This window comes from Thermobia domestica, chromosome 11 (assembly GCF_964235325.1).
Source record: "Thermobia domestica chromosome 11, izTheDome1.hap1.1, whole genome shotgun sequence".
NCBI classification, from domain to species: Eukaryota; Metazoa; Arthropoda; class Insecta; order Zygentoma; family Lepismatidae; genus Thermobia; species Thermobia domestica.
This window is the reverse complement of record NC_137464.1, coordinates 256,750,115-256,822,203: the sequence shown is the minus strand read 5'-3', so window position 1 is coordinate 256,822,203 and position 72,089 is coordinate 256,750,115. Positions and strand designations below refer to the sequence as shown.

General features: G+C 35.0%; 2 protein-coding genes across 5 annotated transcripts in view; both read left to right on the top strand.

Moving 5' to 3' along the window:
• LOC145664964 (uncharacterized) overlaps window positions 1-15,546 on the top strand; it is a 69,034-nt gene extending 53,488 nt beyond the window's left edge. For both annotated transcript variants that reach the window (XM_081732115.1, XM_081732116.1), the window contains 2 exons: window positions 117-175; window positions 2,446-15,546. In XM_081732115.1, coding sequence (XP_081588241.1) covers window positions 117-175; window positions 2,446-2,491 — 105 coding nt within the window. In that variant the 3' untranslated portion in view covers window positions 2,492-15,546. The remainder of the gene's footprint in view (window positions 1-116; window positions 176-2,445) is intronic.
• An 8,531-nt stretch (window positions 15,547-24,077) lies between these two features.
• Window positions 24,078-66,119, top strand: LOC145664963 (peroxynitrite isomerase THAP4-like). Of its 3 annotated transcripts, none has more exons than XM_081732112.1 (6): window positions 24,078-24,202; window positions 32,425-32,503; window positions 46,972-47,244; window positions 50,922-51,025; window positions 62,571-62,681; window positions 65,607-66,115. In XM_081732112.1, the coding sequence occupies exons 2-6, from the start codon at window positions 32,443-32,445 to the stop codon at window positions 65,646-65,648; spliced, it is 591 nt and encodes a 196-aa protein (XP_081588238.1). In that variant the 5' UTR covers window positions 24,078-24,202; window positions 32,425-32,442; the 3' UTR covers window positions 65,649-66,115. The 3 variants fall into 3 exon arrangements, with proteins under 3 accessions (XP_081588238.1, XP_081588239.1, XP_081588240.1); XM_081732113.1 differs by having other exon boundaries at window positions 24,091-24,198; XM_081732114.1 differs by lacking the exon at window positions 32,425-32,503 and having other exon boundaries at window positions 24,126-24,198; window positions 65,607-66,119.
• The last annotated feature ends 5,970 nt before the right edge of the window (window positions 66,120-72,089 follow it).

The following is a 72,089-nucleotide window of genomic DNA, read 5'->3' as shown; positions in this document are numbered from 1 at the left end:
GTAATTTCGTTAATCCACATACTGATTTATTACAGTTGTTGAAAATAGCATGTATTTTGTCGTATTGATTTGTGATAATACATAACATTAAATGTGTGATACTTGTTCCGTTTCAGCTCAAGGTTTCAAACGTACTCACTGGGCTGTCTAAAAAAAGTCTGAAGTTGGATTACACGTAAGTACAGCAGCTGAGTATTTTCAACAAGTTAAATATTTTGATAATTCGTTACCCTTGTCATTCACTCTTAGTTATTGATATATTGGTGAAGTGTTTCTGCCAACGCCGAACCCTCTGAGACGAAATCACGTTTGTAGCGGAGAACGCAGGATACTTTCTGTGGCGGAATTGCCATCTTGACGTACCACAGAGCCACCTATCTACATCCAAGTAATATATTATTGTAAGCAAAACTTTATATTCAAAAATTAATTTTAAAATTTACTTTACGGTTTCTGCGTTCATTTGTTTAAGAGATTTGTATCCTTTTTGAATCGATTTTTTTTTTTTTCGTACACGCTGTATTTTGTTTTGCTGAATACAAAGAGATTGTTGAAATGTATTGCTGAACCAAATTTCATACATTTATATCTAAACTGTGTTCATAGAGTGACCCTTATGCAAACAAAGTGCAGTTGTATCCCTCCACCTCTGCTTCCTCTTTTTAGCGGAGTTACAGCTTTACCTAGTGTATTTTTTTTTCTTTCCGAATCTTATTAATGCTAATAGCTGATATGCCATTAAACTCAGAGGCTAGGGACATTATATCGTGTATTGAGAGTAGCTTATATTTTTCACAGTATTTGTGAAATACGTTCAGAGTTATGGATTTCGCACCGCTCGTTAATGGTTTTCCTGCCTTGTTGTTGTGTATACTTGTTTAGAGACAGAGGAATAGAAGCATTACTATTATTCGCCATGATGCTAATCCAACTTCTGGACTGAAGTGAAAGACTAGCGATTGGTGACGAGACTTTTTAATAATGCAAAACACGACTGCTGATATTTCTCGTTAATTTATATCCTTCTAATGAATGCAGCAAGATAATACTTTTTACCATTTCCGTATTTGAATCTTGGTATTTAAGAATAAATGAAAAGCATATTTAATGCAGGGGTGCCCACAAGGGGGGGGGCTATGACGCAAACTGCGTCATTGAAATATTTGGGGGGCTAAAAATCTATATAAATATGTTTGAGGGGGTGTAAAAATTAATCGAAAAAGTTTTTTTTTTTCATGGAAGAACATCTACGGATAGACAATTGAGGGGGGGCGTCATGGACATGAGGGGGGTGGGCACCACTGTTTAATGGTTTATTATGGATTCTAATTGGATCTATTTTCAATGGATGCATCCCTTCTATGTTGCATTTCGGTTGCTGTGGCCAAACAAATACGAGCCGTCCACGTGAGTTTGTTCTGTATAGGATCACTCTAATAGTGAAAACGGTTTAAAATTGTACTTATAGTAAAAATCAACATTTTCACCTACCGAATGCATTACTGGTCTTTGTCCTTAATGTAACAATTTTATGGTTTCGTCAGTTTTTAAATAATATAATGTACTTTAAGTAAAAATCTGCTTTCAATGGAAATAAAACGTAGTATGTTTGATCCCGTTAAAGAAAGCTTCCATTGTATGAAGATGTATTTTATGCACATGAATAACAATGTTCTTGGTACAATAATTGATCTAATGATATGCTTTTGTTCCTGTGACAACGAACTTTAAAATTCGTAAACCGTCATGGAGTGTTTGTTTTGTGTGTTTGTTTTTTGTAATATTTTACAAATATTTCATAGTTCTTTAATTCTTATATTTGGTCAAATGCGATACTATTACAATTAATAGTGAAAAACATTCCAAATAATAGTGTGAACAGTTAAAATTGTACATACTATACACTGAAATAAGATGTCGAGGTAAACAATTGACGATCATTTATTTCATGTCCAAATCTAATTATTTTACAATTTATATTCATTTCAATCTAATTTATTATTAATGAATGACTTGTTAATACTCCAAGCAGTATGATATATTGTTCGTGCCAATATCTAACACAATGTATCAAAGAAATGTGATAATTATAATGCAGAGCTAATTTCAACAAGTGAACTTTTTTGTGCAAATGGCGGCGGTCATTACATGAACTATCATAGAAAGACAGTACCATAGTACATGAAACAATTAGAGTTTATAGCACTTTTGAGATTAAGGATAGTTTATAACAAACTTTCATTACTGCTGTACTGGAAATGTTAAACTCTAATTATATATTTTAAACAATTTGAACATAAGACTAACAATTGTATTTAATTAACATTTGTAGCACACATGGGCTTAATGTCCGGTGCAACTATGTGAGTGAGCTTAGAGTTAGTAAGTTAGTGTATAATTTACTAACGACTTATTTTAATTCATAAAATTCTTTTCTTTTTGCAGGATAAATCTTCGTTGGTATCTCCATGAGAAACTGAATTTGTATTAATAACGCTTTTAAGAAAGAAGAAGAAGAAAGAAAACTAAATGTTCCGGTGAAAAAAGTACAAACGTTACTTATTGGTGATGTCAAATCTTCCAATTGTACAGGTGTAAAAGGGTGTAATTCTGTGGAGTTCTTTGTATATTTTTTCTAATGAGGTTGTTAATGTATGTATGTATTTGTATATATGAAAAACTTAGGAAGTGTCCGAACTCAGTGCAAGGTTAAGGTTTGTTCTTTCCGAAGATTAGGATACCTAGTTGAGTATGTTCATTTCCACAGTGCTTAATTATCCTGCTTTGTTACGTTCCCAGCGGAATTCGAAGGATAATGCTAATATTTATCTGCGTAATGTTTATTAACGTATAACATACACATGGTGAAATAGTTGGCGTTGTCGATATGTTCACCATTGAGAAAGATGCCACGTCTTCAAATCATGACGGCGGGCCGCGGTGGCTTAGTAGTAGAGCGTTCACCTCTGGTACATGGGATCCTTGGTTCGATCCCAGCTCGCGTCAATTGAGCTTTGTGGTAGACAAACACCGTATGCGTGGGTTTTCTCGGGGTTCTCCAGTTTACTCCCTTTTTCTTCATTGCACCATTTCATTTATTTCGTATCATTACCGTCTCCTTTAGCCTAGCCAGCATAACCGTGGGGCGTAAAACAAAGATTTTTTTAAAAAAAAATATGATGACGTTGCTTTAGGCGATGAACTAAGAAAGAATGAAGAGCAACTGAAAAAATTAAGTGTACTCAGTAGTACGAGGGTTGATCAATTAAGAATGAGCATAAATGAATAAAACATAGTTACCTGTACTAATCCTCCAAATGTTGAAGGTCTTTTTCAAAATAGTCCCCATTACATGCAATGCACTTGTCCCAACGTTTCTGCCAGTCATCAAAGACATGCTGGAAGTCATTTTTGGACAGATCCTTCAAAATCGCCTCCGCAGCTTTCACCACTGCCCTTGAAGATACGAAACACCGTTCCCAGAGGTGTTTCTTCAAAGTTGGAAAAAGAAAGAAATCACAAGGGGCTAAATCAGGGCTATATGGAGGAAGGAGTACACACGGAACGTTGATCTTTGCAAGATAGTCAACAGAATTTCTGTACTGTTCTTCACGTGTCACTTCCGTGTGAAACTGAAACTACCTGTGTGCTTGAACAGCTGCCAAGGTCACATTTCTGAGGTCATGACCTTCAAACTTGCTCGCTCTATTCGTCACTTCTCTCACTACACAAACATGTTCCGTTTTCTGTGCCTTGGTGTTGTATTCACCTCATAAACACTGATGATCAGTCTTTATTGATTAGGCTACGTATTTTTTATTCTGTAGAAAATTACGGGATGAAATTTTAATATTATTATATGATTGCACTTGTGAAAAAGTGGAGGCAGAGCTAATGATTATTTTAAGTGTCAGTTGATAACAAGAAATGTTTCTTCTTTTGCCCCTTCCTTTTCCCACCTGTCTCTCATTCAAACTTTGTTTCGCTTTGTCCTTTTTCTTTCTTTGTTTTTTCATTCTCTTTTTCTTCCATTTTCATTCGTTTTCTTTTCTTTCCTCACTTTCTCCTCCTTCAAATGGATAGATGTATATTTTGACATGAACATATCATTCACCAACCTTGTCTATGCCTTCATGCAATGTCAGTGATTGTGCTAAAAATGTTTCATGAATGCACTTTTGTATATCAGGTTCGTGAGAGCACCATTCGTGGTGCATGTGGAGCATTATTTCCAGTTTTCATTCAGCGTCTCGAGCTATAAGAAACATATGAACCAACAAATGAGTGTTAGAATAGGGAAAGCAATCACAGAGGATAGTGCAGTTGGAAGGAAAGTTCGACAGGAATGTCTCTCGCTAAGATTATTTAATATCTATCTAGAAGAGATTGTGAAAAACAACCTACGTAATGAAGATGGTATTTCGAGAATGAATAGATGTACAGTGTGCAGATGATATGATGCATCTTGTGGAATCTGATAAGAAAATCAATAAAATGTTAGAAAACTCGAGGAAGGGCTGTGAAGAATATGGAATGAAAATAAAGGTTAGAAAGACAAAAGGCATGGTGATTGGAACGAAGCGGTCGCTGTCAAACATAGAAGTAAAAGGGGAGAAAATAGAACAGTTGACTAGTTTTCGATACCTGCGTAGTGTTATTAGTGATGATATGAAGTGCGAACGTGAAATAAAAGCAAGGATAGGAGTGACGAAAGAAGCATTAAGGGAAAGAAAGGTTTATTTTGAGGGTTTTTGAATAGAATTGAGAATAAGACTCATAAAATGCTTCGTGTTGTTGGGGCAGAAACATGGACATTACGCGAAAGTAATGAAAAAGGACTGGAAACTTTCGAAATGTAGGTGTCGAGAAGAATGGAGAGAACTAGCTGGGGTCTAGCGGAAAACGGATGAGAGGTAGTTAGAAATAATGGGGAAGAAAAGAAAAATTTTAGGTGTTACTAAGAAGAGGAAGAGAAAGTGGTCGGGACATTGGCTGAGTGAATGACAAAATATCCAGAACAGTAGTTTCTCAGTCATCCAGATTTTAATATTATCAACTTACCGATTCTTCACGTAGTAGTGAATTTTTCTTTGTAAATTTACCTCTAGTTTTATTTTCGCAGTTCTTTTATTGTCTGTCATTTTAAGGTGTAACAAGGATTAAACAAAACAAGGATCCTTATTTTGCCTAAAACTGTGGACACAAACCTTATCATTTATCTGTTATATCTGTAAGAGACAATTGATTAGGGAAAAGAATGTGAATTGTCTACAAAGGTGTTACAATAGAAAGTAATTTAACGTGTTTTATCGACCGATGACGTAATCATCCATAGACGCACATTGGTTGCTTCAAATCTGAAGGAAACAATGGATTATTTACGTTGAATATAAATATGCCTATTGTAACATGTACAAAATATTCGTTGTTCCAGTGTTATAAATAAAGGATCGTGGAACTTTGTTATTCCTATTTCAGTTCTCCCCAAGCAGCTATTGGCTCGTTAACGACGTCAATTCGTTAACAACTTTTAACGGGTAACGGTGACTTACGTCCGTCCGTTACTTCACACGATAACTTGAACAAAAGTGAATTTCTGAATTTGTTTTTTGTTTTTTTATAAAGGGAGTAGAAGTTACATATCTCGCCGTTTGATGGCGCGCCGCGAACATCCTCCAGCGGTTGACATCTAGTGGACAAGATTAAAACTTCTAGTGCGTGATCCTTTTCACTCTTACCACAGTTTATTTCCCGTAACAAAAATTCACTACTATGTGAAGAATCGACAAGTTTATAATATTCAAACGTGGAAAACTGAGAAACTTCTGTTTCTGGATATCTTGTCATTGAACTTACTTCGCTGTAAGCAAAATATTGGCTTTTTCAAGCTGATAAGTACGAAAGTCGACCTTAAGTGGGATTAAGTTGGTAGTTCTTACGACCCCACTTTTCGATGTTTGAGTTTATATATAATATTGATATTATAGTGACTGTCCGGTCATTATTTTTGATTTGTGGTAAGTTTAACCTTTATCAAAGTAAACCATCAGTTTAGTGTCATGACATGTTAACAGTTGAACTCATGCTAATTATTAGCCCTCTCCACTGGCAGGCACGTAGCCAGGATTTCGTACTGGGGAGGAGTCCGTGACATGAAATATTGTGGTTATCACACCAGGGGCTCGATCATCCTAAATTATTTTACTGGCAACATATATTGGTTTGTTAGGACAATGAAATGAGAAAATGTAAGTAAGTATTTTAATGACAAACTATGAAGAAATCTCGAGTAAAAGAATTAAAAAAAAAAAAAAAAAAAAGTGTAGAAAAAGATTTTATAATATCTACGTTCCTTCCTCTGTTCATTCAAATATAACAATTTTCCTTTTATTATGACTTCAACTATTATAAAAAATAAATATCCAATAATGTTTTGTAAAATATTTTACAATATCTGCGTTCCTTTCTCTGTTGAATCAAATGTTAACAGAACCTTCTTTCCACATATATTTTTGTTTTTATTATTCCGTCAACAACTGTCTGTTTCAAATGACAAGTTAAAGGAGCAGTAGAAAACTTGTTTCAGAAATAACATGTGTGAGATACTGCAGAGAAGCGATGACGAAAAATTATAATAAAAAATGTCCACACTATTATAAAACGGCACTATGTTTTCGAAGGCGTGAAATTTTCCTCACTAGTATCAGAAATTCTGAGAATTCCGTAACTTTTCTAGAAATTTCATTTTTTTTTTTTTCATTTCTGATTTCGAAGGGGGATATCGAGACCTCTCCCATTGGATATGTGCCTGCCACTGGTCTAGTGCTAGCATATCAGCCTTTGGTGAACGTGGTTCCGGGTTCGATGTCTGCTGAGAGAACATTAAAAAATGGGAATGCATTGCGGTTGTTCGGATTCCACTTTTCATTGTAAATCCATGTCACATATAGCATCGGTGTTGAAGAGGAATGCTAAAACTTAAACAAGTAAAACTTCAAGGTGCAACTGCTGTGAAGAAGGTAAAAATGTATCGGATTGCTGTACTATGACTATTTACTATCTTCTCTTTATATTCCGTCTTTACAAGCATCATCTTGAGAATTTTAAACATTTATGAAGTTCTAGTGATAACGAGAGTATTACTAGATAGGTATATCATTGCCATCAGAATTACATTGAAAAGCACCATGGGGTCGCGGTGACTCACTGGTAGAGCGTTCACCTTTGGTGCATGGGGTTCGTGGTTCGATCTCAGCTCGTGCCAAGTGAGCTTTGTGGTGGAGAAACACCGTGCGCGTGGGAGGTTCTTCGTGGCTAAACGGTTAGCGTACGCGCCTTTGGCGTTGGAGACCCGCGTTCGATTTCCGGCGAGAGCTCATGTGGTTCGGATTCCACGTTAATCAGTAGGTCCCGTCTCATATAGCCTCGCTGCTGAAAGGGACGTTAAACTCAAAATCCACTGAACTCAATCGTGTGCGTGGGTTTTCTCGGAGTTTTCCCGTTTCCTCCCACTTTCTTCATTCCACCGTTTCATCATCTTCTCCTTCAGCTTAGTCGGCATAATCGTAGGACGTAAAACTTAAGAAAAAGTACCGAGTCGTCTATTTAAGGTGTCAATTGAGACCGATATCCTACAAATATCGAGATGCCTAGAACTTATTCCTACCTGAACGTCTTGATCTGCATTATGCTTTGATTTGAAGGTAAAATTTTGAATCTATCGTAAAGAGGAAAAATGGTCACATGACCGACTTCCCCATTCTTCCCAAATCAATGAATTAATCAAGATAATATTCACACACGAATTTTATTGTGCCATATGAAATGTAATAATTTCATACTTCCATTTCTTTCTTTCCAGACAATGGATTTAGTAAGTTGCACAATGCAATAACGATTATAAGTGAGTTCGGACACTTCCACTTCCTTACGTAATTACCCACCTGAATCACTTTAAAAGTAGACCTAACATCACTCCAAGATATCAGTGTGCCATATTTATTGTCCTGTGTCATTTTTAACGGTTATAATTATTCCATTTAATCTTCTTTGTTTGTATATTAAGAATGTTTTTTTTTTTTTTTTTTTTTTTTTTTTTTTTTTTTTTTTTTTTTTTTGCAATTTGCATGTGATCTCAGTGATATGAAGGGTAGAGCAGGGTGCAAGTAACAAGGCGCTTTCTATAAAATACGAACCTTCTGTAAGTCATAGGTTTCGCAAAGTCTGCTATCAAGTTTAATGTAAATTGTAGCAAACTTGTATTGGTACGTACATCGTGAATACTTCAGGATGTATTTTTGGTGGGTGGTTGCAGATGTAACAATTCCATACAAAGTTCTAGATGCGTGTATGAAAGAGTAGACAACAGTGGCAGCTGTTAAGGGAAGACATTGGTAAAAAAATTAACATTTTATCGCTACAGGGTCTATAAAAATTAGTACATACTTTAACTTTTCTTCCCTTATATTGTAGCGATAAAATGTTACCGATGACACTTTCCTCAACAGCCGCCAGTTAGACAAGCTATTACCTATCAAAAGAGTGAAAATGTGAGGGTGAGTCGAGGATTGGACGCGGGTTTCTGTGGTCTATTGTGCGGTTACGGAATGCTACTCAGTCTCTCTTCAGATCACGTAATCATTTCACTTCTGGGATTGGTCTCTTTATCACTTGAGCAACTAGTTCTATTTTGTCTTATTGAGTTTGAATCTTATATGGTATTTGTTTATTTATTGACAAAGTTCCAGATTTAGCTTGGAAGTTATAACGCTGTATTAACAGCGAAACATGGGAAGGAACTTTGGAAATAAGTTGGACAGGAGTTTTATGTAAAAGAATCTTTCTATCATTCTAGTAGTCGGTCTGAGATAAACTCCTGGGAAAACCTCATGGTTTGAAGTCTGGATCCTCTAAGTTAAGGTCAATATGTTAAGTGTTACGTCCCCTGAGTATGACTAATTCTTATAGAAACTGAATAAAATTTAATGATGTCATAAAATCTTGTTTAAAAAAGAATAAAGAAAAGAAAATGGACACCCTGCTCGTTTCAGACCATATTGTGGCCAGGAAATTACAATGCATGAAATACAGTTGTTATTCAATTGACCAAAGAAGAACCATTTTTAGTTCAAGTATGCGTAGTTACGCATCGTTATGAAAACGAATAATAAGATTCTTAGTTGTTTTAATGTGTAGCTTAATTTATACTTAGCAATATTTTGTCTGCACAATTGCTGCGGACTTACTCAGACCAATTCAGTAAATAACTTCCTTTCTTCCACTATTTGTAGAAACACTAAATTAATAATTGTATAGTTGTAAGTATCAAACTTGGCCTAATTTTTTAAACAACGTATTAACGCAAATAAGAATTGTATTATTAATTTTCAATATTAATCTTTGTTTGAGATAATTTCACCAATCAGAGCTACCTAGTATCTATACGTGTCTTTGGCGCTGGACATCTTGGTTCGATTCCCGGTCGGAGTCCAATGTGGTTCGGATCCCATGTTATCCATATCTTATATACTGTCGGTTTCAAAAAGGGATGATAAACTCCCAATCAACTAATATCATCCCTTGGTCAGAATACAGGGTGGCTCAGAGAGGTGGATGTCCAATTTTGTTTATAACTAAAGACCGGCAGTTGTGACAAAACGTTGTGACGTTCCGGCAGTTGTGACGTTCCGTCATATTTTGCCATTTTTACAAGAAATTGTGAATAGAATAAGTGCCATTTATTCGTGTTCATTGTTCATATTTACTATTGTATGGTTTCTTCTTTAATTTCGTTTACTTTCTACCCGAAAGACAAGTCACATGTGTACCGTTATCGTGAATTGCAGATTACCAGTGAGGGGGAGATGAATCATTGTTGAGCAACTGAGTATATGGAAAGCACGTTATACACCAAAAGTACATGTTGCTGTGAATCTCAAGGTTGTGAATGTTTCAAGTAGGCTCCTTTCACATCGGTATGGATGTTGAACGATCTTTTTCACGTCTCAAGTACATCTTAACGGACCGACAACAATTTGTGATATCGTAAAATCAAAAGTAAACTGTTTGTTGTATGGCATGACTGCTTTATCAAATGTCAGGATAAGGTTTACCTATAAACTGATTTTTTTCGTAGTTGCTGAGTTGAGTTGAGTTTTTGAGTTTAACGTTCCGTTCAGCAGCGAGGCTATATGAACGACCTACTGATTAACGTGGAATCCGAACCACATGAGCTCCCGCCGGGAATCAAACCCGGGTCTCCGACGCTAAAGGCGCGTACGCTAACCGCTTAGTCGTAGTTTTTGATTGACGGTTTTCATTTTCATATCTTTTCTGCTGTTTTGTGTTTCTGATACTAATGTTTCTATGATTTGTAATCTTTGTTTTTCTTCGTTTTGATTTATTCTGATTTTAAGTCATACTTAATACACAAAGAGTGAAAAATGCATGGCTGGTCCGGAAGTGGAACCCGGGATCTTAGCCATACCGTGCTGATGCGTTAAAAACTACGCTACTTAAGCCGCACCCAGAACAGCGATACACTCTCCCACTCAGACCACGTGGCTTGTATCTCAAGATATCTACAGCGGATTTGGTGTGTAAAAATAAGATTAAATCGGTTGTTTCCTCGTTTAAATAATATAATGATAATACAACCGTTACCGGTTTTCTGAACGTAGTCACTTGATATGTTCAAACGCAACAGCTGGGTTGTGGTAAAAATCGCGTGGTCTGAGCGGAAGAGCACCAAAGAGTGGGAGAGTATATGGTTGTTCTGGGAGCGGACTGAGTGGCGTAGTTGTTAAGGGGACAGACTACTAAATATTTTTTTCAAAACCTAACAATTTTTCTTTTGCCCGTTTTTCATAAGTGGAAAGAGATAATTAAATGTAACTTACTACCATAATAGATAATGTTATTCTACACCCAAAAATACAAATCGGAAGAATAATCGGTATTGCCATCCATAGAAATTACAGTGTGTCCAAAATATGAATTACCCAAAAATCTAGGTTAAGACAGCGACTAGAAAAATGAACCCAACGGTAATTGATGACTTATCATGTTGTCTTGGTTCCTTGTTTACTACTTTTTAAATAATATTTGTACTTATTCTGTAATAACTTACATAAGTTATTACTAAATAAATAAGTTATTACATAATAAATACAAATATCATTTAAAAAGTAGTAAACAAGGAACCAAGACAACATGATAAGTCAATAATTACTGTTGAGTTCATTTTTCTAGTCGCTGTCTTAACCTAGATTTTTGGGTAATTCATATTTTGGCCACACTGTAATTTCTATGGATGGCAATACTGATTATTCTTCCGATTTGTATTTTTGGGTGTAGAATAACATTATCTATTATTGTAGTAAGTTACATTTCATTATCTCTTTCCACTTATGAAAAACGGGCAAGAGAAAAATTGTTAGGTTTTGAAAAAATATTTAGTAGTCTGCCTCCTTAACGCATCGGCATGGTACACTGAAGATCCCGGGTTCGAGTCTTAGTTCAGTCATGCACATTTTTCACGCTTTGTGTATTATAAAATGCCACATTTAAAATTAATTTTGCCATTTTGTGTGCCATTTTTTGATGTATTATTCTGTAACAACTGCCAGTCTTTATTTAAAACAGAACTATTATTGTAATTATACCATTATCTAATACAGTGGTTCCCAAACGATGCCGTAACCCAATCCCATAAGATGTGTCGCGAAATTTTAGAATTAAAAAAATCATGAAGCATTTAATAATTAGTTAAAAATCAATTAATTTTGACACGAGTATCGTAATGCCGTGTGCCTTCAGCAAAGTATGTCGTGAACCAAAAAAGGTTGGGAACCACTAAGCTAATAGACATGTTTAATGTTATGTCATACAAATCAACTAATTGTCTTAATATAAATATCTGTGCATCCTAAAGAATCTCTGAATTCATATAATGAAAAAAATAATCGGTTGAACATTTATGTGCCATGACTTAAGGAAAGTTTTGTATTACTTTTATTATTGTGTATTTGGATATACAGTATTATTATTTTTGAATTTTGTTGTGAGTGACATATCAAATGTTACTAGTATTTGTTATGCTTTTATTGTCGAAAAATGAAATATTTCCAGATGTTGCTGTTTATAATGGTTGTTTTTCTACTTTATTCTTATAAATGTGTTGGTTAATGTAAATAAGAAAAAGGAATTTTTATTGTAATTTCTAAGACTAGAATTTTGATAATTTATCAACACCTTTTAAGTATATAGACACGAATATTACTGGTCGTTACATGTGCGCCTTCTGCAGGTGGACTAGTTCGGGCGTTTGTCCCTCGCAGATGTCAGGTGTACTTAAAAGCAATTGTGGATGTTGTATATACTATCTTAGTACTTGTGTGCAACAAGTTGGTTAATCATAAACTTGAAGAATTGTCTGAAATGATGTATACTGTTTTTCGGTGTTGATAAGCATATACGTTGATCTAGGACAGTAATTTTCTACCAATTTTCCCAGAAACTGTAGAGACAATGTAATAATGAAAGTGGAAAATATATTTAAAAAATAATAAATTAAATATAAATTTTAAGAAAGGAACAAAAAAAAAAAAAAAATACTTATTTTCCAGAGATGTTCAAGAATAGGCACTAGTTACAATGAATTTGGTTTATTGTGATGGGCTCACCAGGTTTCTTTCCCCTTTGCTTGGGTCCAATGTACTTCGGGTTTGTTATGTACGTAGAATGATATTAGTAATAATTCCAACATGAATCCGGCCTTGTCTGTATTTTTGACTTTTCAACTTTGATGTGCATCCTTGATGCTTATTCCATGAGTTATGAGGAAATACACTTGCTCTGGTCTGCTGGTAAAGAGTCGTAGAAGTGGTAGTGGTGAGAATACTATATTCTGTGTCCGTAAGTCATCCTTTCTCTTGTGGTATCCTTTCTATCACACAGGTAAGAGTTAGGAATCTGGGCTTCTGTCGTTTGTTGTAAGTATTTTATCGTCTCTGTTCTGGATTTGGGCCCGATAATGGCCGGTTCTCCAGTGATTTGCATCTTTCTTGGTTAGCTTGTTGGGTCGTCTCCTCTACTCCACCTGTCTGCATCTCAAGTTGTCTCGGTTTGCTATTTTGAATTTTGCTTATTCCTATGTTGCGAAGTTGGCTTGGTTGTCTTTTTTTTTTTTTTTTTTTTTTTCCTTCTAGTGGCGAACGTGGTTTTGTGTTCAAGTTGCTTGATTTCTTCTCCAATAGTTTGCCCTGGTGACGTGATTCTCTCTCTGCTGAGTTCTCTCTCTTTGGCTTTTCGTGACTTTAGTTCTGTGAAGTCTTCGTTCTCCTCTATTTCTCCTTGTTTCTAGCTTTGAGAAGGGCCAGTGTTTTTCTTAGTCCTACTTCCTGGTTTGGGTTTCCTTGTGGTTGAGTGTTCTGCAGCAATCTTGGGAGAGACTTTCTATTAAAAGCCGCAAGTTTCTCTTCAAAATGCTGAGCTCTCGTGATTAGCTTTCTTTCTGCTGTTCTTCTGTGTCTGAGTCTTGCTTTTCCACCTGTGATTGGTTAGTTTCGTTGTATATGTTTTGGTTTCCCACCTGTAAAGTTTTTTTCCTGTGTGAGTCTAGCCTGGCTATCATCTGGTTTCCCACCTGTAAAGTGTTTTTCCTGTGTGAGTCTAGCCTGGCTATCATCTGGTTTCCCACCTGTAAAGTTTTTTTCCTGTGTGAGTCTAGCCTGGCTATCATCTGGTTTCCCACCTGTAAAGTTTTTTTCCTATGTGAGTCTAGCCTGGCTATCATCTGGTTTCCCACCTGTAAAGTGTTTTTCCTGTGTGAGTCTAGCCTGGCTATAATCTGGTTTCCCACCTGTAAAGTTTTTTTTCCTGTGTGAGTCTAGCCTGGCTATCATCTCTGTAGGAAATTGTTGCTCTCCTCCCGAAGTCGTCTTCAGAGAAAATACTCAGAAAGATGTCTCGGCATGTTTCTTTTGGGAAGTAGACACAGAGCCTTCCTTCTCGTGACGACTTTTGTCCTTCTGTCCCGTCAACATCCATTTGCTCATCAGTCAAGTTAAACATATAGATATCTCTGAAGCGTCTGCTGGCTGAACTGATTGTGATTCCGGCATTCCTTGATTGTGTGTGGTAGCTTATTGTTGGAATTTCTGAAGGCGGAGTTCTCCCTATTGTATGTACAACATGTATTGGCGACGCTACATCTTAAGTCTTTCTGGTTGTGTTCTGAAATTCACCTCATCCCTTTGGCGTAGCTTCCTTTTCTGTTTGTGGCTTCTTTAGGAAGTTCTTGTAGTTGGAATCCTTCTTCTTTGGTTTTGACATGCTAGAGCTCTTTATTTTTTCTCTGTGACTCTAAAAAGGGCCAGAAGTTCTAGTTGAGATTTTGGTCCAAATAAGGGTGAGATTCTGTAATTGAAGTGTATTTATTTCCTTATGCAATCCAAGAGGGATGGTAGTGCCTTTCCGTCAACCGACTATCGCAACCTATACGGCCAGTTCGACTCTTAGTCCGTAATAGGGGGTGTAGCCGGTATAAAGTCAATGCCTATTCCTCCTATATAGCCGTGTGTGAAACAGAATGTTGTGTGAACATTGTTCTTTATTGTAAAAAAACATCTCTCAATGCAGCCTATCTGAAGAGACTGGCTATTTGTTTACTTCCGTGTGATAACTCCTTTTGTTGGCTCCGTTAGGTTTCTGGAGGTCTGGCTTGTAATAGAATTTTCGATTTATACCCAGATTGTGATGTAATTTTGGAGCTTCTTCAATTAATAGATAGTGAATTTGAATCTAGAAAGCCAGAGATAACGACGCTGGGAGCCAATGCATTGATAACGCAGCGTCAAGTTGAATAAGTGTCATCCAGCTGGCGAGAGCCCTTGGAGCTAAGTTGTATTATATCAACAGGAAGTTTTAATTTACAATTTTTTTTCTTTTATTTTATGACAGAACTTAATTTATAATTAAATTTTCATCTTAAGCTAAAACAGTAATGGATGCGGAATCTTAAGACATTCTGGAGTTTACATTTCTGTGATTAAACTCTTTATCATACCAGTGATTCGTGTAGCAGCAAAACAGAGATACACGCATTAATACAGTGAAATGCAGAATTCAAATATTTGGCAGAAGTGTAACTCAGATATTTGTAACGGTAGTGTAATATGAATTATGGGCTAACTATTAGTGGCATAACCCAGTTATTTAAGAATGTATAGACAAGAAAATCTTTACTCTTTTATTCTGCATTCAATCAATGTTTTGTTTATTAAAAATTTACTTTTAATTGGTTGCGAGTGTGTAACCTTTGTATCGTAAATCAAAATATCGAGTGTCTTTACCATGGCAATTTGTATGGTCGTAAATTATCAAAATTCTAGTCCTAGCAACGATCATTGTTATTTCCACTTATAATGATAAATTTCATGTGTTGTTACTATTGTATAACACTAAATTGTTTTTAAAATTCTAAAATGTCAAGGTTCGCACTTATCTTTTGGTTCTACATAAATAAGAAAAATAAATGGGAGGTAACCAAAATGTAATGTGTAAGGTTCTTTAGCTTACCTGAAGCCTCGGCAATGAACACGTTTTGTCTTCGTTTAGCTTTTAAGCTGCGTGTTATCGGATTAGTCGATTCTAATCATCATGTGTGACATATGCTTGCTATCTTTTTTTTTTTTTTAATCAGGTTCTCTAAAATAATAATAATAATAAAAAAAAAAACATCGAGCCTTTGGAGAGAAAATTGAGAATACATTTATTGTGATTTAAAAGTAACATTACCAGACCAGATATACACCATTCTGTTCGATGTCCTTTTGCTATTTTTCCGGTAACACCATACTTATGTAGCTATAGAACTTCTATTGTTACGGGTCAAAAATTGACACGTGGTTTTAACAGCTCTATAAAGGTAACCAAGAAAGTCCTGTTGCTTCTTGTGGAGGTCTGTGTTCAATTGGCCCTCACACCGTGAGTTGAATGCGAATGAAGATAAGGCGAAGTTCAGTTGTTGGTGTGGATATATCCAACATACGGCCTGGTTGTGGCAGTTCAGTTACACCGTCAACTTGCGTAAGGACAGAGTGAACATGGGACCTCTATAGAGCGTCATAAGGGCGTGCATGCTGTGCGAGTTCAAACTGGGGTCAAACGCCGGTACAGCAGGGCGGAAGATATATCAGGCCTTTAGTGAGGGTGTCGTGACTACGTGGATAGTGCATCACTGGTTTAACAAGTTTAAGAACGGTGACGAAGCACTCGAAGACGCACCACGTGCTACAAGACCAACACAAAATGATCTTCAAGCGGCAATTGAGGCGAACAGTAACCAGACATGTGAGGAACTGGAACTACAATTCAGTGTGAGTGGAGAAACCATTTGGCAACACCTCCATCAACTTGGGAAACACTACAAGTTAGGTCGATGAGTCCCACATGATTTGATTCGAGGCCAGAAGGCAACGCGAGCAGACACTTGTGTTTCTTTGCTGTCTCGTCTGAGGAAGGAGTCATTTCTGGACCGGGTGTTGACATGTAATGAGAAGTGGGTCCTGTACGAAGCTCCACGGCGCCATCATCATTGGTTAGCATCCCATGAACCGCTTACAAAACAGCCGAAACCAGCACAATCGCCGTCCGATATCAACTATTCCGTTCCATTCCTTGATCTTAGAGAACGCCAGTTCAAATCGCTAGTAGAGGTGCAAAATGGACTTGATACCTTCGCTTCCCAGCCCACCAAGTTCTACAGCGATGAAGTCCGTGGCCTTCCAGAATGTTGGCAGAAGATCGTCGATGTTAATGGGGACTATTTTTGATCTTCCAGGTGCGTCTCGGGTGACATATCGATGTTCAAATGTGGTGGGTAAAAAAGGGACAGAACTTTCTTGGTTACCTTTATGTTTTAAAACTAACTTAATACCATTCAGGGAGCTTTGCAGGAACCGAAAGAAATAATAGTCTGCCAGTGTCAAGACCAGGCTATCATGACTGCATTAAAACCTCGCAGCTAAGTTCTTTCCATTTCTGACGGGTTGTCAAAAAATTATGCGATCTGGCGTTGTCAACGTGGTATACAACACCCTTTCTCTTGACCAGTTCCGGCAATTTCTTTTGAATTGCTAGTGTACTCAATTCAATTGTCGACAGTACAGGCTTAAATCTATTGTTCTGCCCAGTGGCAGCAGCTTGTGATGCATGATACTTTTCCAATCTCATAAAATGCCAGCATAACGTTCTTGAGCGTCAGTATGGGCTTTGCCACACTTCCTCACTTTGACCACGATCTCTTTCACACATTGTTGCCGTAGGTTACTCACTTTTCATTAATCGTGAGTAACTGCTTCAGATATGGCTCGAGTTCATTATGTTTCACCTGCTCGGAAAATCGAAATGTTAAAAAAAATTTGCTTTAGCCAGAAGAAACCTCAGGATTACTGTTGATTAAGAAATACTGATAACGAAGTTCAAGAAGTTCACAAATACTACTGAAAGATATTAAAAACAATCTATGAGGGCTGGAAAGATCCGTACCCATAAATAACAAACAGAACTTTTACGTTGTTAAATAGAATCCTCTGCTACACTTCATCATCTTCTGTCACACTTCTGGAAGATACTGGACACAATATCACTGGTACTTTTTATTGATAATCATGTCCTGTTGCTTGGAAAATGACATCTGTAGTGGGAACTGTACTTTCAGTTGATCCTTGAGTTTGGTGAACATAAAGTGGCAGATGCTCATATCGAGGAAATATGATGAATATTCGGGTACCTGCCAACGCCATCGTTCGAATTATCTCCGTTCAAGAGCAACATTGTCAAGAAGAGCAACGGGTGCACGTGCATGAACATGTTGCCGTCTTTGTCAAGAGACTAACTAACTCGTGACGGGACACGCTGTATGACAAAGACTTCCTTATCACAGGTTTCTCGAAGGACCGTATAGCATACATAGGCAATTAAAAATATAATCTCAATCAGAAACACGGACACTCGGACCCAGACAGGAATAATCAGAAATCAATTCGTGTGGACACTCATTACACTGACAAGCACTAAGCACTGTAAAGTCACTTTGGGGTGAACATAATGATTGCATTCTCACTTGGAACACTGGGAGGTGAAAAGCGGAGTCTTCAAATTATCCTTATCGTGGCCATCGATAAACGAAGAATATCCCTACTTATCCAACAGGAATCGAACGAAGACTGGATGAAATGGGAGAGGAAGTGATATGCCACTAGGCCTCTGTATTCTTTTAGTAAATGCAATCGCCGAGAGCTGTGAGTGACTTTAGCTATGATGGTTCTCAGGGCTGTACTGACTAGGCGGGAAACCGGAAAATTTCCCGATGGGCCCTGGACGGTGAATTTTTTTAGTGGACCCTCCTCGTATCGTAAGTAGAGGTATATGTACACAAAAAAAAAAAAAAACACACACACACACACACACACACACGTCACGCACTCCTCGCATACTGGAGTAAGGGAACGAAGGAAGATAACACGTCGAGTACTGACAATACAGTCAGCTAATCCCAAACCAGCGTTGCCAGCCCATGTTGCGGAAACAGTCTTTCACATTTTTCGTAATTCAACCCTTGAAAGGTTCCTGATTTTCCACTCTGCTTTATAATTTTGCTAATATTGAAGTATTTAGCTAAATTGAAATCTCAAATGATGCCATAACTTGAAACTAAATAATAATTTACATTTTACAGGACAGTTGTTTTCCGTATAGAAAATATGCAGGACCTGATTAAAACTATTGAAGACCCTAGAGCGGGAAAATACAAATGGGGTCCATCAAAAACTTCTATGATGAGCCCTCTCTCGACATGTTCAAAAGGGTCCATGAATTATATAGGAATGACTCAAATCATGTTTTGTTTTTTTCAAACTTTTATGGTGAAAATGTTTTCAGAAATTTTTACAATTTTTGGAGGCCCCTTGGTTACAGAGCCCTGGAGCAAAAAATTTGAAAACTCGATCCGAATTACACTCCCGGGGTCCTTTTTACTGTCGGAGAGGGGTTAGTACGTACATGTGAGTGGATCCATGAGTTGCAGTACGGCTCCTGATGGTTCCTGTAGATCAGCCTTTCCCAACCTGGGGTCCGCAAGTCAATCTGAGGAAGGTACACACAGTGGTGAGAAAGACACCATTTTAAGTTAAATGGTCGAATTAATAATGACAAGTCAATGTGCGTGAGAAGTTATATTCGACCTACAAGAAGTTGCCTATACTTTAACGGTATTTTTTTTCTGACAGCCAAAAAGCGTGTAGAGACTGATGTACTCTTATGTCCAAAATTATTGTCGCATGTCTATAAATATGTTGTAGGAATATAATTTGATAACGAATTCGTCCGGTATTTCTTATAATGTTAGTATGTGTATAATCGGCAAAGACATGTATGTGGCAAATTTCATGTCAAAAGAACAATGAATAAGAAAAATAAAATAAAAATAAAATTTTCTTGTCCATGTAGCAACATTTTATTTTACTCATTATAATCTTCGTATTTATAATTCTTTTCCTATGAAATTTACCACAACTATACATTTCCCGATTATACACATAGTACCAGTATTACAACTACCCTGCCCTGCAAAATCATTATCAAGTTGTATTCTTACATATGCGACAATAATTTTGGACATGAGTGTACATGTTAGTAAAATATCTTCAAACGAAAAACGTCTTTGACACAATAGGTGACTCGAAAAGGAAAGAGGGAATGAGAAAAACTTGCTCGGCATTTGTTCACATACTGGATTTATTTATACATTTGCAACATCTTAGTTAATGTGTCCAGCCCCAGGTTTGAAACCCAGGACCACCTCGATTACGGAGTAGGCATCATACTACTCTAACGTGATTATACCTCTATATATATACCAATAGATAGATATACTAACAAGGGGAAGAGATATAAATACTAACAGTTTATATTGCAAGGGGTCCTTCACATATATTGTAGACTCTAAAGGGGGCCGCAGTGTGAAAAAGGTTGGGAAAGGCTGCTGTAGATGGTCCTCGTCTTGATACGTAGGGCCTACTCGGGACCCTTGCGATGAATGATAAACAGCTACGCTTGTGGTTTGGAATCTTGGCTTCGTCTTTTGTGTGGGGAGCTGCGGCTAAATGATGTTCTGGTTTTGTATACGTATCAACCACGACCCTTGATGGGTGAACAGTTTGGCATCTTTGTGCTCGTCGAGTAGACTTTAAATCGAGCTAAAACTGCGGTTAATTGTTGTTCAAGTTCTTGATTTGAACCCCGGACCTTGTTGATGATTGGACAACTGTGGCGGTTGAACATCGTAGCAACAACTGGAGTCGTGAGCTGTCGTACTTAGTAGCAACATGTGTTGCTTGAGAATGAAAGTAACGATGTATCTGTGGTCAAACAGGAACGTGAGAAGAAATTGGGTATTGTGGTGGTAGGGGCGCACCTACAGGGTGGTCCACCGGATCCGGACACCTCCCAAACTTTGTAACTCGACAGACATTTCTAAACTTTCTTAAGAAAACTGTGGTTGCTTTAGAAGAGAAATGATTGAAAATTCAATATTACCCTACAATTGTACTATTTCTTTTCTTATAAAAACAATTTAGTTTTATTATTTTTGCCGAGAATATAGATAGCAGTACTTTAAAATTATGAGGGTCACTACGAAAGTTTTGAGATGTGAAATAACTTACATGTTTAAAATCAATTTAACACTTACATTTTCTCAAAGTATTCACCATTACACTGTACACACTTTTGCATCCTCGAAAACCACTTTTGGAAGCAGTGTTACCAGTTTTTTTTTTTGTTTGTTTGTTTGTTGAAAGTTCATTCTCGTAAGCCACTACAGCTTCTTCAGGGCTGCAAAATCTCTTCCCACACATGCGATCTTTGATCCTGGGGAACAGAAAAAAATCACACGGAGCCAGGTCAGGGCTATACGGCGTATGAGTCATAAGTTTAACCTCTGTAAATTCTAAAAACTGAATTGTGATGTTGGCCGTGTGTGCGGACGCGTTGTCATAATGAAGCAGGATCCCACGCAATCCAGTTCTTGGACGCCGTTCGCGAAGCTTCTGGAACACTTTTGTTAGGCAAAAAGTGGTGTATCACTGAGCAGTAACAGTCCTTTGTTCTTGAAGTGGAATAGTTGCAACATGGCCAGATTTGGAGAAGAAAGTTGCGACCATCTTCTTCCCCACACTTCGCGGTAACTTCACTTTCGTGCGTGGATTTTCGTCGGGAAGAATCCAAACTGTAAACTGGCGTTTATTTTCAGCGTCAAATTGATAGATCCAAGTCTTATCACCAATAACAATGTCAGAGACGCGTCGAGAATTGCCTCCATCAAATCTTGCAAGCGTTTCTTTACACCATTCCACACGCATGCGCTTCTGCTGTTCAAAGTGTGAGGCACCCAACGAAATGCAACCTTCCTGAGCCAAAGATGATCATGAAGAATTTTTGTTACTGCTGGAGATCCAATGTCCCTGAAAGTTGTTCGAGGATTTTCTCGAATCATTTGTTCCACAGCGGCAATGTTTTCATCTGACAGCTATTGCCGGACGTCCAGCTCTCTCTTCATCTTTAAGCGATGTCTAGCCTCTTCTGAATTCACCAAACCACCGAAAAATTGTAGCACGGGAAGGAGCAAGGTCCCCAAATGCCCCCTGCAAACGGTCAAGGCTCTGTGTCTCGTTCAAACCACCTTTGATATCGTAAAGGATCATTGCCCGAAAATGTTCCCTTTCGAGGTCCATTCTAGACAGTCGAATACTGCTCACTCAACAAACAAGTGAAGGCGATACGGCCACGCCGATAAGCGAGGCGAGTTGAAACTTGTTTCGCTTCTTCGCTCTGGGTACCACTACCGAACGCAATTGTTGGAATTCAAATACTGTGCCACAACAATGCGTATCTCGAAACTTTCGTAGTGACCCTAGTACTTATTGTTTTATCGAGTGTAGAATAAGACCGCTTGAATACTACCTACACCTAGTGAGACTACTGGTGGACCCCCCCCCCCCCAAAAAAAAAATTCACACACCCCAACATAATATATACAACCTCTAATATTAAACCAGCGTTTAGTGTCAATTTCAGCTGCGAGGCAATATGAGACGTGGACCTACAGTTTAACGTGGAATCGAAACCACATGAGCTTCTACTCAGAATCAAACCCAAGTCTCCCTCACTAAAGAATGTGTTCCCTAATCATATAGCCGCAGAGAACTCAATATTTAGTAATATCTATATTAAGTTTTAAAATCGGATTTGTATAATGGAATACAATTTCTCTTACTATAAGGTAACCAAGAAAGTTCTGTCCCTTTTTGTGCAGGTCTGTGTTCAATTGACCCTCACCGTGAGTTGAATGCGAAAGAAGTTAAGGGGAAGGTCAGTTGTTAGTGTGGGTATATCCAACATACTACCTTTGTGGCAGTTCAGTTACACCGTGAACTTGCATAAGGGCTGAGTGAACATGGGATCTCCACAGAGCGTCATAAGGACGTGTATGCTGTACGAGTTCAAACTGAGTGAGATCAAACGCCACTGCAGTGGGGCGGAAGATATGCATACCTTTGGTGACGGTGTCGTGACTACTCGTACAATGCAGCGATGGTTTAACAAGTTTAAGGACGGTGACGAAACAGTCGAAGACGTAGCACGTGCCGGAAGACCAACACATGTACAAAATGAAGATCTTCAGGCAGCAATTGAGACGAACAATAACCAGACAAGTGAGGAACTGGGACTACAATTCAGTCTGAGTGGCTGGAAAATACTACAAGTTGGGTCGATGGATCCCACATGATTTGACTCCGGGCCAGAAGGCAACGCGAGCAGACACCTGTGTTTCTTTGCTGTCTCGTCCGAGGAAGGAGCCATTTCTGGACAGGGTGTTGACATGTGATGAGGTTCTGTACGAAGGAGTGGATTCTGTACGAAGCTCCAGGGCGCCGTCATCATTGGTTAACGTCTCATGAACCGGTTATAAAACAACCGACACCAGCACTGCACCAGAAGGTCCTTCTGTGTGTTCGGTGGACTGCTCGTGGAATCGTGCATCGGGAACTGCTACCAGTTGGTCAGAGCATAAATACAACTGTGTGCTGGAAGCAGTTGAACCGTGTTAAAGAAAACTCAAAACTCTTCAGCTAAGTCTCAAAACACTTCTGAATCGCAAAGGGGTCCTCCTGTTACAGGACAACGCTAAGCTCCACGTGGCTAGGATGACTTGGGACACCATTTTATGCTTTAAATGGGAAACACTAGTGTATCCACCATATTCCCCGGACATTGCACCGTCCGAATATCACCTGTTCCATTCCTTGAAAAATCACCTTAAAGGACGCCAGTTCAAATCCCTAGTAGAGGTACAAAATGCACTTGATATCTTCTTCGTTTCACGACCCACAAGGTTCTACTATGAATCCATGTCCCTCCAGAACGTTGGCAGAAGGTCGTTGATGCTGATGGAGACTATTTTTGATCTGCTAGGTACATATTGGTGACATATAGATGTTCGGAGGTGGTGGGTGAAAAAGCGACAGAACTTTCTTGACTACCTTATAATATAATCCTTACAATGTAAAGCCTCAGCTGGGCACGCTATATTGTTTTAAAAGTGAATACTCCTTTATACTCTATTCCAGTTTAAGATTCGACTGTGAGATAATAGAAAAATAAGTGAGTTTCTTAAAACCCTACTTCATGCAGTGCATCCATCATAATATCAGTGTTAGATACAAAAGTAAACTACAAACGTACAAATAAAAATTTAAGTCGCATTCAAATATATTTAAACTGCAATTAAATATAATGCGCTGTCTATCAATTTATCTCATTATTATTCGTGACAGAATCCTGTTAGTTCTCCAGTATATGAACACAGAATACATCATTAAAATAACGAGATAAGTGGAGATGGGTCTTTAGTTACTGCGGGAAGATCATTTGAAAATTGGCATAATTTAGAAAATTAACATAATTCAGGCGTGTTTGGTGTCGTCGCGAGTCTCGAGTGTAGTAACACTAAGCAGAGTACAAAGTGCAAAAAGCGTCATATTTATCTTTACGGTTCATGTTATCAGAGATTCAAGAACTGCTTGATACGTTAGCACATGACCTTGCATCTCAGTATCGGCAAAATGGACGAAAGTATGTGAGTCATTTATTTTTATTTTTTAATTTTTGTTGTATGTATATATTTTTTGTTGTTAGTAATTGAGTACTTATTTCTCGACACCAATACTTAGAATTCCCACATTGTCGGTGAACATATTTTGCAAATAAGAGTGGTAACAATTATTTCCAACTTTATTTCAAGATTTCCTTACATTAAATGTTACTGTAGAAGTGCAGTAATAATTCCAATACTAGATGGCTCTGTAAGAGTACTTTACGCCTGCATGCTCATGAAACTATCTGGAGCCAAAATAATAGAATAAAATTTAAAAAATTGTGTTATCCCAGTTTATGGGGCATACACTTCTAAAATTACCGAAGAAATATGTTCCTTGATTTCATAATAGGATTACATAAGAATCAAAATATATCAGGATCTTGTATATTTATTTATTTATTTATTTATTTGCCTGTTTTGCATACAAATGAGAGTATTCTCGAGTACGCATACAGTTGTCAAAATTACAAAATAATTACATATATGCTATAAAAAACTTACAAATAGAGTAATACATACATAACTATGACTTTTATAAGCTAACACATTCATAACGTAATTAACAAAAAAAACATTCATACATTGTCTTCAAAAAACTCATTTACCGAGTAGGAACACTTGTCTATTATACTAAGAACTTGTGAAGATCAGATTTAAATACAGAATATCATTTGTTTTGAACTTATTGAAAATTTTTGTACAGTTAATATATACGCTTTTTTGAAAAAACGAGAATTTTTGGGGGATAACATGCAAATTATCAATGAATCGAGTATTGTATTTATGGACGTTACTGTTTTCAATAAATAAGTGTTTTTTACTTACCATAAACAAGATAATTTTATACAGATACACCAGTGGTGCCCCCCCCCCTTATGTCCATGACGCACCACCCCAATTTTCTATTCGTAGGTGTTCTTCCATGAAAAAAATCTTTTCGATTAATTTTTACATCCCGTCAAACATATTTATATAGATTTTTAACCCCCCCAAAAAAATATTTCAATGACGCAATTTGCGTCACAGCCCCCCTTTGTGGGTACCCCTGGATAAACACAAGGTAATAGTAATAGTTTTTGCCCTCGAAAGATGAGCTTGCAAGAAGACTTTGGTGACAATCCAAACACAACCCTTAGTGTTTTCTTTTGTAAGCGAAACGTGCTAATACATTCATTAGAATAACCCCAAAAAATCAATACCGTAAGTTATTAAAGAATGGAATTTTGCTTAGTACACTGAAACTAAAGCCTCTGTTGCGACATTACATCTTAGTCTACGGAGGCCGAAACAAATACTACTTAATTTTTTGTTGAGTTGAGAAATATGCTCATTCCAAGTTAGTTTCGAACTAATGGTAAAACCAAAAAATTTTAGTTGAAGTAAGTTGATATTTTTGTTATTTACCATTACATAAGGAATACATTTATTTTGAAGAGGACAAAAATGTAGCAAGGAAGTTCTTTCATTATTTAAAACTAATTTATTGCTACTTAACCAGTTACTTAATCGTGAAAATGCAATGTTTACATTACATTCAATATAATGTCGTGAGTTACCTGTAATAATAACATTGGTGTCATCAGCAAATAAAACACACTTATTAGGCAACATTTCTTGTGTCAAATCATTAATGAATATAAGAAAGAGCAATGGACCAAACACTGATCCTTGAGGTACACCAGATAGTATTTTACCTTTATAACTACTAAACTTATGAATTTTGCCACTATTTTCGTTCGTAATTTGAACTATCTGATAAACATGATTTCTCATCTTTTTTATAATAGCTAATATTCCATCAATAGTTACTGGGGTAATAAAACTACCTTTCGGATAAGAAGGTATATTTGAAGAACCACTTGCACCAGCTTGGTGGGATAGAGCACCAAGGCTACCTGAGGAGAAGTTATAAAATAATTATTAAGTTTATTTGCAATTTCAGCAGGGTTTGTAATTCTTTTATTGTCAAAAATGACGTGATTCAAATAAGCAATATCACCTTTATTTGTATGTACCGACTGGTGAATAATATTCCACATACTGTAGTTTTATTTCTAGAATTATTAATCATTTTCGAATTATGTATTAGCTTTGCTATCTTAATAACTTTCTTATATGTTTGCTTATACTTTTTAATAAAAAGGGTATAATAAAATAGAAATACGAAATGAAAAATGTACTCTTTACCATATAGTACTCCATAAGGAAATAAATTGCTATGTGAAGGTAGTGTAGAAAGTGATCATAGTGTCACAAAGTTGTGCCACACGCAAGGCACAAGCAAGGGTGCCGATTTCTCCGTAAGTTTTTCTTTGGGGGGGGGGCATTCAGATGCAGAAGGTATATATACATGAGGATTTTAAGACAAATTGCATTCAAATTATGCCAAATATTGTATATTCATAAATACAATAGGGGCCCACATGAGCTTTGGGGGGCCAGGGCCCCCCAGGATCGGCGCCCTTGGACACAAGCAAGTTTTACTTTTATGCCGTATGCAATGTTTTCCCGCTATCATCGTTTATGTGTATACCTACAGTCAGTGACGCCCCTACTCCCTACGGACACAGCTCCGCGCAGATCCCCCTATTGCTCTCCTCCTCTGACTCAGAAAGCATACTGTGCTTTCTAGTGAGCACCTAACACACGGTGGATGTTTTATAAAAAGTTGTTTCGTGTTCATTCACTAGTTTTATGTCATGTGTTCACATGCTTTACTCAAACCCCCTAATTAATGCAACTCTTTCTTTAAAAAACAAAACAAAACAAACAAACAAAAAAAAAAACCTTTCTAAGGCAGTGAATGTACGTTTTCTGCCAAGAGAAATTATATTTCATGAACATAAATATGCGTCTATAAAATGAAATAACACGCCAATAATTTAAGGATAAAATCTTACTTCACAACTAAACAAGAATGTTTATGAAACTTCTTGAAACTCATTTAAGAGGCATTATTCAAACTAAGGTAAAAGATTAAGAGAAGTAGACCTACTATAAACTCCAAGATCATCATTTTTACCCTAAAGGATATAACCATGGAGCCAGCGCCGCATTTCCTATTAGGCTGACTAGGACCGTGCCTAGAGCGCAAAATTTAAAATTTAAATAATATTTTAATTTTTTTCGTATGAAAAAGTTTTAAAAATCAAGAGCTAATAGAGAATTTTTACATTTGATGGAAGCGCCGTGCACTTTGAATCTATGCTGTAATAAATGCAAAAAAAAAAGAAAAGAAAAAGAAAAAGAAAAAAGAAAAAGAAAAAGAAAAGAAAGAAAGAAAAGAAAGAAAGAAAAGAAACTTTCATCTACATTAGCTTAGAAGCGAAAACTATAATAAATTGTTAATTCACTAATTAAGCATAATTTAGTTACAGCAGGAGTCCCGAATATAGCCCACCTTAACTTCGTTCATATTTTTGCATAAGAGAAACTATTTCTTCGCACGAATTGACTGAACTATCAAGTTGGGTGATAATTGGAGCAAATTAAAATAAATAATTTGAATCCGAGAAATTACGTATAAAACTTTAATAATTTTAAAAAATGTTGTAAGTGGGCCATATTCTGAACAGAGTATTCCCAACATAGCCCGCTATTTAAAAAAAAAAAAAAAAAAAAAAACTAGAATATTATGTTAATACATAAGTTTAATGTCAAAATTTGTGAAGTGCAAGAAAGTGCTATTAAAAATGCAAAACAAGTGTAAGATGTAAGAAATATAAACTATTGAGATAAAAGGGTACAGGGGGAAAAGGACAAAATCCAAAAGAGGGAAAATTGAACCAAAAGATATTGGGAATACTCCATGCCTTTCTGGTATTAGTATTAGAATATCAATATTTACGTAAAATATGATTACCGTGATATAAGGTGTCTTAAACCCTGGGGGTAACATGAACTCAAAACGGGGGAAACTAAAAGTGCTGCCCAAAATGGTCCACTGTGGCCATATTGCGCGGTACTTGACCTCTTCAATTCTATGGTCACTGGCTACTTACACAATGCAATGCATTGCGTCACACATATTTTATATTCACATTTGACCACATAGCTACATTATCCAAGCATAACACTGATTAGGCTCTCAACGATAGGCACTAAAACAGAACATTACTTACCTTGCTAAAATAACAAGAGAATAATTTCTTCTTTCAGTTGACATTATGTCATCAGCTACAGCCGGTCACGCCACTCGAAAAAAACTGAGCCATGAAAATATGTTTTCACTTGTCAGGAGGGTATAGTTTATATTGTCATCTAGTAGCACCAACATAAATCTGCAGAGATATGGTACGTGGGCCATATTGGAGACCGGGCCATAATCGGTACACGTACCATATATAAGTTTTATTTTTAAGTTAGGGGTGGTGAAACATGTAATTATTGGGGCGCCGAGTTCGTAAGTGCGGCACTGCATGGGGCGTTAAACTAAAACGAGATTTCTTTTTTCAATTTCGTGGGGAAAATATTAATCATTGAAACGTTATATATTATAAATATTGTACTATAAGATAAAGTTATGTTTCAGCTACAACACAAGACACTGATTCATTTGGTTGTATCTTCTCATATCGAGAAAGGTAACAAACAAAAGAAAATATTCGATTCGTTTCACAATGAGCACACGAGATGGCACTTGCTGTTAGATCTTACTAGAAGTGCTCAATTTTATGAAATGTTTATTTGAATGTGTAAAGTACTTTAAAGTAACGATCTTGTTTCAAAATAGATATATTGTTTGACCGTTTTACGTGTTATGTTTCACATTTTATTTAAATATTAATTTACATTTAAGGAAATAGATTTTGAGAAGAAGAACGCCATAATGCGTAGTTGCCAAATTTGTATGTTTAATTCCTGGATTCTAGCATTGCAGTCTGAGAAGCGAAACTTAGCTGTGAATTGCGGTAAGGGTCGAAACCCAATTTCTCCAGTAACTATCCAAGCAGAATTCCATGATTACTTCCTTTATTATCTGGCTTTAGTAAACACTCGACACTACCTGGCAACGCCGCACTATTCAAGCAGTGTTTAGCATAGCACCGAGAACACCTAGTGATCCACCTTGACAGAAGATACAGTAAGAACGGTTTTGACAGGCCCAGTTCTCTTGTTACTTGAATAAGTCATAAATGTTGCAATATTCAGAAACACAACATAACTGTATTTATTACAGTACAATGAAACAAGGTTTACATTCAAAATATAGCCCCTCATGTTGGACTGTGTGCAGCCATTTTCTCCTCAGGGCTGAGAGTTAATTCTTTATTTACTATTTTAATTCCTCTATATTAGGTTATGAGTTTTAGACTAGTAGCAGTCGACAACTTAATACTGTTCTCGTCAAGATAGCAAATTTTGCTCACCTTCTCCAATTATGGAAGGAGAGGGCAAGGAGAAAGTTTCCTCTTAGTTGCTCTGTACTTGCTCTTAACAAACTTAGCTTTAATTTCATGGATACCTGCGAGGATACGGAAATCAGTACTCTCTCTACTCTGACTCCGTATTCCTTCCTTTTAAAGACAGCTTCTTTGACCTCGGGAACAATCTGACCTAGCATTGTGTTGAATCTCTAAATTCAGAGAGTTCCAGCATCAGGAAACTAACTAAAATCACAGGATAGATTAATAGGATGGGTAAAAAAAAAAAAAAAACAGCCTCTCCTTTTCTCTTCAATTTAGAATCTTGCATTTAAGGCTAAATAAAGGATCATATGTAAATACAGTCTCAAACTTTCCTTCATAGATATTGCATTGTGAAAACTCTAAATCAGCCATAAACTCGCATCTACCTATGCAGATGGCTTATATAGAAACCGAACCCAATCGCAACTGGAATCAAATAATCTTTTTTAAGGAGTAAGGACAGATTCAAAGAGCCTAGGTACAGCCCGAATTCTGTTAGTTCCAGGCCAACTCTATAAGGAGATCAATAACTGCTTTGCTAAAACAATAAGTAGATCTATTTGCCTTCAGAATAGACGTAGGATCTGTTTCTAAAATATTCCTCTATTTTCTACCACCTTCCTAACAGGCCCGTATCCAAGCGGAGTCTACGGGGGGGGGGTCCCCGTAAACTTTTACCGACCTCCTCAAATTTTCACGGTAGGCTTACAAATGAACTATAATATGATGATGAACTATAGTATGATTGGGTCTGGCCAAGGGCGTCGATCCTGCGGGGCCCGGGCCCCCCAAATCTCATGTGGCCCCCTATTTTATTTATGAATATATAATATTTGATGTAATTTGAATGCAATTTGTCTTATATACCTTCTGCATCTGAATGTGCCCCCCCCAAATTTACGGAGAAATCGGCGCCCTTAGATCTGGCCCCCCCTAATTTCTACCGGGCCCCCTAAATTTTTGAGCTGGCTACAGGCCTGCTTTCTAGGGATATTTTCAAACTTACGGCTAGAGAGTAATTTATATATTATGCAGATATTAGAGAAATGTGTAGTTATGAAATATTAACAAATTTGTCTGAGTTCTTTTTGAAAAAAATATCCAAGACCTCCTATCGTGTTTTTTTTTTTTTTTTTTTTTTTTTTCATGAAAAATGAGTCACACCTTATTGTCAGGTTATAAATGAAATGTTATTTATGAAAATGAACAAAAATCGCTTGAGTCGTTTTTTAAAAACCGTTCCAAAAAACTCACCCCAAAGAATAAACCACCCCTTGAAGATTTTCTCAGAGAGAAATGACTTACGCAACAGTATAGGAGTGTTATTGAAATATTGAAAGAAGGCTATTAAAAAGTGTTACAGTTCCGAGTGCAACTGTTAAAAAAATCCTTCGACTTCGTGTATAAGTATCAAATTCTGTTGCAATCCTTAAATTCGTAACCGGAAGATGTGAGCTTCATAATGCATAATTTGCGTTAAAAATTGTTTTTGGTGTTTTGTGGTTTCAAAGCATGTTTTACATTACTTCAAACGAAAACAAATAAATACTTATGTATGAAACACAATATAACGCTCATTCCAAAATTCTATGTTCTCGGTCTAAATTGCGAACAATGCTATTCTGAATGCTTGTGAGCATTTTAGTCTTGTAATTTTCTCGAATTAGGTCTTTTACAATTATATATGCAGAAAACTGTTCAGCATATGTTTGACCAAAAGCACCTTTCTTTCCCCCGCTCGCAGAATAAACTCTCACGTCCTTGAATAGACGAATTTGTCAGTGTAATATGTGAGCTGTAAGCGAGTGTCTGTATTTTCTTGCTCGGGCGAAAATCCTTCCCAAACTTTGGAAGGAGGATGTTGTATGCCTTTTTCAACGATTTGTGTTTTCTCTCTCAGCCGAAAGTGGTGCTGAAAGCGTGGTGCTTTTGAGAGGGTTATGTTATCGCTTTGTACAAAGCAAAGTTTAGTGTTTCAATGATGTTTTTGAAGCAAGTCCAATGGACTTCGGTTGCGAAAAAGGAATGGAACAAGACCCTGCTCGAAGTTCTTTAACAAAACCTTCCTTGTATTGCTAGAAGCCATTTTTGAAGTTGTCGTATCGTATATCAAAGAAATAGGTCCTCGTTATCTTTTCTATTATACCTTCTTTACCTTCCAAAGACCTACCTTCAGGGACAACTTCCGCCAGGATAACAATCAGAAATCGCATGAAGCCATATTGGCAAAGAGTTTTAAAACACGTATTTTGTTTAGCCAGAATATCTTTAAAGAGATTATTGATATGGGCTGGGATGTGATATGGAGATTCATTCAGTCTAAAAACTAATTTTTCCGTCATCCCTTTCATAGCCAAATCTTAAAATCGAAGGCAAGTCCTATTAAGTTTGCTAAGCCAACGGCGCCAACTGTGTCGATATTATATCAACTAACTACTTCAGGAATTATCTGACTGGTCATGGTAGTGCAGTATCTAGAGCGCTTTTCAATTTGTCGCATAGGGTCGTGAGATGGATCTAATTTCAGCATAGGGCATAACGCCTGACTTTTCGTACGGTGTTGCTCTTTACCATTGGATCATTAATTTTATTTCGTTTATTTTTATTTTATTTATTTATTTATTTTTTTTTTTTACCAGTGACTTCTATTTTCGTAATTAGTGTAACCTTCTTGAGAAGAGTCAGTTTACTTGTTATTCTCGAGTTTGTTTTAAAGTAGTCATTTTGTACGTAAACTTATATAGAAATAGAAAGATAATATATATTCTAATTTTTATTTATTTCTCTTGACAGGAAATATAATAGGTGTATATGGCGTTAAGAATACTAAACAAATCTGTGTGGCTAAAGCCACGTGCACTTCATCTTCCAGGTATTAGAAATAGTTAAGGAGTACATTGTTTAAAATTGGCATTTATTTAGAACATTTTATTTATTTATTTATTTATTTTATTTTTGGTTTAATTGTTTAACAGATCCCTTCTCAGCTACATGCGTATTTTGTTTGATGTGGAATATACCCTCTGACAGTGGTTCCCAACTGGTGTGTCGCGACTGCACTGAAATTAGTATTTGTAAATCATGAGGTATTTAATAATTAGTTAAAAACAGTTTTGAGACCGAATTTTACAGTCTTACACTATTATAATATTTTATTGTTAAGAAAAAGAAAAAAGAAAAATGTGTCCCAATGTCGTGAGTGTTCAGTTCACTAACCCTCAGTATATAAAAAAAGTTAGGAACACTGTCATCGAGTATAAGAAGCACCAACTATCCTTCCAAAGTGAAAAACTACGATTTGTAATCTATGGTATTGTTATGAGTTGAAATTTACCTTCCTTTTCAAGTTCTGTCTCAGATCTTCTCTTTTCTTCGGATGGGACATCTCGAAGAGCGATAATTGAACTGATTCATAAAAACAAAAGCTCTAATTTCACATAATATCACTACTTTTACTATTACCAGATTCCATAGAATGTAGACTTCTATATGACTACTTTTACTATTACCAGATTCCATAGAATGTAGACTTCTATATGACTACTTTTACTATTACCAGATTCCATAGAATGTAGACTTCTATATGACTACTTTTACTATTACCAGATTCCATAGAATGTAGACTTCTATATGACTACTTTTACAATTACCAGATTCCATAGAATGTAGACTTCTATATGACTACTTTTACAATTACCAGATTCCATAGAATGTAGACTTCTATATGACTACTTTTACAATTACCAGATTCCATAGAATGTAGACTTCTATATGACTACTTTTACAATTACCAGATTCCATAGAATGTAGACTTTTATATGACTACTTTTACAATTACCAGATTCCATAGAATGTAGACTTCTATATGACTACTTTTACAATTACCAGATTCCATAGAATGTAGACTTTTATATGACTACTTTTACAATTACCAGATTCCATAGAATGTAGACTTCTATATAACTACTTTTACTATTACCAGATTCCATAGAATGTAGACTTCTATATAACTACTTTTACTATTACCAGATTCCATAGAATGTAGACTTTTATATGACTACTTTTACTATTACCAGATTCCATAAAATGTAGACTTTTATATGACTATCTTTACAATTACCAGATTCCATAAAATGTAGACTTCTATATGACTACTTTTACAATTACCAGATTCCATAGAATGTAGACTTCTATATGACTAGTTTTACTATTACCAGATTCCATAAAATGTAGACTTCTATATGACTAGTTTTACTATTACCAGATTCCATAAAATGTAGACTTCTATATGACTACCTTTACTATTACCAGATTCCATAAAATGTAGACTTCTATATGACTACCTTTACTATTACCAGATTCCATAAAATGTAGACTTTTATATGACTACTTTTACTATTACCAGATTCCATAAAATGTAGACTTGTATATGACTATCTTTACAATTACCAGATTCCATAGAATGTAGACTTTTATATGACTACTTTTACAATTACCAGATTCCATAGAATGTAGACTTCTATATGACTAGTTTTACTATTACCAGATTCCATAAAATGTAGACTTCTATATGACTAGTTTTACTATTACCAGATTCCATAAAATGTAGACTTCTATATGACTACTTTTACTATTACCAGATTCCATAGAATGTAGACTTTTATATGACTACTTTTACTATTACCAGATTCCATAGAATGTAGACTTTTATATGACTACTTTTACTATTACCAGATTCCATAAAATGTAGACTTCTATATGACTAGTTTTACTATTACCAGATTCCATAGAATGTAGACTTTTATATGACTACTTTTACTATTACCAGATTAAATAGAATGTAGACTTCTATATGACTAGTTTTACTATTACCAGATTCCATAAAATGTAGACTTCTATATGACTACTTTTACTATTACCAGATTCTATAGAATGTAGACTTCTATATGACTACTTTTACTATTACCAGATTCCATAGAATGTAGACTTTTATATGACTACTTTTACAATTACCAGATTCCATGGAATGTAGACTTTTATATGACTACTTTTACTATTACCAGATTCCATGGAATGTAGACTTTTATATGACTACTTTTACTATTACCAGATTCCATAGAATGTAGACTTCTATATAACTACTTTTACTATTACCAGATTCCATAGAATGTAGACTTCTATATGACTACTTTTACTATTACCAGATTCCATAGAATGTAGACTTTTATATGACTAGTTTTACTATTACCAGATTCCATAGAATGTAGACTTCTATATGACTACTTTTACTATTACCAGATTCCATAAAATGTAGACTTCTATATGACTACCTTTACTATTACCAGATTCCATAAAATGTAGACTTCTATATGACTACCTTTACTATTACCAGATTCCATAAAATGTAGACTTTTATATGACTACTTTTACTATTACCAGATTCCATAAAATGTAGACTTGTATATGACTATCTTTACAATTACCAGATTCCATAGAATGTAGACTTTTATATGACTACTTTTACAATTACCAGATTCCATAGAATGTAGACTTCTATATGACTAGTTTTACTATTACCAGATTCCATAAAATGTAGACTTCTATATGACTACTTTTACTATTACCAGATTCCATAGAATGTAGACTTTTATATGACTACTTTTACTATTACCAGATTCCATAGAATGTAGACTTTTATATGACTACTTTTACTATTACCAGATTCCATAGAATGTAGACTTTTATATGACTACTTTTACTATTACCAGATTCCATAGAATGTAGACTTTTATATGACTACTTTTACTATTACCAGATTCCATAGAATGTAGACTTTTATATGACTACTTTTACTATTACCAGATTCCATAGAATGTAGACTTCTATATGACTAGTTTTACTATTACCAGATTCCATAAAATGTAGACTTCTATATGACTAGTTTTACTATTACCAGATTCCATAGAATGTAGACTTTTATATGACTACTTTTACTATTACCAGATTAAATAGAATGTAGACTTCTATATGACTAGTTTTACTATTACCAGATTCCATAAAATGTAGACTTCTATATGACTAGTTTTACTATTACCAGATTCCATAAAATGTAGACTTCTATATGACTACTTTTACAATTACCAGATTCCATAGAATGTAGACTTTTATATGACTACTTTTACAATTACCAGATTCCATAGAATGTAGACTTTTATATGACTACTTTTACAATTACCAGATTCCATGGAATGTAGACTTTTATATGACTACTTTTACTATTACCAGATTCCATAGAATGTAGACTTCTATATAACTACTTTTACTATTACCAGATTCCATAGAATGTAGACTTTTATATGACTAGTTTTACTATTACCAGATTCCATAGAATGTAGACTTCTATATGACTACTTTTACTATTACCAGATTCCATAAAATGTAGACTTCTATATGACTAGTTTTACTATTACCAGATTCCATAGAATGTAGACTTCTATATGACTAGTTTTACTATTACCAGATTCCATAGAATGTAGACTTTTATATGACTACTTTTACAATTACCAGATTCCATGGAATGTAGACTTTTATATGACTACTTTTACTATAACCAGATTCCATGGAATGTAGACTTTTATATGACTACTTTTACTATAACCAGATTCCATGGAATGTAGACTTTTATATGACTACTTTTACTATAACCAGATTCCATAGAATGTAGACTTCTATATGACTACTTTTACAATTACCAGATTCCATAGAATGTAGACTTCTATATGACTACTTTTACAATTACCAGATTCCATAGAATGTAGACTTTTATATGACTACTTTTACAATTACCAGATTCCATAGAATGTAGACTTTTATATGACTACTTTTACAATTACCAGATTCCATAGAATGTAGACTTTTATATGACTACTTTTACAATTACCAGATTCCATGGAATGTAGACTTTTATATGACTACTTTTACTATTACCAGATTCCATAGAATGTAGACTTTTATATGACTACTTTTACTATTACCAGATTCCATAGAATGTAGACTTTTATATGACTATTTTTAATATTACCAGATTGCATAGAATGTAGACTTTTATATGACTATTTTTACTATTACCAGATTGCATAGAATGTAGACTTTTATGTGACTATTTTTACTATTACCAGATTGCATAGAATGTAGACTTTTATATGACTATTTTTACTATTACCAGATTGCATAGAATGTAGACTTTTATGTGACTATTTTTACTATTACCAGATTGCATAGAATGTAGACTTCTATATGACTACTTTTACTATTACCAGATTCTATAGAATGTAGACTTTTATATGACTACTTTTACTATTACCAGATTCTATAGAATGTAGACTTTTATATGACTACTTTTACTATTACCAGATTCTATAGAATGTAGACTTTTATATGACTACTTTTACTATTACCAGATTCCATAGAATGTAGACTTTTATATGACTACTTTTACTATTACCAGATTCCATAGAATGTAGACTTTTATATGACTACTTTTACTATTACCAGATTCTATAGAATGTAGACTTTTATATGACTACTTTTACTATTACCAGATTAAATAGAATGTAGACTTGAGGACTATTTTATGTGTAGTGTTCTCTAGAAATGCTGTCAAGTAGAGATAAGACGAAGAGAAGAACTGTATTCATTAAATGAAAAAATTACAAGATAAATCTTTGAGACTCTTCGCAAGTGAAGTTACTACATCATTGAAATTGACGATTTGTTAACATTTATTAGTGATCGAAATAACACTTGTAAATCGTCCTAATATTCAATTGGCCAAACTGTTTCGACGGATAACCTCGGATTTAATTGGTGGAAGAGTAAAAACTTGCGCATCACATATCATTATTGAACTGTCTTCAGCTCATGAAATACTGAAAATATATATATATATATATATATATATATATATATATATATATATATATATATATATATATATATATATATATATATACAGGGTGGGCCATTTTAATTAATCCACGGAAATATCTGAAAAATGATAAAACATAGAAGAAATGTTTGAAGTACACGTTATATATTGCTAAGGGGGAAAACCATTTCCGCCAAAAGTACCCCTCCCCACCCCCTGGAAATGGGGGTAACGGGGGGTAAGTTTGAAATGTCAAATAGGAACATGGGTCGAGTAATACCTCGTTCGAAAGGTCTTGAAAAACTAAGTAACGCTGTACCAAAATTTGTTTCATATGGAGCACCAGTTTCAAAATGGCCGCCATGATATAGTTCGGAAACTCCAGTAGCCGTAGTATGAAAACCATGGGAGGTAAATGAATGGAACAAAATTGAAATACGTAAATATCATAGGGCATATCGAATGATGTGACCCCTGCGATCCCAGCGGCTTCCCTGAAGGGATCTTGTGAGCTAACTTCAAAATTTCAATGTCCGACCGGACAACGGTTCGGGCGTACGCTTGACCTACCCAATGCTGTTTGGAAGGCAGACTTCAGGGATAGAGAATTAGTGCACTCAGTTAATGCGGATGGCCACAGTCAAGGGCGCCCATAAGGGGGTCAAGGGGGGCTCTCGCGCTCCTAGAGGAAATTGTGCTTCGGAATATCGAAAACTCAATAGAATTTTTAGAATAGCTACAGCAAAATTTGAAACTATATTTGAAATGTCGCTTTTTCTTGCCTCCCTTGGAAACCACAACATGGGCGCCCTTGGCCACAGTTACATTTTGATTAACTATTAGCACTCATGTCATATTGTGAGCTTGATGGGACGAAACAGTGTGTACGTATATCCCCGAAATGCTTTCCGAATAACCAGCACGCATTGCTTAAAAGTTCCTGTGGCGACGGAGATTAGCAAATTCACACGTTTGTAAGTTCCAGCAACTGCATTATTCGACAACTTCTTTCGTATAACGTTCCTTCTGTTTTCGCATCAAATCATACTTAGCCATACAGATATGCGTTACCATTCAAATAAAATTTCACCTTTTTATAGTCACTACAGCGTCATCCTTACAAACAAATGTTTCAACCATACCATACCTATTTGTAAGGTAGCCTTAATTTGCGAATTAAAGTAGAGTTCTCATTTGAACTTTCACTGTTACTTTCTACCCCACTCACATACAGAGCACAGGAAAAGATTATTTTGCAGGACTTGGATATTTCTCTATACATTATGGCAATTTTACTCTAACATTTTTATCTCTGTTGTATCATTCTCGAGCCTTGGAACGCCTCTGTGGTTTTCCTATTTAATTTTCGTTATTTTCATTTATCTCTACCCGTATTCATACTATGGGCACTAGACGTTTTCTTAGACACATTCACCATGTCTTGACGATCATTTTGAAAATTGTGTCTGATGTCGAAAATATTCTTACAGAAGCTGTTTGATATTCATTTGTCTATGTAACATGATGTTACTCGCTTCAAGCTGCTATTTGAAATTTTCAAGTTGGCCCCGGATACCTTTCAGTGGAGTCACCTCGACAACACCTCTCGATGTGCTTTACGTCAGTTACATACTCCAGTTTTTCTTCTGTTGATTTATCTCCAATCGCTTTCATACTACGGGTACTAAACCTTTTCTCTGACACTGATACTATGTTTCAGCGGCCTTTTGAGAACACTGCCATTTCACCTCAATCGTTTTCTCGTGCAAGATGTTTATTTTGCAAGATTTATCGAACGACTAACAAAACTCGACTCATGTTACTATTTGAAATCCTGAAGTTAGCCCCCAAGACCCCTTCAGGGAGGCCACTGGGATCACAGGGACCACACCATTCGATATGCCCTATGATATTTACGTATTTCAATTTTGTTCCATTCATTTACCTCCCATGGTTTTCATACTACGGCTACTGGAGTTTCCGAACTATATCATGCGGCCATTTTGAAACTGGTGCTCCATATGAAACAAATTTTGGTACAGCGTTACTTAGTTTTCCAAGACCTTTCGAACGAAGTATTACTTGACCCATGTTCCCATTTGACATTTCAAAGTTACCCCCGTTACCCCCATTTCCAGGGGGTGGGGAGGGGTACTTTTGGCGGAAGTGGTTTTCCCCCTTAGCAATATATAACGTGTACTTCAAACATTTCTTCTATGTTTTATCATTTTTCAGATATTTCCGTGGATTAATTAAAATGGCCCACCCTGTATATATATATATATACGAGGGTAAGTCATAAATTACCCGCAATGTAGCCATAACTTTTATTACATTGTTAAAACTGACCTCTGTCCTGGTTTATTTTATTGTTATGCTGTTATGGTCATGCTATGAAAGTTTGATCCTAATTCCTCCATTTGTCTTCCTTTTGTTGCATATAAATCATGGCCGCTCCATTAGAAGTTTGCACCAAAAAGAGGAACAACGAGCAGTGATCCGGTTTTTGTTGTCCGAAGGTGTATCAGGGGCTGCAATCCATGAGAGACTTTCGGCACAATACGGGAACAGTGTCTTGCTGTAACAAAGTGAACAATTTCTGTCATTTGTGGCCGTAGATGGTCGTCCGGCTCATTCCTCGTGCGTAACACTTGTGCGTCCGTTTTTTAATTTTTCAATCCATTCATCGACACTCCATTGCAGCAAGACACAATTCCTATATTGTGCCGAAAGTATTTCATGGATTGCGGCCTCTAATACACCTTCCGACCACGAAAATCGGATCATTGTTCGTTGTGCCTTTTTGGTGCAAACTTCTAATGGAGCTGCCATGATTTATCTGCAACAAAAGGAAGAGAAATGGAGGAATTAGGATCAAACTTTCATAGCATGACCGCAACAGCATAACAATAAAACAAACGAGGACAGAAGTATGAACAATGAAAGAAGAGTTGTAGCTACATTCCGGTTATTATTATTATTTTTTTTTTACTTATCCTCGTATATATATATATATATATAGTGTCCCAGGAGGAAGGGGCATTATTTTGGGAAATGGTAGTATGGGTGATTCTAAGCAAAAAAAATTCATATGAACATGGGTCCTAATCTCAACGGTTTGAGAGCTACAGGTTGTGAACCATTTTTGACTGTTACTTATTGCTCACCCTGTTGTTATTCGATAGAGCTGAAATATAGCGGATTTGAAAGACGATGGAATGGCCTTTCCAACGGTATGCAATATGCGGCAGTGGTGTCTTTGGAAGAGAAGTTATTGAGGGATATTTGGTAATCAGTGTTGCCATCCGATTTCTTTAAATAACCTTAACTTATTCAAATTTCCCTCAATAGCTTCCCTTCCAACGATACCTCTGCTACATGTTACATAGCGTTGGGAAGGCCATTCCATCGCCTTTCAAATCCGCTATATTTCACCTCTATAGAATAACCACAGGGTGAGCAATTCGTAAAATAAAACCAAAATGGTTCACAACCTGTTGCTCTCAAACCGTTAAGATTAGGACCGATGTTCATATGAACTTTTTTGCTTAGAATCACTCATACTACCATTTCCCAAAATATTGCCCCTTCCTCCTGGGACTCCCTATATATATATATATATATATATATATATATATATATATATATATATATATATATATATATATATATATAAAATAGTAAAATCGTAGTTTTTGATTTTAAAACTTTGACATGTGAATAAATATGCACTTCTAAAATAAACAGCAGCTGCTAAAACACTGAAATCTTCCAGCGTAAAACTTTAAACACTAAGAAAAAGGTCAATTTGTTAGTTGTTTTATTCTTCTAAATAGATATACAAATTCAATATGCAGAAATCTTCCCAACTTGTAATTGAAAATATATCAATTTTTAGTTTCATAAAACATCGAAGCAAACTTATTTTTAATATTGATGAGGCAACTAACTATATAATATGATGTTTTCTACAACTTCAGTTTTTACTCTTCATTAAGAGGGATCGTCCATTGAAACAGTTACACTGTTTGCTTTCTGTACTTTTGAAATACGTTTTTAGATATCCAAAAATACAATACAACAGTTCAATTACTCTTGAATTGCATTTACAACTTCAGTGAATTCCTCTTTATAGTCACTAATTTATTTAGTGTAACGACTACTCACTTACTTGTTTTCCTATTTCAATTTTTACATTCAATGTTTTGAGCGTTTCGTTTGAGGACTACTCTTCACGAACAAACACAGGCTGAAGTCATTTAATTATTCCAATAAGCTCTTCACATATTTCATTCTATCAACACAGTGGAAATTATAAAAATAATTGGATTGAGTATAGCCCGCTCCCTCCAGTGATTTTTAACGAATCATAGTGATTCTAACGATTCATATTAGTTCATAATGGATCGGAATCGCGTATTATAGAGATTTAAAATGTAAATCTTATGGTAAGGAATCTTTAGTATAAGTAGTAGTAGTAGTAGTAGCAGTAGTAGCAGCGGTAGTAGAAGAAGTAATAGTTGTAGTAGTAGTGGTAGTTAGTAGCAATAGTAGTAGTAGTTCTAGTAATAGTAGTAGTAGTAGCAGTAGTAATAGTAGTAGCAGTGGTAGTTAGTAGCAATATTAGTAGTAGTTCTAGTAATAGTAGTAGTAGTAGGAACGGGTTAGAAGCCTCGAGGGGTTGGTTGGATTGTTCTCAATATAAGTAGTAGTAGTAGTAGTAGTACCGGTAGTAGTAGTAGTAGTACCGGTAGTAGTAGTAGTAGTACCGGTAGTAGTAGTAGTAGTAGCAGCAGTACTTGTAGTAGTGACTCTTCCTGTTCCGGTGACAAAGAACTGGGGGGAGCGGGCTATACACAATCCAAATAATTGACAAAATATATCAACACTTTATGAAAATCACACCTCCTGTATTTAGGGCATTTAGTACTTTCTTTGTATATACAACATATTTGAATTTATGTACATACGTTTCGTGCAATACACAGCCTACTAATACACGGTTTGAATTTTTTCCTTGTTTATTTCAAGTTTTATGGGCAAATGCATTCTTTAAAAATAATCGAATCTATATCCTTGTGGCTCGCCTAAAGACCACACTGTTATCCTGTTTGGAGTAAACATCCATGTCTCAAATTTAGAAGTTTGTGTTCATGGAAAGTGCATGTAATAAAGATTCTAAGCTTATTTGTTTTCTGCTTTTGTTGTTGAAATTGGTAATGATGGCGTCTGAATCTCTATCCAAATTTCCTTTATCGATCTTTAGTTTGGGAATTTTCGTTCCAATGCAATATATCTCAAACACACCTTTTTCAATAGTAGAAGAAGTTCTGTGTAGAACATGCATATACTGTACTGAGTGTTTTGTCGATTGAAGGTGTTTAAAAAACCGCTAAATGGTTTATTTGTCTGCTTGGGACTTCCTAAGCTGTTCTTTGAACCTGCTGCTAATATTTTGTTTCGTTATCCCTATGGGCGTAACATTACTTTTGCAAAAAATTTCGTATATGTCACTTAGTGTGTGTTTTTCCACAATGTAATGCTTATATTGACCTTTCAATGTACTACGAGATTTAAGGCTGACTTTATTTATTTATTTATTTATTTATTTATTTATTTATTTATTATTATTATTATTATTATTATTATTATTATTATTATTATTATTATTATTATTATTATTATTATTATTATTATTATTATTATTATTATTATTATTATTATTATTACACTGCTCGACAAAATGTAACTTTTTGAAAGCTGTTTTTGATTTGACACCTGATATTATATAATTTCAGGTTGCTAATTACGAAAATGAAATTAGTTTTTCCCCATCACGTCAGGTTTTTTCACAAATCGGAAAACATAATTGAGTAAATTGTACTATTTACACAGCAACGCTGCTAATATAGAGTAACGTTATGACTATATATTTCTAACAAAGGAACATTATTTTGCTTAATAACTAATCTGAACATCGATATTCTAAATTATTGAGGTCATTTATAAATAACTTCTCTCATTTTTGTCTCTGTCTTTTCACTTGGAAACTCCTAAAATCAGACTTTCTTTGGTGAGTAGTTCGTGAATCTACACATACCAACGTCCAACAATAATTCGCCAGCATTGTTATACTCCTACATCCCTGATAGTTGCATTCAATTGCTTTGATTTCCTGGTGAAATATTTCATGTTTTTCACTTAAATCACCCAAATTAGAAGGAAAGCTGTTTAAATGTGAATACAGAAAATGAATCTTAAGACTCATTTTCCACTCTAATATTTTAAACTTCTGGAGCATATTTGACACAATGTACTTGTAATTTTCGTGTTTGTTCTTCATGAGGACATTATGACACACATCCCTGAATGCACTACATGCTTCCCTTTCAACACTTGTGATACAATGTTCAAAGTCTGAGTCGTTAAACAACTTTCTGATCTGAGGACCAATGAATATTACTTCTTTTAACTTAGCACTTGAAAGTTCTGTGAATTTGTCACTAGATACTGGGAGCACTGCCAATCTTTATTCAGAACTTTGACAAATTGTTTCATTAGGCCCAGTTTAATATACAAAGGTGGTAATCTGACTTTTGAAGGGTGTACGAGGCAAACGTTTTTCACATTTTTACTTCCTATATTGCTATTCTACTTTCCCCGACAGGTCAATCAGTTTGAGCAGGGGTGCCCAGAAAGGGGGGCTATGACGCAAACTGCGTCATTGAAATATTTGGGGGGGAATAAAAATCTATATAAATATGCTTGAGGAGATTAAAAGTTAATCGAAAAGATTTTTTTCATGGAAGAACACCTATGGATAGACAATTGGGGGGTGCGTCATGGACATGGGCACCACTGAATTTGAGTACAGTGTTTATCGCGTTCTCTGCAGTCCCAATCGCGAATGTGGCATGGATATTTGGTGTACCCTTACTGCTGTCCAAGAATCATACATATCACCTTTAGATCGCCGCACAAAAACCACTGATGATCGTCGTATTTGATTTTTTTCAAAATCATTTCCATATTTTCGTAAGTCTCCTTTAAATATACAGAATGAACAATGGGTACAGAAGGTTGTTGGTTGCTGTTGTGAAAAAGCACACCCTTCAAACTTCACAACAACAAAACATACGGCGACCCTTAGTTCTGGCAATCGCAGCTTACACAGCGCTGTTATTGCATTCCCAACGTGTAACGCGTTGTGATATCATTCCGTCTACTATATACTGTACATATTTTTTTTCAATGTTAGCAGAATAAGTGACTATTATTACAAATTCAAAGATTATCAGAAGGATATGGCATCGAAAGTACCTTTTTATATTTGTTACTATAATCAGTACTTCTTCCGAAATACACATTTATAAGGCTATTTTCCTCTCCTAGGAAAATTGTACCTGATAGAGCAAAACTAACTACATTTTTGGATTTCTCAGGTCAAAAACATTAAGAAAACGTTAATAGTTTCCAAATAGCAAAATCATTGTAGAGCAGTGTTGTTGTTGTTGTTGTTGTTGTTGTTATTATTATTATTATTATTATTATTATTATTATTATTATTATTATTATTATTATTATTATTATTATTATTATTATTATTATTATTATTATTATTATTATTATTATTATTATTATTATTATTAAATCTAACATGTAAACATGGAAATAACGAGAACAAAACCCACTATAGGCCTTATCTTTTTGGGTTTTTAATTTCCTAGTATCTCCTATATTTGAACTTGTAAACATACCCAGAATTTAATAAAATTCGCATATGAATTAGAAAACAAAACGAATTTCTTGGACCTTACTTTTCTACAGATGCCTTAATAAGTTTCCAATCAAGGTTTTATAGAAAATTTTTAGCTAGTGATTACTTTGTTTACAAAACATCTGGACATTCTTGGAACATATAAATAATTACGTACATTAGAGCCTGTGTAGACCGTGCTGATCTCAAAAGAACTGTAATGAAATACGTATATAGATATCGCAAATGACTATTGTTTAATGGCTCTGGATATTTGGAAGAAACAGGGCCAAAATATATTTAGAAGCTCGAATATAGAGGATACTAGGAAACTAGAAAGCAAAAAGATAAAGTCTATCAGTGAGTTTTCTTCCGGTTATTTCTATTTGTAAAACAGTTGTTGCTGAGAGAAATAAATCAAGCGGCATCTACCAAATTTTCTGCATATGTGACGATACATATATAGGAATGATAAAAAGGAATATTAGCACCAGTTGAAAGAAAACCTTCAATCAATCAAACGTTCAGTACAATGTTCTACACAGAGCTTCTACTATTGAAAGAAACATGTTTGAGGCATATTAGTTCAAAAGTTCCAAACCTAAATATCGATAAAGGAAATTTAGATCAAGATTGGAACGGCAACATTACTAATATCACCAATAAAAGCGAAAACAAATATCAGTTGTTTAGAATCTTTATTGCATTCACTTTCGATACATATAAGTTATACTGAATACATAAACTACAAAGTTTGTGGTATTGGATACTTACACCAAATAATTCAATAATATGGTATGGTTACAATCGAATATTATTATCGATTTTAATATGCTTTCAGCCGAGCGATAGGAACAAAGATTCGAATATTTCCAAAGAAGAATGCAATTGCTGATAAAAACGGAAATAAATAAGGGAAAAAATCAAAGAGGGGTATTAGTGGGATGTTAAGTACATTAAATGTGTGTGTATATAAATTCATATTTGTTGTATATTACAGGAAATTACTAGTTTTTCATTAAGTATTTATATATTTTGCTCATCGTTCTTATAGTTTCCATTGTGTTGATACAACGAAATATGTGAAGAGCTTATTGGTATAAATAATTTAAGCCTGTGTTTGTTCCTGCAGAGTAATCCCCAACTCTGAAGCACTCGAGATATTGGATTACTAATTGACATTGAAACACAAGTAGGTGAGTAATTCGTTATATTATAATGTGTTCCATACGTTCCATAAGTAATTGTGTATTTAGTATTTCAACGACTTCTTCACCCCTCCAAGAAAAAAAAAAAATAGATAGTAGTACAGTAATATCAAAGTAAATCAATTAAAATATATTGAATCTTAGAAAGATCAAATTATCATTGTTCGTTAAAAGAATACGTTCTTATGTCTTGCGTTAATAAGAATGACCTGTAAATATTAGAGATTAAATACAGTTTCATTTGGCAGATGAATTACTTGCTTTATATTGAGTGTTATGGCGTACAAATATTATTTTATGCAATAAACAGTAAACATTAATTTATTTGCATGTCAAGAATTTATTTTGCTAGGAATTCAAGTAATTGCTTCAGTTTCTGTTACTGAGATGGGCATATATTTACAGATAATATAATTAATTACTTTTTTCTTCTTTTTTGGGGGTGCCAGGTCGAAATCAGCCACTTCATGAAGCTGCGAAGTCATTACAATGGCTATTAGGAAAGTGGAGATGTGTGAATGAATGTAAAGGCCATTATCCTACAATTAAAGACTTCACATATTTCGAAGAGTTGGAATTTACACATGTCGGGCAGCCAATACTTAATTACAGTGCTTACTCGTGGAACCCTGTAACCAAGAAACCTATACATTTAGAAGGAGGATTTCTTCGAATAAATCCAGACTCTAATAAAGTTGCGCTTATACTTGCTATGAATTTTGGTACGTATATATGTTCTGAACATACAGTACTTACTTGCATAAGTTTATAAATACTTCTCAAATTTAATTTAATAAACTTTTATCTAAATGAAATTCACTTTGTTACGCAAGGAAACTTTTAGTAAAATAAAGCTGAATTGGCGAAAAATTTGAAAACTTAAAATAGCATGTTAGTAACATGTTGCGGAGGGAGGATAAGACGGTCCATGTCTATATCGGAGAGTGGCCATGAAATAGAGGGATTTGTCCCATAATAATACATACATTCTCACAAGAGCAAAAAAAGAAAAAAAAATCTGTCCGTATTATGAAGGTTTCCTTTAATGGAGGTTTAACTGATCTATCTATCTATCTATCTATCTATCTATCTATCTATCTATCTATCTATCTATCTATCTATCTATCTATCTATCTATCTATCTATCTATCTATCTATCTATTTATTTATTTTATTTACTAATTACTCTATATGTATATTTGTAGTTTCCATTTTATATATACAATAGGGATTTAATAATTTTTTCGAAGTTTGACAATGAACTGTTAAGGTATTCATTTACTGTATAAAATGTGTTATTTAGTAGCAGTTCGCGCACAGTTGATAAAGAAGCTCTTTTCATGAGTATTTTTTATGTACCCAGGTTGCTTATTACACACTTTTACACCCTTATAGATATGTGATTTTCCATATTTAGATGTTTTATGACACACGATAGATAAGTTACCTTTTTCACGTGTAAGATAGTTGTGGGTATCACCATCTCTTGTAATATTATCCAAATGATCCTAGATAATTTTGAGAAGCTCAAGTACATGTACGAAGAAGGAACTGTCATCATATTCAATGATTCAAATAGTTTCCTATAGCTGGTACGTTTCGGTGATTTCGTAATGATTCTTATAACACTTTTTTGTTGTTTGAATGCATTCTGAAGTTTTGGCAAAGACTCCCAGAATGCAATTCCGTATTTAATATGAGAATAGCATATAGCATAGTACAGAGACAGAAGTGATTGTAAATTCATTATTGGGACTAGAGTTCGTATTATGTACATAGCCTGGGTTATTTTTTTTCTGCTAGTTTGTCTACGTGTTCTTGCCATGAAAATTTATCATCTAGATACATACCTAAAAATGTTACGGTATTGGTAAATGTACATACTTCATGATTCATGGATATCTGCGGTAGTTGGTGTGATGTGTGAGATAAATGGTAGTAGACACATTTTGTTTTATCTACATAGACAACTATATTAGTGTATTAACATACAGCGATATTTTCAACATTCTACACTGAAGAAATCTTGTAGGAACAAAATTTTGTTCCTGCAAGATTTTGATTCACGAGGTTTCGACCAGGCGAAATTTTGGGCGGCGATTTTTTGGATCGTGAAGTTTTGAACGGTGTGGTATTAGCCACGCAAGGTCGTGGCTGCGAGGTTTTGCACCCAAACCGGAAACACGGACAAGAATCTGGTTACGTCCCTCTCAGACGGCTATATTTTTTTCTCTCTTTTTTAATTTGCAACCTCAAACTCAGAAACTTACCTGTGTGTTCCACTAACGATGTGTAACGAACTTATGTTCTATAGTTGTACGTATTATCTTTTGCTTCACTTGTGCAGTGGAATATCATATTGGTGAATCATCCACAAAAGCAGCAGTTGCATCAACGATTCAATGGGAAATCGTTTGCGACGCACACAAAATGAGGGTAGCTTATCACACAAATAAAAGAATTTTGGAATACGGTTACTCGTATTTGTGCTTCTGTATTTGCTTTATAATGTATTTTAATTCGCAAAGAGATTTAATTCGAAAGTGCTTATGAATTTACGAAAATAGCTTATAAAGTTAAACATCAGCGTAAGCATTGCGTCAATGTTCAGTTGATAGCCGTCTAGTGAAATCTTCAAGAAGCCATTCATACCGAATGATTTTCATGAACGCTAATTACCGACCATATAGAACTGCTCGTGTTAATCACTTCCTTCTCAGTGAGTATATTATTGATCGGTTGGTTTGGCCACCCAGGTCTCTCGATAATCTGATAGAATATACATGGGACGCCTTAGGCGTACAAATGAAACATCATCCTCCAACCTAGAGATATGCAAAAGCTGAAAGTGGCTCTTTGAGAAGATTGCGGTTGCCATCAGTCTTATCAAAAACTTTATTTTGAGTATGAATCACCATTTTCGGATCTGTATAGTATTTCGTAGTCATCACCTCTCTTATTAAGTGCCGCCCGCACAAACTCCATCCACATTTATGGGTAAAAGTAAGCTTTACCCTTTTGTTCGTTTTGCTTATATGTTTTTAGTGGTCTCAACGTGTAACTTTTGTTTTGTACTACTTGACATGTGACACGATATTGGCATGGAAGTGCCCTGTTTTTATTTTGTCTCTTTACCTTCGCAAACCATTGTAATATTTCCACTCAAATGACCTACAATTATTTTTTTGTTTATATTATTTTTACAGACGTGATTAGCTGGTTATTGGTTTGAGGTTTAGTGTACCTTCCAGCGCCGAGACTATATGAGACGTGGACCGAATCACCATAGTGGGTTTAAATTTCAAGCTATCGAAAAGCAAACCTGGGAACCCGTGCACCAAAGGCGCGTGTCAGCTATAGACCAGCGGGAGGGCACAATCGGATTAGTATTTCCTATTAAGGCAAACGGATTCCTTCTTAACAAAGAGAAAGCTACTAGATAAATATTTTCATTGAATAAATGTCCGGAAGTGTCGGAGAATGTAACATTTCTTGGCATTATTCTGAATAGGCAATTAACATGGAAAGCACATGTAGAATATGTATGTGTAAAACTTTCGAGAACAAGAAGTTTACTACCAAATTTAAGAGATATAATCCAGAACAACTATATAAGATCAGCATATTTTACTTTTATCAAAAGCACCATAGATTATGGAATACTGTTTTGGGGCAACGTTAACTACAAAAATGAGGTTCTGTTACTACCAAAAAAGTTATTAGAATAATCAGTGGTGCATCATATAAAAAACACTGTAAATCTTTGTTTTGTAGGTTGAAAATTATGACTGTTGTTAAGTTATATACATATTATAAGGTTAAAACCTTATAATATGTATATAACTTAACAACAGTCATAATTTTCAACCTACAAAACAAAGATTTACAGTGTTTTTTACAGTACAGATTTACAGTATATGTAAAAAAAATGTCAGATATGCAGCGTAGACAAGATATTCATCCATGTAATACAAGTTCTCTAAACAAGTTGGTATATCGTATAGCAGACTATCAATAATCAAAAATAGCTATACAAGGTATAAAATTTATGACGCAAATTTACCTATTACTAAATTTAAAATCAAAAGTATGTGATTGGTTAGTTGTTATACCCTATTATAATGTTAAAGAGTTTGAGGAAGATAAAAATATATTGGTACAGGTTAAGAAATTTAGTTATATAACTTCATTTGAAATTGTCTATTGTCTGTGTGCGTACTTAATGACAGTAATATATTCTATTCTGTTCTATAATGTTTTAAGAGAAATCATTCTCAGTATGAGTATTGAGTACCTAATAGTCTATGACTTAGCTCTTACATGAAGTACCTTGATAAAAAAAAAATACTTATTATGTAATATGTTTAATTGATTAGGAGTATTTAATGATTCGTTACAGGACAATGTTCCGTAGAAGAAGGGGAAGTAAATGGTGAATCTCTAGTGCTAGAATGCTCTGATTTCATTAGGGCATCGTTCATAACGACTGCTGGTGTGAAAAAGGTAAAATAACAGTGCATTATGTGTTTTGGGTAGATCTTGCGGTAGTTCCCGTCAAGTTTATAACATGTGAGTTCATATGTATGAACATGAATTGAACAGTATATTCTTTCAAAGATATATTTTGAGGCAACCTAGGTCGAAATCAAGACCTTCTAAAGACGGTTTGACAAATAGTGCACAAAGCTGTATGAGCTCTGCTCAAATTATGTTCAATGTTGCAGTCCATAGAGTATCTGTAAAACGAATTTTGTAATGAACTTTTGGTTGAGTTGAGTTGATTTTAGTTTAGCGTCCCTTTCAGCAGCGAGGCTATATGGATATTGATAGATGTTTGTAGAGAGAATCCAATAAATAAGACTTTTTATGTTGTAGACAAGCTTTTAGAATTTAATAATTTCCTACTATAATAATAATAATAATAATAATAATAATAATAATAATAATAATAATAATAATAATAATAATAATAATAATAAGAAGAAGAAGAAGAAGAAGAAGAAGAAGAAGAAATTGAAATATTTTAATTTTGCATCCTACAATTATGCTCTTTTGGCACAAGGAAACCGATGGTTTATAAAAGTTAATGATTATGGAAAAATTGGTGGAATCAAAATTTAAGAGAAAACGGGAGAACCCCAAGAAAACTGACGGACACGATATTGTACGCCACAAATTAACATCATCTGGGATCGAACCAGGAACCCCTAGCACCAGAGGTGAGTGCTTGACCCATGAGCCACCGTGCCCCCATCATCTGGTGTTTGATATAACTGTCCGTTTTCTTCTTACTGCTCGTAGTAATAGTACTTTCAAATTAACGAAAAAAAAAACCGACAGAAAATCCTGGTCCTTCACGTTGGGGGTTGACGAGAGGTAAGCAGTCGGTTGTAAAAACAATTGTCAAATCAAACATGAATCAAGAAAGAAATGTGAGTGAGGGGCGTACCGTAGAAGCGACGCGCGGACCGATTGCCTTAAGGCCGTGATCTACCTTTTCTCGACACAAAAAAAAAAAAATTATATTGGACCTTATGGGGAGAACATGGCTATCGAATTTCCTCATTTTCTAAGGAACTAGGTATCTCTAATGGGAAAGATAAATTTTACAGCATTCTACAGAAGTTTATTAACGGGTTGAAATACTTAAATTGTATATTTGTATGTTAGTTTAGCAGAAATAAATTATTAAAAAATAAATAAATTAGTTTATTTTTATACAAATTATAATATGTCTAACTTTGGAACCAATTATGGTAGAAAGATCAACTTTTTTTTTTTTTTTTTTTATTTCTTGAGAAGAAACGACTCTAATAGTTTTAATCACAACCATATCTGATACGCCAATTAAAAAATAGTATTTTAATATAAGTATTAAAGTCCACCTGTCAAGAAGTTTGACGAGGGTAAGGCATCCGCGCCCACCCTTTTCTTCTGTTTTCGTCCCGAGAGATATGAAGGGAAGGGTCTTCACAAATCTCTTTCAGCTATGAACACAGACCGTTTTCACAGCAGGTGTCAATGCGAATGTAAACATTATGTCCTCACGTTCAATAGCCCAAGTTCGGCCACTTTCTCTCTCTCTTTTTTTTTTCTCTCTCTTCCGAGGAGGTGTTTCTACCCTGTAAGAAAATTATAGATATGTAGAGAAAATGGTGATCAATTATTTCCAGAGTGGAAAAAAAAATCATTTTTGTTGATTTTTTTATTTAAATCGATTTTTTAAAATTTAAATCAAATCTTTCTTCTCGTATAATACAAGTCGTGAACTGAAGAAAAAGCATTAGGAATTAGTATTAAATGCTAAATATACCATTTAAGTGAAAGTATTGGGGTTGAATTTTGAATTATCCCCAATCGTTAACCTATATCAATCCCAAACAATGTTTCTTAACCCTTTTAAATTATGGTTCTTTTTAAAGGTAAATTATACACTTTCAGTCAAGCAGCTACAGCATCATCCCTATTTATCCTAGGATCATGGTTCATACATCACTCTCTTTAGAATAGAACAGCTTTTGAAACGGTAACATTCACATTTCTCTATCATGTTCTTGAAGCGGGAAATTTTGAGAGTAATCGGCATTTTTTTTTACTTTTTTTTTAAAAAAAATTGATCCCCTCTGGATTCCCCTGTGTTAACGCACAGATCCCAAAATCAACTGGGAAATACTAAGGGGTGTACTAAATGAGTGTACTAAATTTCAAGCTTCTATCTTGAGTAGTAGGGGTGAGGAAACTATTTAACAATGAGCTAAGAACATCCTCACAATGCCCCAGATGGCCCGGATGTAATATAAAAATTTCCTCGGACATCCCTATTTATCCTAGGATTATGATTTGTACGCTGTTCTCTTCAGAATAAAACAAATTTTCAAACTGTACCCTTCAAATGTCTCCATCATGTATTTGGGGTGGGTAAATCACGAAAAAAAAGGAATTTTCTGTTAAAAATATATTTTTTTTTAAATTTTTACCTCTATGGACCTCTCCCCCTGTTTTAAGGCAGAAATCTGAAACAAATCTGAAAAATACTGAGGAGTGCACTGAGTAAATGTGCAAAATTTCAATCTTGTAGGTGCAAAAGTAAGCCCGCGAAAAATAATATTCCCCAAATACCCCAGATTCCCGTACAAAACAGGATCTCAGGTAACAGTTTCCTGAGACGTCCCTATTTATCCTAGGAGCATAGTACGTACATAATTCTCTTCAGAATAGAACAGCCTTTCAAACGGTACCATTTATATGTCTCCATCTGAGACGGGAAAATCACGAAAAAAGCTATTTTTTGTTAAAAATATCCTTTTTTAAAAAAATATGTTTGCCCCTCTGGACCCCACTGTTTCCACGCAGAGATATGAAAACATCTGAAAAGTATTAAGGAGTGCACTGAACGAGTGTGCAAAATTTCAGTCTTCTGAATGCAAAATGTAACCCGTCAAAAGATAATAATAATACGCATAACAAAAAATATCTTTTTTAAATTTATGATGTCATCACACATTATGCCTTAATGCAGAAAGGCGTGAAAGCATATGTAACGTGTTCTAAAATGCCTCCAGTCTTGAAGAAGATGAAGTAAAAAGCCTTATTGATACTTTTTTAATCGAATAATGAAGACTCTACCCTATCACCTAAAAATAGGTCATATAATTTAAAAGGTTAATTATTAAGGAAAAAGTACAGCAACGTTTATCAAAATGACACCTTTTTTCACAAAAGTTACTGAAACTCAGAACTAGCTTGCGGCATGAAATACATAAATTTCGCCTGAAGTTATAAAATTAAAAAAAAAAAAAAAAAAAAAAAAAATGGAGAGGGGATAGTACCGCTCTAAATACGCCCTATTATCTGGGAGCAAACAAACAGACACGCACAAAAAAGATTTTTCGTCTTAAATGTCGATGGTGATTTTCCCGTTGGAATAGTTGAAAGAATAAAGCAGGATTGCTCCGTTACCTGTTCAAAACGGGATTTTCCCTAATTATCCTCTGCATGACACTTGTTTTCATATTATACTGTACATTTGAGTCTCATTGTATTATGATTATTAACTTCCATAATCGAAATAACAGAACAGAAACGGGATTTTACTTATTTTCACTTTAAATTAATTTATTTCGGAATTCGATTTAAATCAAGGATTTTTATTTTAAAAAATCAAGTGATTTAAATCTTGATTTATATCGTGATTTAATTCACACTGATTTAAATCAATCCACTCTGATTATTTCTGATCCCTCGGGTGATGGTGAAATCTATCCAGTGTTTTCTGCACACACACACACACACACACATATATATATATATATATATATATATATATGTTTGATGTATGTATGTGTGTGTTGTGGGTGAATAGTTACGCTCATCTATTATAATCAAGGAGTCCTTTGTTTGATTACGGATGGAGACACAAGTGGTTCGGATCCTACGTTAAGCTGTAGGTCCCACCCAGGCCCGTGCTGGCCCACCGGGACACCGGGACGTGTCCCGGTGCGCCCTCCGAACTATCACAGTATAAATAAAGGTACAAGTTTTTAGTAATAAATTCTTACAGTTTTATTGGTAAAGAACCCGTGAAAGGTGCAGTGCGCCCTTTACATTAGGCGCCCTTCCGAGACCACATCAAAGATGAACGATTTTATTTACTCTTCTGTATAACACAGTTCTGTACAATAAATACACACATTTACTGTTGGCGAAGAACCCGTGAGAGGTACAGTGCGTCCTTTACATAAGGCGCCCTATGAAACATCACTCTTTATAGATAAGTGGTTTTAGTTATCCTGTATACCAGCTTTGTTTAGTAAATTCAAATACTGACTGGTAGTACAGAACCTGTGAAGAATACAAGGCGCCCTTTACATAAGATGCCCTGCGAAATATAACTTTTTTTTAAATTTCATTCTTCTGTATTTCAGTTTTTTACTACAGTATAAATTCATACAGTTGCTATTGGCAGAGAACAGGTAAACAGTATAATCACTTACAAAAATATTATAAAGTTATATAGCTATAAAACGAAACAATGTGATACATTAAGAATAGTTCGGATAGTCAAACGTACGATGCATTTATGAAATACTACACTGACACTAGTCTCTAATTTACGATTTTTACGGCATCGAAGCTTTCACAGCCTTAATATGCATCCATATATCTGAGCACATTGATTGTTCCTGTGTGTTTTAAAGCAGTGTTCGGATAATCAGTACCTGTTGTATTTCTGAAATATAGCTGTATTAATTTCCGTAAAATGTGGTCTTCCTGTTACCACGGCACGGCGCGTCCTCAGGTTGTGGATTGAGGAGAAGGCCTCTCGGATATAGAGGTTAGCTGCGATTATAATGAGTAAGCAGTCGCGGACAGACAAGGGGTGATAATCCAGCTTGAGAATTTGGTGGGAGGCTAACAACCTCATCCAGTAAAAAAAAAAAAAAAAAAAAAAAAAAAAAAAAAAAAAAAAAATTGTTCAGATAAGTTTGCAGAATACTCGGATCAGAACTCATAACTTGGCACGAACTCCGCAAAGTAAAATCGACATCAGATTTGGAACATGAAACATAAGAAGACTCTATAGGGCAGGCGCGTTAAAATTTGTAAAAACTGAGTTTAGAAGTAGAGGTTGGACCTATTGGGATATCACGAAGTTAGATGAGAAGCAAATGGAGGAGTCAAGTCGGGAAATTTTACATACTTTTACGGGGAACAAATTAAAAATTACCAACTAGAAACAGGGCTTTCCGTTCATAAACAAATACGTAATATCAGCAATTACATAGGTTGAATTTGTTAATGATAGATTTTCTTTTACTTCTGTTAAGGGTCGGTTGTGTAATATTATTGTTTTAAATGCACATGCCCCAACAGGAAATAAGGATGGCGATTAAAAAAATACAGTTTTTACGAAAGAATAGAACGTGTATTTGATCATCTCCTGCAATACCATATGAAAATTCTGTTAGGCGGTTTCGATGGGAAGGTAGCACCAGAGGGTATTTTCAAACCGATTATAGAGAATAAATGTTTGCATAAGGAAGGTTGTGACAACGGCGTTAGACTCGTGAACTGTACAATATCCAGAAACCTTATCGTGAAGGTTACAAAATTCCAACATCGCGACATTCATAAATATACTTGGACTTCATCAGATGGAAAAACACATATTCAAACTGATCATGTTTTAGCAGACAGAAAAGAACAGTCTAGCACAACTGATGTTCGGTCGTTCAGAGGAGTTGATTGTGATAATAAGAGAGAGAATATCATTGAATAAAGGAAATATTCAATATCTGAAAACGGAGTGGTTTATTTTTATTTTATTTTTTTTAATAGAGGAGAGTCAGGTGAGAGGGGAGCCAGATTGAAGTGTCGAATAAATTCTCGGTTTTAGATGGTTCGGAGTGCACCAGTGTTCAAGATACTTGGTTGAAATTAGAGATAACGTTAAAATTTCAGCAAAAGAAATATTGGAGCACGCAGAAATACATAGGAACAAACCATGATTCAACCAGGTATGTACTAAAGTAGCAGAGAAGAGAAAACAGAAGAAACTGCGTTGGCTACAAAATCCGAACGACATAACTACATAAAATTTCATTGTCAGCTGGCAGAAAAATTCTAAAACTTTTAGAACAAAGAAACGCGACTTTTGAAAGTTAAATTAATTAACTTGAAGATAATAGTGTGAAAACAAAAACATTCGGGACATGTATAGATGCGTCAACGAACTTAAGAAAGGCTATCAATGTCGTGCTTATATATTAGAGAAACCTAAAGGAACAGTTCTCACTGATACAGATAGCATCTTAAATAGATGGAAAGATTTCTTTGACGATTTGCTTAACACATAACCAAAAACTAATGCGCGTGGAGAAAGTGAAATGCATGCAGCATAACCGTATATTCCAGAACCTAACCAGACAGAAATAGAAGTCGCTATTAAAAAATAATAATAATAATAATTAAACACACATCTCCGGGTGTAGACGAAATTATGGTTGACTTAGTTTTAGCTGGAGGGGAAAAATTGTAGAGCAAGATACACAAATTCATTCTCATTATCTGGAACAAGGAGGAATTACCACAAGAGTGAAGAGAATCAATCATTGTTCCAGTTCAGAAGATGAGTAACAAAACAGATTTAATAATTATCGAGGCATATCGAGACTTGTGTCAACATCCAATAAAATCCTCTTAAATATTGTATTAGCAAGATTGACTCCATACGCAGATGAAATTATTGGACATTATCAGAACGGATTTAGGTAAAATCCATCAACTATCGACCAGATATTTACCATTCGACTAATACTTGAAGAAATGAGAGAATACAACATCCTGGCACATCAATTATTGACTTTAGACTCTGGGAGTAGGGAAACATTGCACAACATGTTTACAGAATTTGCAATACCGAAAAAGGTAGATTAATTAAGATATGTTTACATGAATCCCAAAGTAAGGTTCGGGAGAGAAATTCTTGTTCACGAGCTTCCACGTTGAGAATGACCTGAAACAAGAAGATGCGTTGTCGTCATTATTATTTACTTTGTTCTGGAGATCACGATAAGGAAAATCAAAGACAGTAATCAGGTCCTAGAGCTGAATTGTATTTGCCAGGTTATGGCGTATGCTGATGATGTAAATTTAATAGGTAATGATAGAATAATAGAAAGGAATACAGAAATCTTAATTAACGCTTGCAGGGATATAGGCTTAAAAGTAAATGCAGAGAAAACTAAATAAATTGAAGTTTGTCGGGATCGTAATACTGCATTTTATGGATGCGTTAAAATACCAAATAATATTTTGTTTCGACAAAGTGGATACTTTCAAATATCTAGGATCAGTATTAACAGACCAAAACCATAATCACTAAAAACATTTGATGTCAACTGAAAGCAAAGATTTCGTGCTATTATTCAGTTAAAAATCTTTTGCTGTTACTAATTCTGTTGAGGAATTTGCAGCTCAAAATATAAAACGATAATCATGCCTGTTGTGCTGTATGGTTGCGAAACATGGTCACTGACTCTGAGGGAAAATGAAAGACTTAAAGTATTTGAAAACAAGATTCTTAATACCAATATTCGAACTATAAAAGGAACGGGAATGGGGAAAGGCGGAAACTTCATAAGGAGGAACTGAACAATTTTATATCGTTTGCCAAACATAGTTAGGGTCATCAAGTCTAGGGGGCTCAAATAGTCAGGTTATGTAGCCAGAATGGAAAAAATTAGAAACGCTTTCGAAGTTGTAATTGGAAATCCAAATAGGAAAATAACCGTTAGGAAGACCGAGGCGCAGATGGGAGGACAATATTAAAATGGTTCTCGCAGAGATTGAAATATAAAGTAGAAACTGGGTTCAGTTTTCTAAGGATAGAAATCAATGGAGAGCTTTTGTAAAGGCGGCAATGAGCCTCCTGCGTCGTGCTACATTAAGTTGTTGATACATTTAGCTTCTTTTTATTTGACAGAAATATTATTACAGGAACTAAAAAGTTTTTCTGTAGTAAAGAGGATTTCGATTCGATATATATATCCGTTATATATCCGTTTGTATGGGCGCCCTTTTAGTAGACTTGTCCACCGCCCTCACTAGTATCCCAGCACGGCCCTGGTCCCACCCATAGGACGTCATCATTCTAAAAGTATGTTCTTTTCTGAGTATTCTGCTTCTTGTTTCAATTCTTTAGGATAAATCGAGACTAACTGACAGTGCGTAGTCTTAGCGGGGTAAGCGCGGAAAACGAAAAAGTCAAAGAAAACAGGGGCTTTGCTCTCTTGTCTCCATATAACAATGCACAGTATGGACACCGTTCCAAATGGGTTTTATAGGAGCTATCATGGCAACATTTTTGTATAAGACAATTGGTGTATGTCGTCTGGGGACAAAAAAGGGCAAACATGTTTTTCAATAAATAAATAAATAAAAGAAAACGTGCATTTTTTAATTCCCATATCCTCGTCCTAAGAAGGCGCTTAGCGCAACGAGCCTAAACTTTAAATGCTTTGAAAGTTTGTTCTTTTTTGCGTATCCTGCTTCTTGTTTCAACTCCCTAGGACAGTGATGATTTCAGGGGTGATTCTGGGGGGGGGGGGGATTCTCCCAAGAGCTACGAAATTCACCCTCGGGTGCTTGAGATCTATGCAGAAATTTCTGTGGAGCACGCAATTTTTAGTCACTTTCCCCCTCTGTGCGTGGTGCCTCCGGAGGAAATAATCTGAAATTTAACACTGCTATAGGATAATTAGAGATTGGCTTACAGTGCTTAGTCTTAGAAAAGTAAGCACGAGAAAACAGAAATATCACAAAAAACAGGGCTTTTGCTCCGCTGTTCCCCCGTGAAAATGCACGATTTACACACAATACAGATTGGATCTAACAGGGTTATTTAGAGAAGATCTTATAGAGCATTTGGTGTGCAGTGTTGTCTGCGGACAAGGAAGCAAAACCGTGTTTATCATTAAAAAATGGAGTATTTTAAATTTCTTTCGCCCCCTCAGGAGACGCTTCTTCGATGAGACCGTGTCCTGCATCTTTCTCCCATTCTCTAGGCTCTAGGCCAATTAAGACTGACAGGCATTTGCATAAGTCCATTACTTGGTAGCCTAGTAATTAGCCATCATATTGGCTGCCATATTGGATTTAGACAAATGTTCTCTCATGTTACCATGTAAAATATGTCTTGTCGTGATGAAAGCTACCAGAAAAAGTAGGTTTCGTTTAGTCCCGAAGAAGTACTCTACATCCTAGAGTAATGCGTGCATATACGCATTTGTAACTTTGTACAGTTAATCGTTAGACAACAGTGTTGCCAGGTTGTAAAGTTTCTAAGTGGCAATAAACAATACCATATTTAAATTCATCGGCCTCAGAAACCTATACTTCGACACCAAAATTATCTTTCTAAGTGCCTTGGTTCACGATCTCTTTCTTTCTTTATATATAGGGTGGCGGCCATATTGGAAAATGACGACTGCCAGGAAAACACCTCAAATTTGAAATATATTCCCAAAACATTATAAAAAAAAACTTACGGGACATTTTTTTTACGGACACCTTTATATGGGGACTAGGACTTTACATTGTCGGAATCCTGTGGGGGCACCCCTCTGCCCCCCTTCCCTTCGCCACTACTGTATGCTATAATATTTGTCCGGAAGGGGAAAAATTCCCAAACTAACAGCGTTTTCTGATATATACTGTTCTTCCCGCGCACTCTAGAATGCATTTTGATGAACTTGCAGAGGTAACGGGGAAAAGAGGATACTTCACACCACATCGTCCAGTTTCTTAGTATGGAACCATTGAGGGAGACAAACTCTATAAAGCTAACAGTATTTGGCAGCTGACAGGTAATCTCAGGAACTGGTCGAGAACCTGTTTCATTCAGACATCCACCCCCTTCCCCATCCATTTCACCAACCCCCGCCCTTTCCGCGTCCAAGCTTAGAGTGGGGCGTGACTTACCCTCGTCAAACTTTGACAGGTGGACTTTAATACTTATATTAAAATACTAATTTTTAATTGGCGTATCAGATATGGTTGTGATTAAAACTATTAGAGTCGTTTCTTCTCAAGGAATAAAACAAAAGAAAAGTTGATCTTTCTACCATAATTGGTTCCAAAGTTAGACATATTATAATTTGTATAAAAATAAACTAATTTATTTATTTTTTAATAATTTATTTCTGCTAAACTAGCAGACAAATATACAATTTAAGTATTTCAACCCGTTAATAAACTTCTGTAGAATACTGCAAAATTTTTCTTTCCCATTAGAGGTACCTAGTTCCTTAGAAAATGAGGAAATTCGGTAGCCATGTTCTCCCCATAAGGTCCTATATAAAATTTTTTGTGCCGAGAAAAGGTAGATCATCCCGTTAACAATGGACGGAAGGGGCTAAAGAAACGAGTCCAAAAACAGCAGATCACAGTAGGAACGTGAAACGTTGGAACTTCGGAGCTACGAATTATCGGAGATGCTGGCAAGAAGAATAAGCATAGTACGCATCCAGGAGACTAAATGGAAGAGTCGGAGGTAGTGGATGTTTCTACTGTAAGGATTGCGTCTTTATTCCTGAGTCGTACTCATAAACCCACCTCTCATCACTACTGATTATGGTTTTAAAAAAAGTTAGAGTCACTTTCTGTGTTATCAAGCATGTTTCGTGCGATATCTAACCGAAGTTGTTTTTACTTCGTTCTTTGCAGCTTCTGAACGAATTTCGCGGACACGCCTTCAAGGTTAAACACTCGGTCAAGGTTGAATCTGTGAATCAAGTGCTTACTCTAATTTAGGTACAAGTTCTCGGACTTTGATACGACTATTCTGCAGTCCTCACTTGCTTCGTAACTCTCATTTGGGCTTGTTGAGGATCTCCGAGGATCTCATTTGGGTTCACCGTCCTTGAATACCTGTTAGATTTTGCGAAGCGTCTCTACTTGAGTATCTCCAAACTTTTTGGCAAAACGTGATGCACACGAGTTGCACAAGTTGTTCTTCCATTTGACACGAATTGCTCACTACACTTCCGCACTCAAAAAAAAGGCTTGCTTACTGCGAGCGAGCAAAAATTCAAACATGTGTATGCATTTTCCTTTCACATTGCCGACGGCTGATAACCGTACGTCATTTGTTTATGCAGGGAAAACAAAGATATACTTTTAGACACACATCATATACTGTACCTATGGGCATTTATTCCAGACGCAAACTATATATATATATTGGATGGTAAAGTATAATAAAATATAATAGCACATTAACAGATAATATTAATAAACTTTCATTAACAGAAGCGTTATAGGTAATAAAAAATTCAGATTGAAGTATGTTATTGTTCCATTGATAAAACGTAGACTCATGCAAGGTGTCGCTAGATATTTATCAGTTATGCAACCAATTGAAGAAAGAACATATTCGAATCACATGTATTTTTCAATATTTCTACTATTTGATTATGATTTAAACCCAATAAAATTGTAATTAAATAATATGTTTAGAATACAGTTTTATCTCTTTCTCTCTTTGTAGACTCGGAGAGAAATTAGTTTATGTGGTGATGGAAGATTGTTGCAGAAGTTCTACATGGAAACCGATACAAACCCTTGTTTGGAAGAGCATTTAGTAGCAACCTATTCTAAAGTAGAGTGATTTTTAGAAATTAGACATTTTCATTTTGATTATAAATTGTGTATTTTAATTTTTTGTGTATTCAAAAACGAAGTTTTATTTTTTTTTATTCTTTAGAAAAGTATTAGAAAAGAAAGAAAAAAACCTCAACTGATTCCTCTTGATAAGAAAAATTTTATTTAATTGTTATTAGTAGACAGTAACTTAGTAATTTTCATGTTTTTACAGATTTTAGACAAAACTTACGTAAACTTTTTTTTTTTTTTTTTTTTTTGTAAAAAAAGTTATGTGACCAATAGTATTAAATCGATTTTATGTTGTTGTTTAATTATCGTATAGAATTAAGAATATAAAACAAAGTGTTCATGAAATGTAGAAACAAAGTATATATAAATGTAGAAATATTTTTAGTTGTACAAATATTGATAAAAATAAAATGATATTTTTTTCATTTACATGCACTTAAATCTTAGTTTTTAACCCGGCAATTTTCAGAATCACCTACAAGTGGCACTACTTTGAGGTATATAAATTGTCTTCGTTTTATTGACACTTAGTTTTGAGTGTCGAAGGTGAAGAATTATCTTTAACAGGGTTCCTACTGGACAGGAAAGTCAGGGAAAACTCAGGGAAAATGGTGTAGGTCAGGAAAGCTCAGGAAGAAAGACTGAAAATCAGGGAAAGTCAGGGAAATTTTATAAAATATATTTTTCTAACATTAATTCTACACCAACTTCAGTTTATCCATTGTCAGACGTTTGTGGGTAGATATTAATGATCATAGTATGTGACGTTGCTCAGATTTTTATGTGAGGTAAGTGGAATATACGTATGATCAACTGATTACTATTTGTCTCTATAGAATAAATGTTCTCATATAATAATATTCACCGTTATTTATTCCTTATTTATATGTCAACGTCATCCGACACCTGTCATGAAAGTCAGAAAATTCCTTGCCAAAGATCAGGGAAAGTCAGAGAGAAGTCAGGGAAATATAGAGTTCTCCAGATCAGTAGGAACCCAATTTAAACAGAGAATTGAATGGCATTAGTACAAGAAAACCACCTAGTGGGAATGTCTGCACTTATATTTTAAAGATGGCAGCGACGGAAGTTGACATGAAGAACAGTTGCACAGGAAATAGTGCTTCTACAAATCATAGAAGGTAAATGCGTGTGTGTGATTTAAATATTATTTTTTCTTAGTTGGTGTATCAGTTAGTAGTAACTCTTATTTTGTGTGATTTCAATTGATGTTACTTTATGGCCAGCTCAATTTCCGGGAACTTGTAAGTGACACTGGAACATAGACATATTTTGTATTGCGGAATGGGGAAAGTGCAGCAATCATGTCAAAAGAACGACAAGTACATTGCATTTCCGAGTGGTTACGGAAGCCAGACTTGGGTGAAAGGGTTATTAGAATTTCTAAATTGGAAGGAATCAGTTTCAACAGATATATATAATTTATTTACAACAAATAAATTCAATGAACAACATATGTATATAACAAAACTAACAAACCGATTCCTTTGAGAAATTGCTTCATAATCACGGTTTAATGTCGGAAGGTGAAATTACATTAACATTATAACTTCTCATAAATTCAATAATTTTGATCATATTTATAGGTTAAATTTAGTCTCAATAGATTACTTCGAAATAGATTATAGAATCAAATACTACAAATCGCATTCTCTTTAAATCTAAGAGGAATCAGGGTCATTCCCAAGTGGACGACCAATACTCACCGCAACGTTAAATCCAAAAGTTACAAAAAACAAAAAAGGTTAGAATTTAGAAATTAGTGAATATTAATCACACACTAGGAACTCTCCTGGTTCCTTATACAAACCACTTATATTACGCTATTTCGCTTTTTCATCTTCTCGACGCAATATTGAAACAATTTCATCACACAACCACAAATGATGTTAAGTGGTCCCATTACCTTGTCTTATTACAAGGTTCGATAGGTCAATTCATGAAACGAAAATTCGTAGGTGGCAACACTATAACCTATAACAGCAATGTTCATCAATGTTTCCCTCCCTATACTGAATTATTATTTCCTTTCTACTTTTTTTTTTATTTCATTATGCTTCAAAAGTAACACTTGTAACCTGAAATATTGCTAGGTCTTTCTGGTTTCTGTTCCGTGCTCCAGATATCTCTATTATTTTAAAGCAGAGATGCAAATAAGCAAGAAGATTTTACTCGCCCAAGAAAAAAAGTTACTAGCCCACATCCCACAATAGAAATCATTTACTTTCCTTCGGTGTGATATTAAATACTCGCCCCGGGCGAGTGGTTATTTGCATCCCTGTTTTAAAGGTTACGTATTTGCAAACATTATTTGTGTGTGTGTGTGTGTGTGTGTGTGTGTGTTGTGTGTGTGTGTTCACGTGTGTGATCCTTTGATTATGTGTGGCTATGAGAGAAAATATTTTCAAATATACACGCAGCTTCTGTACATTTCTTTTTTAAAATCAGTATGCGGTTATTGGTATGGTGTGCTTATGTTTCCATGTCAGATTGAAAAGTAATGTAAGACAAATTGATGCATAACAAGCTAATAATTTGCGTTTGTGGTGTGCACAAAATTTCCTTTCAGGGAGCTCGGACGTTTCGTAGGATTTATTTTACATTTCAATATATTCTTTGTTTCATATCTAGCCTTATCCAAAACAGTTTCGAGTCCTCTCCCATTGAATGGATATACAATCTGGGAGGCAAAGGTTGCTAAAGCGTGAAAGCGTTATGGTGATCGCATCATCTCCTCTTAATGCCTAGCTTAAGAAAAATGCGTTTCCCATGAGTCTTTGTAAGGGAATACATTTACCGTATATACTTATGTTGATTTTTATCTAGAATAACTATTGATGTTAACTGATTCCTGAGAGTTAAATTGCTGTAAAAACATTTCTCTTTTCAGTTTAAAACTTCATTAATTTCTCGAGTGTTTGTAAGAAGATGAATCTGATCTTGGCATACAGGAAATCGTTCTTATTCTTTGCGAAGATTACTGTAAAATTGAAAAAGATAGCGGAGACAAAGATGGAACTGATACGAATCGACTGCTTCCAAGGATTTTAAAGTCTTCTGTTCAAATGAGCATTACTTCTCAAGAAGTTTCGAATGTTGACAAAAACGTCATATACATCCTCAATTTAATGAAAATCGTAGGATGTTTACAGAACTGCTTATACTTTTGGAATGGTAAAGATCTACGAGATATTTTCCGTAATATGTGTTATTAGTTTGGTAGATTTCTTACTATGTTACAAATTACACGAAAATAATATGCAGTAAAATTTTATATTTATTAAATTTAAATATATTTAAGTATAATTTACTTTCTATACGTAACGTATTGTGTCACCATAGTACCGGAATATCGAGGTACTGTATGACTTCTTCAAAATAATAATAATGTATTCAAGAGACCCTAAATAAATATTTTTTATTCGAAAGAACATTTTATCTTAATAAATAAAGCTATGGGAATTGAAGGTTTAAAATATAAAAATCAGAAAGAAAAAAAGTACGAAACAATCAGAATTATTTCTTTAATAATAAATTTAAGGAACTACATTCTCAAAGAATCTTTATGAAATTTAATTCCTTCAATCTTCATCACCAAGGTAGACATTTGATTTTAATTTAGCGTCTGTTTCAGCAGTGAGACTCTATGAGAGTGGACCCACAATTTAACGTGGGATCCGAACTACATAAGCTCCCACCGGGAATCGAGTCCTGGTCTCCTGCGCATAAAGGCGCATATACTAACCTTGGAGAGAAATTTGAGTGAATATTGTGTATCTCTAGTGTTAAAATAACACCGACAACGTTTGGGAAGTGATTCCCGACACCAAGATAAGACAAAAAGTATAGATCAACCTAGGTGCTTCCTTACCAACTATAAGCTGCCGAAAACATGAAAAAATGAACTTTAAAGGTCCATAGGTCCAAAATTATGAGACCTAACGTAGTCGGGTCAAGATTTCACTTAGGAACTAGCATGTGCTCTATTCAAATATCTATGTTTCACAATCATGCGGTACTTGCGCAACAATTTTTATAGAGGTAATTGTGAGTACTTCAAAGTATATGCCGTAGCCAAACTCCCTTTATAAAAAATTGTTACGTGAGTACCTTAGGATTCTGAAACATGTATTTTTGGATAGTGCACGTATTAGTTCCTAAGTGAAGTCTTGACCCGACAACGGTAAGTCCCATAGTTTTGGAGCTATGAACCTTTAAAGTTCATTTTTTTTCATGTTTCCGGCAGCCTATAACTCCGAAAGGAAGCATTTGTGCACCCAAATTGGTCTATACTTTTTGTCTTATCTTGGTGTCAGGAATCACCTCCCAAACGTTGTCGGTGTTGTTTTGAAACACCCTGTATATATCATGAGTCCACTATTTATTGCAAAAATTATTTTTAAAAAGGAAAAGAAAAACTCTAATCTATAGTATATTTCAGTTTTGACTTTCTGGCACAGACAAAATTTAGCTTAGTATATGTTTAAAATAAAAAAATAAAAAAAATGGAAACCAGCAGGCTAAGTTTGTCCACAGCAATAACCGGATCTCCTCTATGTATCGGCGACAGAACTTTTTTTCAAACCGTAAGATATCAATTACAATACTGAAAGGAATGAGGCAAAACGCAGGAGGCTACAAAGTTAGAAGAACTATTAAGTCGAGAAACTGCAATAGAGTACGAACCTCGAAAGAAGAAGAGAAATGTGGGAACTTTAGAGGGTTCAATTAAAATATAATATAGTCAAATGTATATCGATAATAAATTAGTACAAGAATTTTAAGGAAAAAATGGATCAAAAGATTGCGGTCTTGGCCAATAATTAATTTTTGGATCAGGAGCCACAAATTTTTGGGACTAAATCAAGTTTTCGTATTTTCTACGGAACAAGCACATCCTACTGAGTTAACTGATAGCTAGGGTTTTTTTCTACACTATATGTAGTTCTCCAGATATAAGGCCTACAAGAAAGTGTTTGATTTAAATATATTGGATCTTTTGATCCAATAAACAATATACAAGAATTGAAAAATGTAATGTTAAATGAACTTAACCAAATTAATGAAAATATCCAATTGGCGTGAAGGGAAATAAATAAAAACTTGTCAAATATGAAATCCGAATGCCAGAGAGAATTTACAGAAACAGTAACGAGATTGGAAAATACCTAGCAAGAATTCGCCAAAGAAAAAGAATATAGGAGAAATTGAAAGAAAGGATAAACCGAGTGAAAGTTATTGAAAATGTGCCAAACAACATGAAATACGGAAGTGCTGATGATAACAATTATGAGTTTGACAATAATAGCAAGTTAGAAAAGAGATTTAAAAGAAGCTAATAACACGGATGAAGAAGAACTCAATGAAAATGTTAAGGAAAATGGCGTCGAAACTCAACAATTACTATCAGTTCCAGTAAACCAAACCTGTCTGCGAGCAATGTTTCGAAGCTCCAGCACTATATTTAAATATTAGTGTTCAGTATGTGGTAGAAAGGAAATAGGAAGTACATTTGCCGGCATATATGTGTGAAATGACTGATGAACGTGAAGAAAGAAAAGCTTCACACTAAGAATCAACTCTTTATTAATTTGGTGTTTAAAGAAGAGAAGCATCATAGAAATGAAAGATACTGAAACAAACTGTAACCAATGAGAAAAGCAAGGAAAATTCATTTGAAATTCTAGAAGTTAACCGAAAGAGGAATAACAGTGATGATGAACTAGAAAATAGTGCTGAAAATTACTTGTGAAAACAAGAAAAGAGGGTGATGAGGAAACGAGTCAAAAAGAAACAAACTGAAATAGTATTGATTGATTTATTTCCAAAACAAAGAAAGAAAGCTACAGTTCGTACTAAAAGTAAAGAAGAACACAGTAAGAAGATAAGAGAATTAACTATTGAAGTTGAAAGAGAAGAGAAAGAATTCAAGAAAGGTGGTAATGAAAGATGAAACAAAAGTTTGGGTGAATGAAATTGTATAGCGAACTCGAAGAAAAGTAAGTCATTGATTTGATTTGAAATAATTGTTTTGAGAAGATGGAAACCTTAACTTATTTGTTTCTAACTACACAGGAATTCAGAAATTTCGTCTTGTCTTCCAACCTTTATATCTGAAGAAGAAAGTCTTCAAAAAAAAAAAAAAGTCTGCTATCCTTGCATACATTCGCTTGAAGAACTTCAAGAATTTTGTGACGCTTGTCTGAAGTCCCAAATTCTGTTGAATAATTTACTTAGCTTTCAGGACAGCCCTTGTTTAGGAGATGTTTTGTTGAAGCCAGTCAATTTTTAGATTAAAATTTTCACCAAAGTATATTCCGTTGATTATTTAGATATGACGAGAGCTTTCAAATGTTAATGTTGGGAAAAAGCAACCGGCAGCTACGATAACAAGTAGAATATCATGTACTTTTGCAGTGTTATTCCTTCTGGGAAAATGTACCATTAAGAAAACGTCAGAAATTTAAAAAGAGTTAGTAAAACAAAACAAAATTCATCAAAAATATTATTGGAAATTGGGTAAAATTGTGAAGTCCAGAAGAAAAGGAAAGATGCAACATGAAGAAAAATAATTTTGGAGAACATAAGATTTGAGACGATAGAAAATGGACAGTTCTTTTGCTTCAAGTTAATTGCATATTAATCAAAGTTTGCTTATCGTGTATTAAAAATACGAAGTAATACAATGGTCCGTATATAGTAACAAGAATTTGTAGAAATTGTACTGTATTGAATAATTCCACTGGCAAGTCAACAAGAATTATAAATATTTGTATAGGCCTACTATATTTAGTGGAAAGCAGAAATTACTTGGAAAATATAATTTCGTCCCAAGCCAAACAATTTATTCTGTAAAATTTTATTTGAACAATAAAATTTTGTGTCACCGGGGAAAATTGTAATGCATCACTTCAGTCATTGCTCCATTACAATGACTGGCTATATTTAATTCGTGTTGTGAATATTAATTTTGTTTATTATGCTTAATGTTTAAGTTGTTTTACTGTTCGTTTGTTAATTAACTCGAGGGATGTAGCTCACTCAACCTATTGATCCAGTTCACCAGTGCCATTTTGGATCTGGAAATAAAAGAGATAATGGAATAAAGGAAGATTTCGAGAAAAATTAACAATTAATAACATAATGTTAATTTCGTAAGAGTAATAAAAGCACTTACTAAGAAATTATAAATTATTAATTACAGCAACTAATCTTCATACATATTGGATAATAATAACTTGTAACTAATAAACTAAAATAATTTACCTGTAAACATAACACAAAATAATTTATGTTCAAGTTTGTTTGTTATACAAAAGCTACATTTAATATGGTGGAGTACTAAATCGATCAAGACTCCCTCATGGTTCTCATATTCCTCAGACATCTTCTGTCTCACGTTTTAATTACCAGGTAATTTGTTATTTTCAAAATTCTAGTTATGAAATCTGAAATAGAAAGATGTATGGTCGCACATCATATACCTTAATGATCGTCTTAGCTAGTATCTACTATGTTACGTGCCCTCAGTTATTCTGGAATAAATAAATAATAAAGATACAATATATAATTATTTCCAAAACGCAGTTTTGGTGGCGACAGAATCGGGCTGGAGTCATTTCGCGATGGTTTCGCGAATTTCTCCGAGCGGCGGGATAACATTCTATTTCAACCACACACTTGTGCCTTATCAACGATCCGAGAGAGTGGAAGCGAGTGGCTGTAAGGTCCAATATTGGTTTTACTTAATTAACCCCTGAAATCCAATTAAACATAGTGTCGCCTAAGTGACAGGATTTAGTTCAAAACAGAACATCCTGATGAGTCTGTTATAATGTATTTAGAACTTTTCCATGTAACTATCTATGAATAAAAGTTTTATTCGTCCATGATGAAATTATATTTAACGAGTTTTTCAAAGACGTTAAACTGGTAGTTAAAGCCCAAAGTAAAATTATTTTTAAAAACTGTGTACACACTTTTTAAATTGCTAAAATATTTTTCTCATAATGCTATTTGTAAACGTTAAATAAAATATTATATGCAGGGTAGACAATTTATCTTGATCATCCACTACAGGTCCGAAACCAGCCACAGAGGTTTGGGGGAGAATCATTAATATATTAGGGGGGCCAAGTCATTAAAAATTCTCTTACAAATATCTACATTGTGTTTTTGTATTAATAATTGCATTTTGTATTGAGGTCTGGAGGGGCCACGAAAAGTTTATTAGGGCCAGGCCCCCTCTAGCCCCCTCTGGCTGCGGGCCTGATCTGCTATAACGAACAAACCAAAAGAGAGAGAAAAACGAAACTTTGCACGAAGCAACTATAAGGAGAGGGTCATCGTTGTATGTTTTAAACAGACCCAACAGTGTTGCCAACTCAATATAAAATTATATTTTTCAAATAGCACTACGTCAGGTTATTACGTATTTCAAATTAACATATCAAACGAAAACTTAAAATACCACTATTATTATTCAGTGTTGCAAACTAAGTATGTTATAGTATCACAAACATCCAAAGTTGCGAAGCTTCTAACGCATATACAGCACAACAGAGATGAACAGGATAATGCACATCGAAAGTTCTTTAGTGTTGCATACCATGGTCATGGTATGACTTGTTTAGAATGAATAGGAACAAAGTTACCGGGGTTTTGAGAATTTTAATTTTTTGGAAGCCTTTATTTCGAAAACATGCTGAGATAAGTATAATGTCTAGTTACTTGTATGGTTTGTAATGACTGTGTAAATTATTTTGCCATTTACAATACTTCAATATCTCTAACCGTTTCGAAGATATAAACATTTATAAAGTTCGCAACACTGCTGAAGGGTACTTGTTCCCGCTCTTAGCGTGGTGAAGGAAGAAGTAGTAGACATGGTTTCTACTATTGCAAACTACTAAAAAGGTAGTGGTCGATATTCTGATAAATTCGTTAATCAAGTGTTAGTCATGCGACTAGTTAGTGTCGTATTAATACTGTACTACGTAGGGTGTACTTTTTGGTATTCAGTCTACTTGAAGTTCAGCCAATAAGTTTATTTGAGGATGATTAACTCATATAACCTCAGTACGTCGAGTGAGAAAAATAAATGTGGCAACGACGGAAATCTAGACGTGCGTATGCGAAAATACATGAAATATGAAATTCGAAATATTTTCTTTGTGGTTCGAAGTCACAAGAACTTATAAATAATTACGGAATCGGATTAAATAACTTATTCATTTCTGAGGAGTGTGTTTACGAGGGGGGAATAAGTAGAAGTTAACTAATATTAGTGACACTAGAAGGATTATGTTGCAATTATAATGGAAGATAAGTTATCGGTCAGTTGTATGTATTCCTCAGAAAACTGGAAATTTTC

What these genes read in the sequence shown, in the direction of transcription:
- LOC145664963 (XM_081732112.1), top strand. Translation starts at nt 32,443, where the DNA reads ATGGCGTTAAGAATACTAAACAAATCTGTGTGGCTAAAGCCACGTGCA. An exon ending in ACGTGCACTTCATCTTCCAG is followed by an intron (nt 32,504 to 46,971) that starts GTATTAGAAATA and finishes TGGGGGTGCCAG; the next exon opens with GTCGAAATCAGCCACTTCAT. An exon ending in CGACTGCTGGTGTGAAAAAG is followed by an intron (nt 51,026 to 62,570) that starts GTAAAATAACAG and finishes CTCTCTTTGTAG; the next exon opens with ACTCGGAGAGAAATTAGTTT.